The sequence below is a fragment of the Pyrus communis genome, chromosome 13, assembly GCF_963583255.1.
Source record: "Pyrus communis chromosome 13, drPyrComm1.1, whole genome shotgun sequence".
NCBI classification, from domain to species: Eukaryota; Viridiplantae; Streptophyta; class Magnoliopsida; order Rosales; family Rosaceae; genus Pyrus; species Pyrus communis.
Genome location: NC_084815.1, coordinates 23,628,296 through 23,685,622, shown reverse-complemented (window position 1 = coordinate 23,685,622; position 57,327 = coordinate 23,628,296). Strand labels below are relative to the sequence as shown.

Below are 57,327 nucleotides of genomic sequence, written 5' to 3'. Positions count from 1 at the left end.
TTGGTGGACTCTACTTCTATTGGAAAGACGGTACAAATAATGGTACAAATATGCTGTAAGTGTAGCATTACTCATTATTTTTTGGTAACCAAATTGTACAAGTGCAAACGTAAAGAGCGAAGACGTGTTTGGTGACACAACGAAAATGAAAAACATTGCAACATCTTGGACAATTTGTCTAGTATGGTTTGGTGCATAGCATGAATTGTTGTTTTAATTTATGCCATGGGCCGATTCATTCTAAAATTTTCTCACGTTAAAAAATCTGGTAATTAGAAACACAAATGAGACTTAGAAAGCCTATATTGTCCCTGATTTTTTGTGCTATATCAGGGTAAATTTGAGATTGTGTATATAACGTAGTTTATGAATCCGAAGATTAAGACTAGTAGAGAGAAGTTGCGATGTGAATATATCATCTGGTGATGCAGAAGGATGATTTTGTTGACGACGGAGTTTTAGCCATTTGCAGGAAGTTGGTGAGGGAAATAAATTCAACATTAAAGGGTCTATATGCTCAACCAACGCCAGATTATGATGGACCACCATGACAATGTGTTTCCCTCAATATATATATATATATATATATATGGAAAATTAAGATTCGGTTCCTAGTTACCAATGCTCGAGACTGAATTGTAATCATAGTAAAATTTCTCTGAAGTAATACTCTGTAAGGCAATAACCTACTTAAAGTCATTAAAAATTTCGTTCTCAACTTGGGACTAGTTATCTATATGAATAAACTCTGCATTGTAATAAGTTATCATTTTCTTGGTCTGGTCTTGGAAAAAACGTCTCCACATGGTAATAATTATCAATGAGTATACAAATATGCAATATCGCAAATAAAAGTTTAAAATAACCTACACTCTTTCCCTAGATTTGTTTGAGACAACACTTTAGTTTTGGGAATTGATGTCACATTTTTTAATATGCAGGTACATATGTCCAAGAAATAAAATACTTGACACTTAAAAAATTTTATTTACAAAATACAACATTTATTAAAGATAAATAAATCAATGAATTGAATTCTTTAACGACACCACAATTAAGTAATAACATCCTAAAGTCAAAACATTGGTTTGGTCTCAATTTTATGAGTAGCAAATTGTACTCGGATTCAAATAAATGCAACTGAAAGTACGGTTCAACAACAGGGGCACCATAAATAAACGACGACCATTGCATGATTCAAACATGTAACGAGTCATTCTTACTTATAGGTGAAATAATCCAACGCGTGCATAAATTGCTTACAAAATGAAAGATGATGAACAAGAATCCATCTGTGATTTGTTTGCAATTAGAAACGACTCGATTCTTATACGTAAGAAACCAATTATAAGTAACGTGAGAAAATACCCAAAATAATAAAAAATCAAGAAAACAACCAAACCCGTGAAACAAAACCATGTAAGAAAACAGTCCCAATAATACTCATCAAATTAATAGACTAGCGAGTAGTGCACTCTCAGATTAGATCTCAACTAATGTACAAAAAAAAAAACCAGAGACAGAAAGACAGATGCTTCACAGTTCACACCACCCAAAAGGAATCAAAAGTCCATCTGCTTTTCCCCACAGCTGCTTTTTTCCCAAATAGTACAATAATTTAATTACTTAGAACTTTAGGAGGGCAATGGAGATGCAAAAATACAAAGAACTTAGCAAGGATGTCCCCTAAGATGTTCATATTTGCACATCCTACCCCACCTCCTCCTCACGCCCACTAAATTTCTTATCAGGCCCACCAAAGCATCAAGCCTGAGAAGAATAGGGTTAGGAGAGAAGAAAACAAGCTAGTAGTGTCAATAGGTCTAATCACACCGCTGTCGTCCGTGTTGATGCCAGCTCCCGATGGCCCTACTCCCGTGCCAATGCCTCCTAGTACTCCAGGAGTTGCTGTGTATGGGGTGGTGCCCGTAGGTGTTGTACCAGTTGTAGGGGTTGTGCCGGTGGTAGGGGTTGTGCCGGTGGTCGGGGTTGTTCCGGTGGTTGGTGTAGTTCCGGTGATTGGGGTAGTTCCGGTGGTTGGGGTTGTGCCAGTTCCAGTGGTTCCAGTGGATGGTGTTGTCGGAGTTGTGCCTGAGGAGCTGAAGGACAAAGCAAAGCAATACTTAACACACCAAACACAGCAATTAGAAATGCCAGAATCGATGCTGCATGCACACGATCATGTGAAGCATACAGAATGGGAGAATACAAAATAAAACTCATGGAAACAAGTAATAATTTTACACGAAAATTTACGATGCCGTATGGTTATGCAGTGCCTGAACAAAGACCGTGCAGCATAATGCTCATCGGAGATCCTACAAAGCACTCTTTGGCATAGATAATCTCCATCATATGAAATGGAATGTAAAGGAACAAGCATGATATTGCAAAAGCAGTCAACCTTACAGAGATGCTGGTAAAGCAAGCTTTGATCTTCGTCCAGAAACTAGTTCACAGATATGAATAACTATTCAAAGTTGCATCCAATGACGAAGACAGTGAACATTTTATGCCATGCTGCACTGTCACGACCCAAGAAAACATAATATTTCTTCGGATCATATTTAGGCATGTACAATCGTATAAGCTGATTTAAACTTATGCCTGATCAACAAAACTGAGCTGACTGACACACCTAGAAGCATGTGGGTTCGACATCACTGAGTCCCTATTTTCATTTTTATGAAGAAAACTATGACTCACTTGAGATTTTCACATAAACATACGCCGTTTCAGCAAAATGTGATCCTCCATTGGAGATCAGTCACTTACTGCGGATTCAAAGGCTATTCATTTCCTATTCCATTGAAGTACTTTGTTTAGGAGAGATTTTTCAGTATGCCAAGAACACAACCCCAATACACCAAGTATTACAATACAAGTAGTTGAATACTTACGAATAACTTTCTCTCCACTTGTATTATAACACTTGGTGTACCATGCTGTGTTTTCGGCCCATTGAAATATTTCTCCTAAACATTGTTGAGAGGGGATAATTATTAATTAATCACTAATATAAATATGATAGGCCCCATCTGCATACTGAGTCCAAATCCACTAATCTATGAGAGGAGGGAAGCACAGCACTACTTTTAAACAAAAGCAGTTAAAGTACATTAGCATCAAAGGCCTTTCCGGAAAGCTTTTGAATTAAAAAATTACCTTAAGTACTAATTCAAAATGTTAGAAATATTTTACTGTTGAATGAGATGCATCAAGTGTAGACCATCATAAACCTGGGAAAAAATTTAAAGCAAAAGGAGAGAAATAAGGAACAATAATACATGCGCCATCCGGAAGCCCACCAATAATACAATGTCATGTGAGAAAGTTAAAACACACGACATTATATTTCTCTTGACGTCCCAGATGGCCATGCAAGTGTCACGGATAAGATTCATAAAACTCGTGCACAATTGTTCCTCATTTATTTTCTAAAAAAAAATAAAACACATGATTTGCTTAATAGGCAAATTTAAACCATGGTGGAGTGGGGATTAAAAAGGCACGGCCGTCGAGAATACAAAACTTCAAAAAAGAAGGCTCAAATCTCCAAAAGACTGAGCATCCCAAAGCATATATGAGGACAAAAGCTCTTTTACCACAGGTGTGTGGCCACTACTTTTGATTTTTTTTGACTCTGTGTGGCCACAGATGTACTGCATAACGTGAAAAATGCAGTGTACGGCGCCTGAAGCCAAAAAGGTAACTTCTTTGTTGGCAATGGGCAAGATGGTAATTCTGTGACAACTTTTTTAACCCTTTTTACTGTTATTTTCAACAAGATTAAACCTTTTCCGCCCCTTGGGCAGTAAATAAAAAGCATTGGATACCCAATTATTTGGGAAAATTTACTGAGCTCCACTACCAAAAAATGGGCAATGAGTCATGAATCATGATGCAAATTACAATACTAGTCAAACCATAAAAAGAGCTCAATTAGATTGAACAAAGCAAAAAGAAAAAGGAGGGTGTTGGATAATAATTATAAGGTACATTGAAAGGAAAATGATCTCCGCACGTCGTTATTCTTCTTATGCACACACTTATTTCTATTTACGCCTATGAATGAAAAAATGCGTGAAGAAGAAGAGAAGAAAAAATGCGTGAAGAAATCATTTTTATGTTGAATGTATTAAAATAAAAATAGTGATTAGTTCAAAAAAGTATCTTTTTTTCAATGATAAAGGCATAGGCAATGATGCCTATTGGCCCTCTTCCAACATGCAACGGTGACAAATGTAAAACAAGAAAGCAGAAATTTTCAAGTTGACAGGAATTCGATCCGGTACCACTAAATGTGATAATATAAGTAGTTAAAAAAATATTTGTAAAAAAACACTAGATGTATGAGACAGTGTTCACATACTAAAAAATTTCTCCTTCGGTTAATGAAATGTAACAAGACAGCAGATAACCAAGTTGTTTACAGTCAAATGACCAAGAGGAGTTGTCCCTGTCATATTTTGTCTTTTAATAAAAGTGCTTTTTCCTACCGTTGGACTTATGTTTCATAATCAAGTGTTTCTGCCCTCCCCTAAAATTTGAAATCCAGAAAGTACTGTGGAGTGTGGAGTGTGGAGTGTCAGGCATCAAATTGAAGACATTCAAAAGATTAAAGCAGTACTAAATACTAATTAACAAAAATAAATAGACAAAAATAAAATAAAACCTTGAAAAACAGAAACTAAAAAAAATTGGTGCAAATTAACCATACCTGGCACTGGCAGGGTAAGTACAACCATTTGAGCCTGTAAAAACACCATGAAATTAAAAAAAGTTACCGCCTTTAAACTTTAGTCTTTAATCTAATTAATTTATTCCCAAAAAAATCAATCAAAAAGCTAATAAAATTAAGAAATTTTTAACAAAAAAAATCCACGATACTGTTTATTTTAACGAAAAACCATATTTTTACGTTAAAAAATCAATCCTGATACTATTCGATTCATCCTTTATTTTATCATTATCATTAAAACTCAAAATTTTCAAATTTTTTCCATTAATTTCCCTTAAAATTAAACCCCAAAAGAGAAGGATTTGAGGACTTACTGGGATCGGAGGTAGTAGGGGTTGCAGCGCCAGAAAAGTCACAAGTACCGGTGGATTGGCCCTTCTTCTGGAAAAAGCTGTTGACGGCGTAGCTGCAGTGAGCTTTGACAGTGTTGGGGTTGTAGCAAACTCCATTGGGTTTGATGGGGTTGCAATCTGCCCCGGCTCCACAGGCATAGTCCAGTGCCTTCTGCAGGGCTGCAGGGTCTCCATCTTTGCAAACACACCAGTTTGCTCCTACATAAACATATTTCCCACAAATAAATAAATAAATCAGACTCTCAAAATATTAAAAGGGGTGAGTTTATACATGGTAGGAAGAGCAAAGACCATATCTTTTTTTCTTTTTATTTGAAACCCCAAAAATGCAAACTTCAAAAGAAATATGAAATCTTTTCACATAAATACAAGTTAGAAATTAGAAACAAACAAGGAAAAATGAACACATTGCTAGTAAGGAAAAATGGCATTTTTTAAAACCAAAATAGGATATTGGCTTCATTAGATAAGTAAGATATAGGAAATATGGTAGAGAAAAAATACCCAATTCTCCAAAAAAAATATATATGGAAAATACATAAATGTGTTCTTACTTGATTGGCCAGCCATGGCTAAGAGAAGCAGAGCTGCAAAAGCAAGGGCAACCATGGTTGAAGGGAAAGAGAGAGAGAGAGAGTAGCGTGTGGTAAGTTAACAGTGGAGCTCAAAGAAATCTAGCTACTGCTGAAGTTAGATAGAGAAAGGGAGAGAGAGAGAGAGAGAGAGAGAGAGAGAGAGAAGGAGAAGTGGGATGAGGGTGTGTGAGAGAGAAAGGGAACCTGGGTATTTCTCTAGAAACTCAAAAACTCAAAAACCAAAAAATAAAAAAGGAAACAACTTGGTGATGTTGACGGTGCGGTGATAGTCGCGGTGTGTGTTGTCGGCTTGCGGGTGCCTTTTATTTTTGAGAGTTTTAAGAAACATTTTTTATACAGGTAATTTTTAATGAAAATGACATTTTAAGTTATTCTTAATACTATTCATTTACAATATATTTTTATCCTTTTGATTAAAGTTCAAAATTTTCGAACTCTTTTCATTAGTTTTTCTTTTCTTTTTTCTCTGTCTCGCTATGTGTATAGTTTTTAACGGGTTTTTAATTAAATGAATTTAAAGGATATATATGCACATGGTTTTGATGTACTAATTCTAAGGCCATCTCTAACCCGAGGGCTGGCCAAATAGTTCGTTTTAACCCTCTAATCCTTCAAGATATTAATATTTTAATAAACAGTACATGGTTATATTTGCCTATGTCTCCAACCGAGGGCCAAATGACCATATGGCTCATTTTAGCCCTATCACAAAAAATCATCTCCAACTGATGGTCAAATGACCATAAAGCCAAACATAATTTATTATTTAAAAACTACAAATTAAATTTAAAAACGACAAATTAAATTTAAAAACAACATTAACTTAAATTTAAATAATACAACAACGTAAATTTAATATTTATAATCAACATCATCTTTATTATCCGTCATTGTAAGAGTATAGTCAGAGATAAACAACTGTCGCCGAGTCATAATTTCTTATGTTTTTTCTATCAAAATAGGTCTTACTTATTGGAGTGTAATTTGAAGTGCTCCTTTCCATATTTTTATCATCCATCTATTATTGTATTTGCTTGGCCCGTTCTTCATAGAACTTTAAGTATTTTTTGGATACACGAGTCCAAACACCGTCATTTGTTTGACAATTCCCCCTCACACTATCTTCCGACACCCATCTATAAGCCTTGCAAATAACTTATTCTTCTTTTCGGCTCCAAACCCTACCTTTCATTGTAGACGAGGCCATTTGAAAATTATTGAAAAAATTGAAAGATAGATTTTTGAAAGAGGAAAGAAAATATAAGAATTGAAATGGTGTAGGAATGGTGAAAATTTTGCGATGAATGGTGAATGAATGGTTTAGGTATTTATAGGAAAAAAATTAGAATTTTTAAGAATAAAAAAAAAAATTGAATCCAACGGTAATTGAAGTCAGCTAGCCGTTGGATTCAAATTTTTCTTTAAGCAATCATGTCAGATATAACGGACATGAATATATTTATATTAATTATACTCTTGTCAGTTATATCTGACATGATTGCTCTGATTTTCTGGCCAGCCCTTTGGCCCTTTTAGATTCTGTGGGGCTCACAAGCCCTCAGTTAGAGACGGTTTCGGGCTATTTTCAGCCATCTGGCTATCTGGACTCTTCGGTTGGAGATGGCTTAATGGGTTACCCAGGACTCGAACCCGGAACTAGTCGGATGGAGTAAATAATTTCCTTGATTTTCAAATTTTAAATTAGGTAAAAAAATCCCGACTGCTGCTGGGCAGTTTTTGGATATCAAACAGACTTCCCCATAAGGTAATTTTAACATGGCAGATTACGATTTCATGTTCTTTTTAACTCCCCAATAGGGGTTCTTTTCACCCTTCCCTCACGGTATTACTTCACTATCGGTCACCCATAAGTATTTAGCCTTGTAAGGTGATCCTTGCTGATTCACATGGGATTCCACGTGTCCCATGCTAAGACCCAACCCAGCAGCTGCCGAGTGGGCGGGGGATAAGCTTGTAATTTCTTATTTTTAGTTATGCTTTTCTAAACTCTATTTTAATGGTAAATTACACCTTACCACTTCAGGTTTGAGGTCTATTGCAATCTCATACAACATCTTCAAAACATTTCACTTTCATACCTCAAGTACTATTTTATTTCAATATAATATATCTATTACATTTTTCATCCATTTGATCCGTTAAGAGCTAACGTGGCTACCAAAATTATGCCACGTGACAAAAAAAAATACATTTAAAATATTATAATAATTTACCCTGTTAAAAAAGTAATAATAATCATCTTCTTCCCTGATCCCTTCCCTTTCCCTGCAACCCAATCCCACAAGTCCCACCAACCCTCAAATCCTCCTTCCCAAAAATCATTCCCTTCACCATTTTCATCCCCACCCCCAATCCCAACACCACCGAACTGCTCACCTCCCACTTCATCTGCCCTTCCTCCCCCACCCTCATCACAGCCTCATTCATCCACCTGCCATCGACACCCCCGCCCTCGCAAGTTCCAATCTTTAAGGTCCCAAGTCGTTGTTCCAGCAGTCGGTTTGACCGTTAATCCAGCCTCCCACTTCATCAACAACGCAGACGGTGGTAGTGGTGCTTTTTTTTTTTTTTTTGGGTTTGGGGTTTGAGAAAGAGAATGAGTGATGATTCCTTTTAGTGGTTTCTAAGAATCAAAAACCCATTTCAAGTATTTCGAAGTTTTCGGTTTTATAGATCATCTCCTTTTATTTCAATTTATGGAATTCAACATGAAGTGAATGATGATTCCTTTTGGTGTAGTTTTTCTTCTTCTTTTTCTTTTGGGTCAAGTTTTTTAGTGAGAATTAGGTGTTAATTCTGGTAGAAAATGTGGATATGTGGTTGGATGTTGATTCATACACATTAATATACTCTGCTCCTCCTTAATCTTATCGGCTTTTTTCGGATAATTTTGATTTGTTTATCTCTGCCAATTGCCATGGATTGTTAGGGTTTGTCTGATTTTGGGGGTTTGGGGTTCGAGAGAGAGAGAGAGAGAGTGAGGAGAGTGGACGAGGGTCAGGGGAATGGGTTTCTGGGTTTTAACTCTTTTTTTTTAATGGGTTTTTGGATTTGGATTTGCTAGGTTTTGTTTCAAAGCATGGCACGTGGAATTATAGGGATTTGCAATGTTTGATCCATGGCGAGGAAGGGATGAAGGGTGTAGGGAGGGAGGAAGATGCGTGGAGAGGGAGGGATGAAAAGTGCAGGGAGGGAGGGAGGCAGGGGATGAAGGTTACGGGTTTTTGGGTTTTCAAATATATATATATTTTTCAATAAGGTAATAAATAAATAAAATTGGCACGTGGCATAAATTTGGCAGTCACGTCAGCTTTTAACGAATCAATGGATGAAAAATGTAACGGATGTATTATATTGAAATAAAATAGTACTTGAGGTATGAAAGTGAAATGTTTTGAAGATGTTGTATGAGATTGCAATAGATCTCAAATCTGAGGTGGTAAAATGTAACTTACCCCTATTTTAATTATAATATTTTCATTGTAACTCAAAAGTAGTTAGTTTATTCTTTAAAATTCAAAATCCGTTGCATTTTGCCCCCTCAGACACAATTTGATTCACGACATATTACCTTAGATATGTTAGTTTCTTATGTGTGGGTTTGATTTAGGTGAGCCAAGCAAATCAATTTCCTTTCTAATTTTTTTTCATCTCTTCAATTTCTTTTAGGGAAGTGTTATTGGCACTCCAAAAATCTCATTCTACACTCCTCACTAGTGTAATTTTTCTTTCATATTATAGAAAATTTGGAGTGTAGAATGAGATTTTTAGAGTGCTAATAACAATTCCCTTTTTTTAAACTTAATATTATCTGATTATTGAATGTTTACGCATAATCAAATTTATTGCACATGTCGTACATTCTTATTGAATGTTGGCTCACATATATAATGTTGGCTCAAATTTAGTGCTAATAACATTCTTATATGTTACTGTGTCGTTCTATCCGATGCAAAACTATATGTACTTGTGACGAAGTGCTTAACTAAGTTTACCTCTTGTCAAAATACAAACAGCATTCATTCCTTGGTCATCAACTTATACATCATCTTTTTGTAAAGTAGTAACGTGGTGTGGACGTCACATTCATGTGTCACTGCAAATTTTTCAGCGTACCCGGTACAGTGGAGTTTCTCCTCCTTAAATTCTCACTCACAATCACCCGTCAGAAAAAACTCAACGATTCGATCAACCGAAAGAAATACCATTTCAAATTCTTGAAACGCAATTGTGTATTTACCCGCCATTGTTGCAGAAAAGCTTCAGCTTCCTCCTCATAAGGTACGTCCAAGATTTCTCTTGCTTCTCTCTCTCTCTGAATCTTTGAGTTTTTAGAGTTGATTTCCATATGGGTTTTGAACGAATTAATTGAAGTAGTAAAGTCTCTGTCGTTTTTCAATCTCGGAAAAAGAATTGAAGAAGTTCAAGAATTTCGTAAATTGGGAAGACATGATCAATGATTGCATGTTTTATTTATACGCTCTGTTTTCGCCTTTCGATATTTGTTGAATCAAATTGAAAGGAACCCCGGTGAACAAGTTTTAATTTTTATTTGAATTGCGTGTTGCCAAGATGGAAAATTGAAGAAGTTCATGAGTTTCGTAAATTGGGAAAGGTTTGATCAAGGGTTCTTTGTGTTCTTGGGTTGAATTGAAAAGAACCCAGATAAAATATTTTTATTTCTAGTTGAAATTAAAGAAACCCAGATGGAGAGTTTTAATTTTTATTTGAATTGCAAAATTCTAAGTTTTGTTTAAACTGAAGGAACTTATACATAATTTTTGAATTTTTACTGTATTTTTTTATCCGAAAAATTTAACTTTCCTCCTCCAAACTCATTTTTTCGTCCGTTTTTATATTTTTTAGATCCCTAAAGGAAGTATTATTGACACTCCAAATATCTCATTATACACTCCTCACAAGTGTATCTTTCTTTTCTAATAGAAAGTTTGAAGTGTAGAATGAGATTTTTAGAATGCTAATAATAATTTATATCCCTAATATACCCCATCTAGGCCAGTATGGAAAGTTCTTGTAATTTTGTTTTAATTGATCACGTGCATTGAATTTGGCAAGGTCTTGTAGCCACGAAATATGGTTCTAGATGGAGGAATTAATTTGGAAATTTTTAAAATTTTGACAATAAATTTCAATTTGAATATGCCTAATTTAGTGTTTATTTTCAACAATATCTATTGTTTAATTTTATGAAAATAATTTATCTACTATGAAAATTAATTTTATGAAAACAATATCATTGTTTAATTTTATACCTACAGTATAATTACATGAAAATAGTTTACCTACTGTGAAAATTATTATTTTTTAAAACAATATCTACTGTTTAATTTCATGAAAATAATTTACCTACTGTATAATTACATGAAAAATTTTACCTACTATGAAAATTAATTTTTTGAAAACAGTATGTTTAATTTTATGAAAATAATTTACCTACTGTATGATTACATGAAAATTAATGTGCCTACTTTTTAAATTTGTAACAAAATTAATTTACCTACTTATTTTAATGGTATTAGTATACATAAATGTAGAATATATGTCCGTATATATTTGATCTTATTAGGCTTTGGATTGGAGGAGGTCACACAAAATTAAAAATATATTAAACAAATTAAATAAACACAAATTCATGGACATCTTTTATCCAACATGACATCATATTTAAAATTTGTGTTTTATTTAGAAGTTATAATATATGTGGATTTTTGTCTAGTGTTTAAATCTAAAGAACCCTTTTTTAGAAGTTGCGTTTTATTTAGAAGTTGCAAGGACTTAAATCTAAAGAACCCTTTTTTTAATTATCTCACCCATGTTGTTTGCAGTGCTTGTTAGGTATCATAAATTGGTGAAGGAAAATGAACCCTGGTAAGCTTACGCACAAGACCAATGAGACTATTGCTGGAGCTCATGTCCTGGCCATGGATGCTGGCCATGCGCAGTTCACGCCACTCCATCTTGCAACCACATTGGTATCTGATCCCAGTGGCACTTTCAGCCAAGCCATTGCCAATGCCGGTGGCAGTGTAGACGCTGCGAAGTCTGTGGAGAGGGTGTTCAACCAGGCCCTGAAGAAGCTCCCATCTCAGTCACCTCCGCCGGATGAAGTCCTAGCCAGTTCATCTCTCATCAAAGTGATTAGGAGAGCGCAGTCAGCGCAGAAGACAAGAGGGGACACACACTTGGCCGTTGATCAGTTGATTCTTGGTCTTCTTGAGGATTCTAAGATTGGTGACTTATTGAAGGAAGCCGGCATTGCCACGGCCAGAATGAAATCTGAAGTCGAAAAGCTTCGCGGGAAGAAGGTGGAGAGTGCTTCTGGGGATACTACATTTCAGGCATTGAAGACTTACGGACGGGACCTTGTTGAGCAGGCTGGAAAACTTGACCCGGTTATTGGCCGTGACGAGGAAATAAGGAGAGTGGTGAGGATTCTTTCGAGGAGGACTAAGAACAACCCCGTTCTAATTGGAGAGCCGGGAGTTGGGAAGACTGCTGTGGTTGAAGGGCTGGCTCAGAGGATAGTTGGTGGGGATGCCCCTAGTAATCTGGCTGATGTAAGGCTCATTGCATTGGATATGGGGGCCAAGTATCGAGGGGAGTTTGAGGAGCGGTTAAAGGTGGTTGTGAAGGAAGTGGAAGAGGCTGAGGGGAAGGTGATTCTGTTTATTGATGAAATTCACCTTGTTCTTGGCGCTGGAAGGACGGAGGGATCCATGGATGCAGCCAACCTGTTCAAGCCAATGCTCGCACGGGGGCAACTTCAGTACATTGGCGCAACAACTCTTGAGGAGTACAGAAAATGTGTAGAGAAGGATGCTGCATTTGAGAGAAGGTTCCAGCAGGTTTATGTGGCGGAGCCTAGTGTTCCGGATACAATTAGCATCCTTCGAGGTTTGAAAGAGAGGTATGAGGGTCACCACTGTGTCCGGATTCTGGACAGAACTCTTGTTGTTGCTGCACAGCTTTCGAGTCGTTACATCACAGGTATAAATTAGAAATAGCTAACAATTGTGGTCTCTTTTCTATGTTTAGGGATTTGTAAGCTTTCAATTTTGAAATTAACCTTCTGTATAAAATTACTTGGTATTGAAGTTATCCTCTTTGCTTTTGTTTTGTAGGGCGACATCTCCCTGACAAGGCGATTGATCTAGTTGACGAAGCTTGTGCGAATGTGAGAATCCAACTTGACAGCCAACCTGAAGAAATCAATAACCTTGAAAGGAAGAGGATGCCGCTGGAAGTTGAGCTTCATGCACTTGAGAAAGAAAAGGACAAGGCTAGCAAAGCTCGTCTTGTCGAGGTGATTACTTGATCCATAACTTATTAGAGAATATTTGTCTGATGAAGTCTTTCTTTGTTCTTATGTTCGTTGTTCCTGCCATTTTATTCACAGGTGCGAAAAGAGCTTGATGAACTGAGAGACAAGCTTCAGCCACTGGTGATGAAGTATAGAAAGGAGAAGAAAAGGGTTGATGAGCTTCGAAAGCTTAAGCAGAAGCGTGAAGAGCTCTTGGTAGCTTTAGCAGAGGCCGAAAGAAGATATGATTTGGCTAGGGCTGCTGACTTGAGTTGTGGCCCTATTCAGGAAGTGGAAACCACCATCGCAAAACTTGAAGGTAGTACTGCCGAAAACTTGATTTTGACAGAGACGGTTGGACCAGAACAAATTGCAGAGGTGGTAAGCCGTTGGACCGGCATACCTGTCACACGGCTTGGCCAGAATGACAAAGAAAGGTTAATTGGACTTGCGGAAAGGTTGCATAAGAGAGTAGTGGGGCAAGACCAGGCAGTTGATGCTGTCGCCGAGGCGGTTTTAATGTCAAGAGCAGGGCTAGGAAGGCCACAACAACCTACTGGTTCATTCCTCTTCTTGGGCCCAACTGGTGTCGGTAAAACCGAGCTTGCGAAGGCGCTTGCTGAACAACTTTTTGATGACGAGAATCTGATTGTCAGAATTGACATGTCCGAGTATATGGAACAACATTCTGTCTCGCGCTTAATTGACGCTCCCCCTGGGTAATTGCATTTATAGTTTTCTTCGCTCGAGCATGTTTGTCAGCTCAGCTGCAGCATTATGAATGAATTCTGACTCATTCATATTTTACAGGTATATTGGTCACAATGAAGGCGGGCAACTCACGGAGGCCGTGAGGCGGAGGCCTTACAGTGTTGTATTGTTTGATGAAATGGAGAAGGCTCACACCGCCGTTTTCAACACACTCCTGCAAGTCTTGGATGATGGAAGACTAACCGATGGACAAGGCCGTACAGTTGATTTCAGAAACACAGTGATCATCATGACTTCAAACTTGGGAGCAGAACATCTCCTCTCTGGTTTGATGGGCAAGTGTTCGATGCAGGTTGCTCGCGATGAAGTTATGCAAGAGGTATCATCTTTGGTTACCCCAAATTTGAATTATGATTGCGTATCGCTTCATTCTTTCAATACTTAACTAGTTTGATTCTTGAATAGGTGAGAAGGCACTTGAGGCCTGAGCTGCTGAACCGTCTCGATGAGATTGTTGTATTTGACCCTCTCTCTCGCGATCAACTGAGGAAGCTTGCCAGATTGCAAATGAAAGATGTTGCAGCCCGACTGGCCGAGAGGGGCATTGCTATGGCACTCACCGATGCAGCGTTGGATAACATTCTGGAAGAGAGTTATGATCCCGTGAGTATCGGTTTTACGAATCCAAAAATCTTTTCTCTGCATACTCCTGTGCGATATGAAACACTAAACGAGTACTCTTTTCGTTTTCAGGTTTACGGTACCAGACCTATTAGGAGATGGCTGGAGAAGAAGGTGGTGAAGGAGTTGTCGCGGATGCTGGTGCGAGAAGAAATAGATGAAAACTCGACCGTGTTCATAGATGCAGCGCCAACCGGAAGCGGGCTGGTGTATAGGGTTGAGAAGAACGGAGGGCTTGTGGATGCGGCGATGGGGCAGAAGTCGGATGTGATGCCGATCAGGCTGTGAAGAAGATGAAGATTGAGGAAATGGATGAAGATCTTGACATGGATGAGTAAAATAGGTTGTCAACTTGTAAGGAAACTCTTCTGTTTTCTGCAGCGTGTCTGTAATGACGTTCCAACTGTTTTAACTGTGTTTTTTGAGTCTTATTTCTCTTGTACTGGGTTGCTTTGTATAATTAAAAGTCCTTTGTAATATGCTTCGGTGTATCTTATTGTGTATCTTGATTAAAGATCTAACGGCTAAAATCTCGCTTATAACTGCTAAAATTTCAGTTGCAACGGTTAAAATCTGTGTGTGATTTTATGAAAATTATACAGCTCCAAAAATACTCCGCCCTTAAATTTGATAAAAATTGTGTTGCTCTCTTACTAAGATTGAGACCTCAATATAATGGAGGTTAGCTGCTCTTTACGCAACCAAGTTCATCAAAAGTATCGCCAATATCAACAAATACCTTATGATCCATTAACGATACATCATCTTATAAATTTAAGTACGTACATTCGTATGTATACTTAATAAAATTAAAACAAATGAATTTTGTTTTGAAGAGCAACGGCAGAGTGACTTGATTCATAAGAACCAAACAATACAAGAGAGAAGAACTGAACAATACCCGATGATGCCGTATTAGGTACATATTCTCCAGTGATCAAATCTAATGCAAAGACGATAAGAGACATCAAATTTGGTACTCAATGTCCACACAAAGCCGTCGCTCAAACAAGCGAGGTCACAACAACCATTGCTAAAACAAGAAGGCCGCAACAAGTTGTCCAAGCAACCACAAAACAATAAAACTATTTAATCCAAGAATAGAACCACAAATCAGCTCGTCTTCCTATCAAGGGCAACACCACTGCTAGACAATATGTTGCCCGCATCGAAAAGACGCCACAGGCGTGGCCTAGTAAGGCGGCTCAGCCGCGGGTAAGTCGAGGAGCGCACAACCATCATGGAAAACGAGTTGTAGGAAGTGAATCCGACCCACTCCAACGATAAATATTGCCCACAACCACGAATCAAGGCCAAATTCGAAGCCCTGCCCAAATGAATTTTGTTTCCATCCACTTGATTCAGCATTAAGGTTGAAGGCATCCAAATATAGTTGCATTGGGACTTCCTAGTTGAAGTCAAGTTCCATTTCTACGTGTTCAGGCTGTAACCACACTACAAAAGTAATCATGCACACACGCGCGCACACACATATATATATGTATGTATATATATGTGTATGTAGCTTTCTGAATCTTTTGTCCTAAGTCTGTACTGAGGCCCATATTTGGATGCCTCCACCTCCTCCTCACGTCCACTAAATTCCTTTTCAGTCCCACAAAAGCATCAAGCCTGAGAAGAATAGGGTTAGGAGAGAAGAAAACAAGCTAGTAGTGTCAACAGGTCTAATCACACCGCTGTCGTCCGTGGTGATGCCAGCTCCGGATGGCCCTACTCCCGTGCCAATGCCTCCTAGTACTCCAGGAGTTGACGTGTATGGGGTGGTGCCTGTAGGTGTTGTGCCAGTTGTGGGTGTTGTGCTGGTGGTCGGTGTTTTACCAGTGGTCGGGGTTGTTCCGGTGGTTGGGGTAGTTCCGGTGCTTGGGGTTGTGCCGGTTCCAGTAGATGGTGTTGTCGGAGTTGTGCCTGAGGAGCTGAAGGAGAAAGTAAAGCAATATTTAACAGACCAAACACAACAAATAGAAATGCCAACATCGAAGCTGCACGCACATGATCATGTGAAGCATACAGAATGAGAGAATATGAAATAAAACTCACGGAAGATAAACATGTAACAATTTTACATGAAAATTTACGATGCCATATGCTTATGCAGTGCCTGAACAGAGACCGCGCAGCATAAAGCTCATCGGAGATCCTACAAACCACTCTTCGGGATGGATAATCTCCATCATATGAAATGGGGTGTAAAGGAACATGCATGATATTGCAAAAGCAGTCAACCTTAAGAGAGATGCCGGTAAAGCAAGCTTTGATCTTCATCCAGAAACTCGTTCACAGATATGAATTACTATTCAAAGTTGCATCCGATGACGAAGATAATGAACATTTTATGCCATGCTGCACTGTCACGACCCAAGAAAACATAATATTTTTTCGGATCATATTTAGGCATGTGCGACCCAAGTGGTATGTTGCTTCGACGTCACTGAGTCCCTATGTTCATTTTTATGAAGAAAACTATGACTCACTTGAGATTTTCACATAAACATACGCCGTTTCAGCAAAATGTGATTCTCCATTGAAGATCAGTCACTTACTGCGGATTCAAAGGCTATTGATTTCCTATTCCATTAAGTACTTTGTTTAGGAGAGATTTTTCAATATGCCAAGAACACAGCCCCAACACACAGTATTACAATACAAGTGGTTGGATACTTACGAAAAAAAATAACTTTCCCTCCACTTGTGTTATGACACTTGGTGTACCATACTGTTTTCCCGGCCCATTGAAATATTTCTCCTAAACATTGTTTGAGAGGGGAAAATTATTAATTAATCACTAATATTAAATACGGTACGCCCCATCTGCATACTGCGTCCAAATCCACTAATGTATGAGAGGAGGGAGCTCAGCACTACTTTTAAACAAAAGTAGTTAAAGTACATTAGCATCAAAGGTATTTCCGGAAAGCTTTTGAATTAAAAAAAATTATCGGAAGTACTAATTAAAAATGTTTGAATTATTTTACAGTTGAATGAGATGCATCAAATGTAGACAATCATAAACGTGGGAAAATTTAAAGCAAAAGGAGAGAGACAAGGAACAATAATACATGCGCCATCCGCAATGCCACCAATAACACAATGCCACGTGAGAAAGTTAAAACATACGGCATTGTATTTCTATTGGCGTTCCAAACGGCCATGCAAGTGTCACGGATAAGATTCATAAACTCATGCACAATTGTTTCTAATTTCTTTTCTAGAAAAAATAAAACACAGGATATTGCATTATTAGTCCGAGACGCCGCATCCTTAAGCTCAGGCAAATTTAAACCATGGTGGAGCGGGATTAAAAAGGCACGGCCGTCGAGAATACAAAACTTGAAAAAAGCAGGCTCAAATCTCCAAAACACTGAGCATCCCAAAAAAGCATATACGAGGACAAAAGCTCTTTTACCACAGATGTTTGTGGCCACAACTTTTGAATTTTGACTCTGGTCACAGACCATGTATTGCATAATGTGAAAAATGCAGTGCACGGCGCCTGAAGCCAAAAAGGCAATGTCTTTGTTTGCCATGGGCAAGATGGTAATTCAGCACCAACTTTTTTTTTACCCTTTTTAATGTTATTTTTTATTTTCAACAAGATTAAAAAAAAAAGCATTGGATACCCAATTATTTGGGAAATTTTACTGAGCTCCAGTACCAAAAAATGGGCAATGAGTCATGAATCATGGTGCAACTTACAATCCTAGTCAAACCGTAAAACGAGCTCAATTAGACTGAACAAAGCAAAAAGAAAAAGGAGGGTGTTGGTTTATAATTATGGAGTATAATGAAAGGGAAATGATTTTCGCACGTCCACATCATTATTCTTCCTATGCACTCTTCTATCCATTTTAAGCCTTCGAATGAATAAAGCAAACGAAAATAAAAGCAAACGAAACATCAAGAGAGAACAAAGAAGGAAAAAAGAGCGAGGAAATCATTTTTATGTTGAGTATATTAAAATAAAAACAGTTATTAGTTCAAATAAGCATCTTTTTCAACGATAATGAGACAATGGTGCCCAAAGGCCCTACTTCAACAAGTAAAAGGTGTCAAATGTATAAGAAGAAAGCTCTTCAGTTAGAGAATTTTTTTCAATTTACTGGAAATACCATTCGGTACACTAAGTGTCATAATATGAGTGATTGAATTTTTTTTTTTTTAATATTCAACCAATTATATTATGACACTAGATTAAGAAACCGTGTCCCGACACAAAAAAATTTCTCCTTCGGTTAATGGAATGTAACTACACAGCAGAAGAAAATACTAACCTGAGTTTTTTACAGTCAAATTACTAAATGGAGTAGGGCAACTCTTTTTTTTTTTTGGTAAAAGAGTAGGGTAACTCTTTGTCCCTTCAAATGATATTTTTTGTCTTTTAATAAAAGTGCTTTTTCCTACAGTTCTACTTATGTTTTATAATTGTGTTTCTGCCCCCTAAAATTTGAAATCCAGAGTAAGTACTGTGGACTGTGGAGTGTCAGGCATCAAATTGAAGACATTCAAAAGATTCAAGCAGTAGTAATTAACAAAAAAAATGATAGACAAATAAAATAAAACCCTTCAAAAACTGAAAATAAATAAATAAATTTGGTGCAAGTTAACCATACCTGGCACTGGCAGGGTAAGTACAACCATTTGAGCCTGTACAAACACCAAGAAATTAAAAAAAGTTACCACCTTTAAACTTTAATCTTTAATCTAATTAATTTATACCCAAAAAAATCAACCAAAAAGCTAAAAAAATTAAACCCAAAAGAGAAGGATTGGGGGACTTACTAGGATCGGAGGTAGTAGGGGTTGCAGCGCCAGAAAAGTCACAAGTACCGGTGGATTGGCCCTTCTTCTGGAAAAAGCTGTTGACGGCGTAGCTGCAGTGAGCTTTGACAGTGTTGGGGTTGTAGCATACTCCGGTGGGTTTTATGGGGTTGCAATCTGCCCCGGCTCCACAGGCATAGTCCAGTGCCTTCTGCAGGGCTGCAGGGTCTCCATCTTTGCAAACACACCAGTTTGCTCCTGCACAAATACAATTCCCACAAATAAATAAATCAGACTCAAAATATGAAAAGGGTTGAGGTTATAGATGGTAGGAAGACCAAAGACCAGATCTTTTTTTCTTTTTATTTGAAACGCCAAAAATGCAAACTTTAAGAGAAATATGAAATCTTATAACATAAATACAAGTTAGAAATTAGAAACAAACGAGGAAAAATGGCATTGTTTAAAAAACTAAAATAGTTTATTGGCTTCATTAGATAAGTAAAATATAGGAAATATGGCAGAGAAAAAATACCCATTTCACCAAAAAAGATATATGCATGCATGGAAAATACGTAAATGTGTTCTTACTTGACTGGCCAGCCATGGCTAAGAGAAGCAGAGCTGCAAAAGCAAGGGCAGCCATTTTTGAAGAGAAAGAGCGTAGTGTGTGGTAAGTTAACAGTGGAGCTCGAAGCAATCTAGCTACTTCTGAAGTGAGAGAGAGAGACAAGGAGAGGTGGGATGAGGGTGTGAGAGAAAAGAGGAAACATGGGTATATCTCTAGAAACACAAAAACCAATATATAAAATATAAAAACGGAAAAAACTTGGTGATGTTGACGGTGCGGTGATAGTGGCTCTGTGTGCAGTGTCGGCTCGCGGGTGCTTTTTCTTTTAGGAAAATTAATGGGAAAATTTTAAAAATTTTAAATTTTAACTATAAGAATAAAATAAAATGTAAAAAGAATAGTATTAAGATTGACTTTTTAGTGTAAAAATGTGATTTTTTTATTAAAGTAAGCAGTTCATTTTAACGAAAAACTTCCGATACTGTTCATTTTAAACGAAAAATCATATTTTTACATTAAGAACATCTCCAACCGATGGCTGACCAGAGGACTCGTTTTAGCCCTCTAGGCCTCCAAGATTCTCAAAGATATTAATATTTTAATTAACAGTACATGACCATATTTGCCTCTGTCTCCAACCGAGGGCCAAACATAATTTATTATTTAAATTTTAAAACTACAGCAACTTAAATTCAAATTCAACAACTTAAATTTAAAAATTACAACAATAACTGACCCAAAAAACCAAAAAAATTAGAACTTAAATTTAATGAATGGTTTAGCTATTTATAGGAAAAAAATTAGAATTTTTAAGAATTTAAAAAAAAAAATTGAATACAGCTAGCCGTTGTATTCAATTTTTTTTTTTAAGCAATCCTGTCGATTATAACCGACATGAATACATTTAATTTTTAATATAAATATATTCCTATCGGTTATAACCAACAAGAATGCTATATTCTCTGGCCAGCCCTCTAACCCGCTCCGATTCCATAGGGCCCTCTCAAATTCCACAGCCCTCTGGCCTAGCCCTCGGTTGGAGATGGTTTTCGGGCTATTTTCGGCCCTCTGACCCTCTGGACTCTTCTATTGGAGTTGGCCTAAAAAGTCAATCATAGTATTATTCACTTTACTTTTTATTTTATCTTTATCTTTAAAACTCAAAATTTTCAAAAATTTCCATTAGTTTTCTTTTTATTTTTTTTCCGTTACATGAACAGTTTTTTTATACTTATTTTGAATTACATCTCTTCGACCTATTTTAATTTTTTTTATTGTAACTCAAAAATTGTTATTTTATTCTTTAAAACTTAACTTCATTTTACTCTGCCTCTTAAAATTTGATTTTAATTCTAGTTTATTTCTTGGAATTTGAAATTCATCTTTATAAAACTTAAAATTCGCAACACATTACATTAGATATATTAGTTTCTTATATGGGTTTGATTTGGGTGAGCCGGACAAATCAATTTCCTTTAGTTTTTTCATCTATTCAATTTCTTTTAAACTTACTATTATCTGATTATTGAATAATTACGGATAATCAAATTTATTGCACATGTGGCATAGTCTTATTGAATGTTGGCTCACATATATATTTTAGAATGCGATCTATAAGTTTTAAGGATAAGAGGGAGTCAACAAGTCAAAGTGATGACTTGAAGTTACAAGATAAAATGAAATTAAAATTGAGTTCTAAAAACCGTAGCTAAAACTAAACTCTTTTTACCTAAAGTAACTTATCTTTACGTTCATATGTCACCGTGTCGTAATGTTCTATATTATGGAAACGAAATTATATGTACTTGTAATGAAGTCCTTAACTATTTTTACCCCTTGTCAAAATACAAACCGCATTCATTTCTTCGTCATCAGTTTATACATCATCTTTTTGTAATGTAGTAATGTGGTGTGGACCATCTCATTCATGTGTCACGTACGTTGGCAAAAGAAAGTGAGAGGGAAGGATTAAAGGATCAATTTTTTTTTTTTTTAATATAAGCGAATTTGTACTCTAATTTTCTACTAATTTATATTAAAAAGGAGAAGAAATTGTAAACAAATTTTATTTTTATTTGTCTAGGTAATAAAATGTTCAATTCCGATCGATTCTTTTTCTTTTATCATTGTCTTCCAGTGCCCATGCGTCTGTTGCGTACTAATGTTTTTGACAGGTTAGTGCAGAACAGATTTGAGGATCTCGAAGACAGTGGATGCATCGAGATGAATGAAGACAGTGTGGAGCCAATGATGGGGGTTCAATGGCACCCTATTATGTTCTTAAAAACGCTAGTTGCTTGTTGGGCGGTCGGTTAGGCATAGCGCTTAGGTGGGAGTTTAAGGAGATCATACGGATTTAAGTAATTTATTATATTTTATATAATAACTACCTATTTATACTTAAAAAATATACATAAGAAGTTGTCAATTTTTTCTTTAAACTTTAATTTAGCTTATTACACCTTTGAAATTTTATAATTAGCAGTTTCTCCCTTAACTTTAGTTTTAACTGATCACATGTTCAACTTTTATAATTGGCCAATTATAAAAGTTAAAAGATGAAACTGGCTAGTTATAAAAATTTAGGGAAAAATCGTATTTTGCTTCCAAGATTAACAAAATTGATCATTTTTGGTAATTTCCCTAAAATTTCTAGATGGTCTGTAATTTTCGTTTTTGTTTCAAAGTAACGTAGTTATTTAACATAACAATAAACCCTAAAATATTATTTGCGGCTTTTGTAACATTCCACATCGCCTAGGGGAGTGATCCTTAAATGTATATTCTCATCCCTACCTAGCGCGAGGCCTTTTGGGAGCTCATTGGCTTCGGATTCCATAGGAACTCTGAAGTTAAGTGAGAAGAGGGCTAGAGCAATCTCATGATAGGTGACCCACTGGAAAGTTGCTCGTGAGTTCTCAACAACAAAACCGTGAGGGAATGGTAAGCTCAAAGCGGACAATATCGTGCTACGGTGGTGGAGCGGGCCTGGAAAGTGATTCGTCCTAGCCCGGGATGTGGCAATTTGGTATCAGAGCCTAACCCTGGTCGTGGTGTGCCAACGAGGACGTCGGACCCCTAAGGGGGTGGATTGTAACATCCCACATCACCCAGGGGAGTGATCCTTAAATGTATATTCTCATCCCTACCTAGCGCGAGGCCTTTTGAGAGCTCACTGGCTTCGGGTTCCGTAGGAACTCCGAAGTTAAGCGAGAAGGGGGCTAAAGCAATCTCATGATGGGTGACCCACTGAGAAGTTGCTCGTGAGTTCCCAAAAACAAAACCGTGAGGGAATGGTAAGCTCAAAGCGAACAATATCGTGCTACGGTGGTGGAGCGGATTCGGGAAGTGATCCACCCCGGGGCGGGACGTGATAGCTTTCCTTCCCGAAACTTGTATGGAGCTGCTATTTTTCTCTCTAAACTTTAATTTTAGCTCAATACCCCAGTGAACTTTTATAATTGGTTAGTTTCTCCCTGAATTTTAGTTTTAACTGAACTCTCGACTTTTATAATTGGCTAATTCCCCCGCCTAAATCCTAAACACTAAAAGTGAAACAAAAAATGTATGAAGTGAACCAGCGAGAAAGAAGAAGAATTTAAAAATAAAAAAAAAAATGTGTTGGTCACATTAAGGATAATTTTATATTTTTACAATTATAAAATTAAAGTTTAGGGTAAATTACATAAAACAACCTCAACTATTGGGTCATTAACAGTTTCATACCTCGTCTTTAAAATGTTTCAATGTCATACCTTGTCTTCGAATTTGTTGCAATGTCATACCTTCCGTTAGTTGTCTGTCAATTCCTTTGTTAAATGCTGACGTGGTTTGAGGCGGGGCCTATTTTCTATTAAAAAATTAGTAAAATATTATTAAAATAATAATTTACCCAAAATAAAAACCCAAACACCATCTTCCCCGACCCCCCTTCCTTGCAATCCAAATCTAAAACCACTTCCACCCACGTCATCATCCTCCTCTTCCTCCTCCTATCCAACACCCAAACCCAAATCCTCAAACCCTAATTGCACCTTCCTCTGCAAGCACTCACCGTTGACCACCCTCTACCTCCTCATCCTCATTCTTGTCCTCTTCTCCGGGGCCACCCCATTTTCCTTGCCTTGTTCTTGATACTCCGGCGCCATGTAACCGCGCTTGGGTTGCAAAGAGGTAGACATAGCTCCGGAGAGGGAGGCGGCGATGAGGTTGATGAGTCTGGAGTAGTGGGAGGGTGGGTGCGAGGAGGTGGAGGATGGGTGCGCAGTGGGTTTGGGGAAGACGGGAGGGGGAAGAAAGAGGTGGGTTTGGGGAAGATGGGATATAGGTTGCAGGGAAGGGTCGGGGAAGATGGTGTTTGGGGTGCGGAGAATGGAGGATGGGTGCAGAGAAGGAGATGGAGGATGGGTGCGCGGTGGGTTTGGGGAAGACGGGAGGGGGAAGAAAGGGGTGGGTTGCAGGAAAGGGGGTCGGGGAAGACGGTGTTTAAGTTTTTTTTTTTTTTTGGTAAATTATTATTTTATTATTTTTTTAATAGAAAATGTGTCCCGCCTCAAGTTACGGTAGTTTTTAACAGAGAAATTGACAAACAACTGATGGAAAAGTATGACATCGCAACAAATTCAAAGATAAGGTATGACATTGAAACTTTTTAAATACGAGGTATGAAACTGTTAATGACTCAATAGTTGAGGTAGTTTTATGTAATTTACCTTAAAATTTACGATAAAATTGCCCAATTATAAAAGTTAAAAGATAAGATTGATTAGTTATAAAAGTTCAGGAGAAGTTGGCAGCTCCTTACAAATTTGGGGGATCGAAACAATTATAGTATTCCATATTGCGAGAATCAAAAGGAGTGCAGTATGACTATTTTGGAGTGCTATTAGGTACAAAACGGCGATTAACACCCAAATCATATTTATATGGGAACCTCTACCTACTTGCAAAACTCAACATTTATCTGTTCAACTTGTTTACAAAGTATACAAAAGGTCAGCCTTCTTTCTGCTGAACTTACACATTCACAAGTTACCGATGGTCCGACGGACTAATCCCAATCGGCGTCAAAGAATCCAGCATCCTTCATCTCCGAGTAATACGCGTTCTCCAGGAGAAAACTTTCTTCCTGTAAACATCACAACGTAGGTTTGCAATTGCACGATAATTACTTACGGCACAAGTTATTGAAAACCCAGAAATGCTGTTTAACCATTATTGAGAAGAATGATCACCTGGAAAAAATCGGCCACAAAAATCACGTACAGAGAAGGAAGATAGAGTGTGTGGTAGCATATATCTGTCAAATTGTACAACCTGCAGGATATGAACAAATTAAAGGTTGAAATTGCAAGAATTTGAGATAATGAATGTATCATAGTTCTAAATTTGAACTTAATTTTGTGTACCAGATTCCGAAACTAGGTCCAATTCCAGCAAGCCCGCAACCAAACGATGTCAGAGCACTAAGTACAAACATTACGACGATGTAGTTGTAGAAGATTAGAAGATAACCGCACATTAGATTTATAAAATTCCGGCAAAGGCAGTAAAAGCGGAATTAGAAATGTACTCACGAGGTAACTTCTCTGTCGATTTTGAGAAATGCACAAACAATATGAATCCATAAAGTGCAGTAAGCAATAATTTGTGGATGTGCCACAAGCCCCACTTCACTCCAAATGTACTTCCGATGCCAACGATGAACAGGGGTACCCCAAACCCGAATACATAGATTACCTGAAAATGAATTTTGCAACGAAAACAATTGTTGTGAAACATTATGACGATGTAGAAAAAACCCGAATGTATACAATTACAAAAACAATTGTCGCGAAACATTTATCAACAAGAATTCTCAATGTCATGCTAAAACAACCAAACGCTAGACTTGTTCATTGATCAAAACCGATTATGTGCTAGAAGAAAAGCACCAAACGCTAGACTTCTTCAATGTGCTAAAAGAAAAGCACTAGGCTTTGACAGTGGCCGAAGCAGCAGGTGATCGGTCAATTGCTTACTCTGCCTCTACAGACATAACATCTATATGCTCAAAGGTAACAAAATGGATTTCGCAACGAAATTCTAGCACACTATTAAGTAACAGAAATTGCATTTCATATACCAGGAAAACTGAAATCGAAATGGTTGATTCTTCGTCAATGTAACGAAAGGGCGATTACACTGATTAGTGATTAGTGATTACATTGATCAATGTATCGACACCAACAACAATCCCAGAAACAAGGAAAGTATGAGCTAAAGCTTCAACCCCACTTGCATAATTCCCCTGGAGCAAGAAACCCACCAAGCTAATTTCCAATCCCAGCATTGCAAAACCCGTAAACATTCCCACCTGAGCACTGCCATGCCTGCATCGAAAAATCAAACACCAAATCGTACTCGAAGCACAAAACTGTACAAACCCACAACGCAAAACCTTCAAAATTTGAAAACCCACGAACCTGACGAGCGCACCAGGCGAGGTTGAGAAGGCTTGCGACCCACACAAGGGCATAATAGGAAATCATGATGTATGATCTTCCATTGGAGAGCTTGATGACGTTCTTCTTGGCGTGGAACGCTAAGTAAACCACGAAAACGACTGCGGGAACCACCAGAACGGCGTCGTACCAGATACCATGGCACTCCGGCTAGCTGACGACGGAAAAGCTCTGATCTTGACCGTCGATGATAGCTGGGAGGCTCTGATCTCAACATAGGATTATTTAAAGATTCTTAGTCAACGTACAGTTTAATGCTAGTTTTTGTGGTAAGATTATAAAAATTGTGTCCAAAATATGTGTAGTAGAAAGCGTCACTTTTGAGAATTTCTTTGGCATTTATTGATGGAAAGAAATAATCTAACTACTTTTTCCAATTAAAAAAACCCATTCATCCTTAATTGTTTTGGTGATTAAATGACATTTGCAGAATGAATATCCTTAAATAATTTATATTTTTACCGATATTCTTATGTAATCTATTATGTAGGGGCAAATGGTGAATTGCTATGGTACGTCTTGAGTTTATACATTTTCTCTCCTTATATGATAGATGAATTAGTGTATCTTATCATTTGTTAAAATAAAATTATATACAAGAATATTCAAACTTGGATTTAAAAAGATAACACATTTTTTTAGCCGACTTGACTACAATGTTTGCTCTTGGGTAACTTATGTGAGATTTGGTTAAAATACTTATATGCATCTAAGATATGTTGAGTAAAATAACGGACACGACGAGTAGATCATCGAGTCTCAAACAAAGAAGCACTTCTACCTACAAACAACACAAAGAGAATTCTAGACAAACTTTCTTGTAGAATTCTTGGAGAAACAATATTTCATTCAACTTAACATCCAAACCAAACGTGAATACTAGTAACAAAGACGACAAATTTTCCATAAAATCACCACCACCACATAACTCTCTCAAGAATTCAAGACGATGATGCATTATATGCATGAGGGGCTAGCCTGTTACGCGGGTGCACCATTAACGGTGCGGCTCTTTGTAGGGTGAGCCCATAGGCCTCGTCCATGTTCAACTTCTCAGGGGTCAACCCATCAGCCAAGGTCCAATCAAAACCATGGACCAGGGTTGCAGTCATCAGAGACACCATTCGCAACCCAAGGCTCATCCCGGCACATATTCTACGCCCAGCCCCGAACGGTATGACCTCGAAGTCATTCCCCCTAACGTCGACATTCGGCTTCTCGCCGCCCGACAGGAACCGCTCGGGCTTGAACTCGAGCGGTTCTGACCATTGGGCCGGATCGCGAGATATGGCCCATACATTGACCAAGAGAGTGGCGCCTTTGGGAATGTGGAATCCGTTGATTTCGCAACTCTCGGACGCCATTCGAGGAAGAGAGAGCGGGGTGGATGGGTGGAGCCGGAAGGTTTCCTTGATCACGGCTTGGAGGTAGGTCAAGTTGGGCAAGTCTGATTCGGTTACGAGCCGGTCCTGACCCACAACTTGGTCCAGCTCTTGTTGGAGTTGGGCTAGAATTTTGGGGTGGCGAAGGAGTTCTGCTATGGCCCATTCCACTGTGCTTGATGACGTGTCAGTGCCAGCTGTAAACATGTTCTGTGTGCATGAAAATTATTATGGGTCAGTCATTTGGTATTTGAAAGAAATTTTTTATTATGACGGAAACACAACACAATACATTAAGTGTCATAATACAATAAATTGAACATTTTGTTAAATGTCTGACTAGTATTTTTATACTTAATGTACCGAATCAAGTTCTCGGCAAAGTTGAAAAATCTATCCACATTTGATAAGACACCTGAACCAATTTTACGGAACCAGAACGTGCACATTAATATGCCATAATTATAAAAAGACAGATCCCTTCTTCATACAAAATTTAATTTTGATCAGCAAATTCATGCCAAGCGTATGAAAAGATTTATGATCATGCGGTGTATCCTGTGAACTACAATTTCATACAGTAAGATACCGGAATATCAACGAGTAACCGGAAAAAAATTCGGATCCGGTGCAAAATGCCAAAAACAGACGAATCCGGATCCTTGCCTGATCTTTTTTGTGAGGATTCTGAATATCCGTGAATCATATCCGTTCATTATATATGGTACGGTCAGAAATCATTTTAAATATATTTACTTAAAATTAAATAAAAATAAAAACTAATAAAAACTGACCATATGATATACGATAACACGATTTACAGATTATCAGAATTCTCATTAAAAAAAACCAGACATCACATGGTCACGTGCTAAACGCTAACGTGGTCCAACTATTTAAATAGCTTTTTGTAGCAGTTTGACAGTCGAGGAGCGGGGGATCCATTAATGACATATTTTAAAGTTTCACGTGAGAGAGGTCACGTGGCCAACCAGAAAAGAAAGGTAAGCTGGAAAAGAAAATTACTTTTCTAAACTATCAAATATATGAAAACAGGAAGAAATAGTAAAAATGTTTTTTTTTTTTTTTTTGTATTTTGGGGAAATTAGTCAAAATAGTGCATATTAACTTTCTAGCTTGTCAGTCTTCCAAAAAAATTGAAAACTAAATAAGGTAAAAAAACTTTACACTCTTTTCTTTTGAGGAAAAAGTAAATTAATTAAGACAAAGAGAAACCTCGAGGGCATCCGAGGTTTTTTCAAGAGGAATGAGGATTCTTTTCGGATTCTTTTTGTGAGGATTTCGAGAATTTTTTAATCATGTTCATTTATCGTATATCGTGCGATTGTAAATTATTATAATTTATATTTAAAATTAAATATAAATAATACTTAATAAAAACTGATCCTATGATATATAATAAATAAATTTAATTGAAGGATCTCCGAGATTATCATGAGATCAAAGAGAACCCTCATTCTTTTACGAGGAAAAAAAATTGTTCAGAAAAATAAATTTTTGTCGGTTTTTTTCCGATAAGTAATTTTTTTTGTCGGTTGACATGTCTTGTCAAGTTCAATAATTGTTACGAGATAGTGTTTGCAAAAGTCATTTACTGGCCCCCACACACTTTGCGTGCGAAGTAGGTTTTTTTTGTTTTTAGAAAATATATGGAAGGGAGAGAAGTTGGAGGGAAATATGAAAGATAGAGGGAATGAGAGAAAACGTGAGAGTGAAGAGGATTTTATATGTTTATTTAAAAAAATTTGAGAAATGTTATGAATACATGTAATAAAAAAATTTATGTTAAAATTACAAACCGTCCATGATTTTCTTTTGCGATAAAAAAGTAAATTACCTTTTTACTCTATTTTAATTAACAAAGAGAATTTTGTTGATAGGTAATTTAAATTTAAATGGGTTGATTGTTGCACATCACTTTCTGCACATTTTTTTACAATTAAATTGATCAAATTTAATTTCTAAGGCCAAACAAAAATGTATGTGGAAGATAAAAAATCGTTTGAAATAATTACTTCTCTTATTTTTTTAAAAGCATAAATAATATATAGATTAAGATATTTTTTCCTTTTGTCACCATATATGAAACGGTCCAAACAAAAAGGAAGAGAGAGAGAGGAGCTACGTACCAATAGCAAAGCTTTAATCTCAGTGTCTGTGAGCTTGGCGCCCTCACCGTCGGCATCCTCCTTGAGCGACAGCAACGTCGTCAGCATGTCCACGTGCTTCCCTCCGCGGCTCCTCTTGTGCTCTTCAACAATGGCGGTCAAGAAGGCATCGAACCTCTTGTGCAGCTTCTTCATCTTTCCCGCCACCCCCTGCAAGTCCAGCCACTCTAGGGAGGGGATGAAGTCGCCGATGTTGAATACTCCGGCCAACACCATCATCTCCACCACCATGGACTTGAACTCATCCGCCTTTGGGTCTTCGCCGCCCTTGCCGTTGCCGAAGAGCCTCCGTCCTACCATCACCCGCCCTAGGGCGTTCACCGTGCACACGTTCAGTAGCTGCGCCAAATTCACTGGCCTTGATCCTGCACTTGCTAATCCATGTGCAAGCACACCCACCTCCTCCTATCATATTAAACAATTACAAATTGTAATTAAATATCCCAAATGAAAAAATTTCAGAAGTGCTTTTAAATGATTGAAAGCGCTTTTGAGAAAAGGACTTAAGATCATAGGGAAAATCAACGTTTTCGATTGCTTTTAAACAATATTTGGTTCGTTTTTCTTTTATTTTTCAGTTTCCGATTGCTTGAAAATTAATAATGAAACGTAGGGAAAATCAACGTAAAAAGGGACGAAGTCAATGAAGACGACGGCCGGATTGCTGACCTGGCGAACATGTTTAAGATCATCCAGAGCCTTGCCTGAGAACAAATGGACGGAGCTGATCTTCCGCAACATCCGCCACCGTGGACCGTACGGCGCGAACACCAAGTCCTGGTAGTTGTAAGCGAGATGCTTGGCGCCGGAGTTGGGTGGCCGGCTCGAGAAATTAGCGTCATGGGTTTTCAGAAACTGTGACGCCACGGAGGCGGAGGCGGCAACAACCACGTCAACAAAGCCCAAGCGGAGGTGCATGAGGGGTCCATACTGACGGGCCAAAGCCGCCAGAGAGTGGTGGGGAACGGGGCCTAAGTGGGGCAAGTTCCCTACTACAGGCCAAGGTTTCGGCCCCGGCGGAAGAGGCAGAGAGTGACGGCTCCCGCCGGGGGCAAAGATCCGGTATAAGAAGAAGGCAAAGACGACGGTGAAGACTATGAGAACAAACATGGCGTTTAGATGGTGAGTGGAGTCCAGTTTTTAGTGGTGTTGGATAAAATATATAGGAGGGTAGACAGAGGGAGGGTTCGGGTGCGCTGGGTAGGTTGGGAACGTGTACGATTTGTTGGGTGGGTTAGGTTGAATTTTCACTTATATTTTATCTAGTTATTAATTTTTTGTTTTGGGGATTAGAACTTAGGAATGGTAGATGCACATTTTTTGAAGGTTGGATATGTAAGAAGATGAGATGGGAATTAATTAATATGAATATTATGTGTACATTATTATTTTTGTTTTGGTTTTGACTAGGAATATGCCATGGCTTTTCCAAGTGGTTTTATTTTATTTTATGTTTAATCTTTAATTTTTTGTGGTAATGTGACTTTGGGTTTCTTGTGGATTGTTTGTAGCCATAGGTTTGTATAAGTATGTGAGATAGGATTCTTCATTTGTGTCATTTCTGTTTTTAAGAGGAAGAGAGAGAAGAGGGGGGGGGGGGGGGTGGGGGGGAAGGGGTAATTAAACTTTTATACTCTTGGGAATTTTAAGGATTTGGATATGTTGTTTTTAACGATGATCAAGCAGTCAATTAATTTTAAGACTTTTTAACTAAAATGGTTTATGAGATTGACATAACTTCTCGCTTTGATCATTAACAATGAAAATCGATAAAAATGGCCATAAGTTTGTCCACATAATAAATCATTTTGATCATTTCGTAAAAAATTTATCAATATCTTTGTTCAGTGGATGTGTTGGTTTGACAAAAATACCTTAAAATGTGATCACGTGGTCGTTCACCCCGACAATTTAATGAGGATATTGACAGATTTTTCATAGAATGACCAAAACGATTTATGATGGATAAACTCAATGACCACTTATATAGATGTTCATTGTTAGAGATCAAAGTGACGAGTTATATCAATATTAGCAACTATTTTGGTTAAATAACTTAATTTTTACTATTATATTTCAAATATTATGATATGGAAGGATGACATAGTTTGTATTTCTTGAACATGCTGTAAATTATTACTAAATAAATGCATATATGTTTTAACATTACATTAGTAGCTTTTTTTTGGTGTTACCTAGTCAATTACATCTTTAATCACATAAATAATGTGATTCTAATACTATAAGGGTGCGTTTGTTTCACCGGACTATCTTGGACTGGACTAAGCTCAGGGACTAACCTGGATTGGCTTAGATTAGATAAAGCTGGACTAACTTAGTGAAACATTTGTTGCAGTGTCAGACTGAAAAGCTGGACTAACAATAAATTATTATTATATTCTTTTTTTTTTTTTTTTTTTTTTTTTTTCTATTAAGAATATCAAAATTAATAGATTAAAGAAAGAGGATATCTTCTTCACCAAATTGCTGGTGTTCCTCAGCAATTTGGAAGTTACAAAATTTCCAATAACAAAAGGCTTAACCCTGATCCTGAAGATAGACCTTCGCTGCTAAAGACCCAATTCCCAAATTTCCAAATATTTTGATTATTACAAATAAAAAGTACCCAGAACCCTAAAAATACCCAATCCCCATCCTTCTCGCCCTCAAATTCCTATACCCATGGCCATGTACGCGGCTGAAGATAGACATGGACGGCTAAAGGCCGTCGTCGAAGAGCCGAGCTTGATCACGCAAAGAAATCACGAGATTATAGAATCGATTCGGTTTGAGATTCGCATCGAAGGCGATCGCTAAGAAGAACTCATCAATTAATTTCCCAACGAGTTTGATCTAGCAGAGAGAGACAGGCAGAGACAGAAGATAGATAAGGACGAAAAAGGAGGCAGCGAGTGAGGAAAGTGAAGAAGAAGGCATATCGTAGTCCTTGGCAATCCCATGGTTCAGCACGGGACTATTTTGGACAATCTAACGAGGCCCAGAGTCCATACGAGTCTGAGCTAGTCTCATTGAAGTTAGTCCCTAAGCATACCAAACATGGGACAATAATCCTAGCTAGTCCAGTCCCACTTAAGAAGGTGAAACAAACACACCCTAACTGTACGGTTCTCGCACTAAAACGGAGTTCACGACGTGTCGTACACTAGAAAAAAGTTTCGAGCTCATACATGTACTTAAGGTAATAAGCTGGTTTACAATCACCCACGTCAAAGAATATGGTGTCCGTTCTTTAGATGCTACCTAACTAAATGATCGTACTGATGTCCCTGCCTGGTGACAATGATAGGCCTTAGTACGGACTTAGGACAAAAGATTAGAAAGCTACATATACATATACATATATATATATATATATACATACATATTAGCCGATGAGCATACATTTTGTGTGTGTGAACAATTTCATTTTATTTTTTGTTTTTTATTAAGAAGTGTGATTAGTTTTTAAAATTTTAAAAGAGTATGAAAAAATAATGGTAGGACAATTTCTCTTAATAAGTGCATATTTTATCTTAATATTACATAATTACTGTTTTGTCTTCCTTATGTAAATATTGTGTATCAAAAGTGAGGGTAAAATAGGAAAATAGGGATATGATTGTCATTTTTTCAAAAGATACAAAATTACTATTTTGCCCTCCTTATTGTAAGTATTGTGTATAAAAAGTGAGGGCAAAATAGGATAAAAAGTGGCAAAAAGTTGACAAGGAGGGCTCTCTTAATAATAGTGTAGGGTATAGAGATATATATATATATATATGTGTGTGTGTGTGTGTGTGTGTGTGTGTATACACGTATGTATGTATGTATGTGTATATGTATGTATATGAGTGTATGTGTGTGTGTGTGCGTGCAATTACTGTTGTAATGTGGTTACAGCCTGAACACATAGAAATGGAACTTGACTTCAATTAGGACGTCCCAATGCAACTATATTTGGATGCCTTCAACCTTAAAGCTGGATCACGTGGATGGAAACAAAATTCATTTGGGCAGGGCTTCGAATTCGGCATTGATTCGTGGTTGTGGGCAATATTTATCGTTGGAGTGGGTCGGATTCACTTCCTACAACTCGTTTTCCCTGATGCTTGTGCGCTCCTCGACTTACCCGCTGCTGAGCCGCCTTACTAGGCCACTCCTGCAAGTCCTGGATGTTGCCCTTGCTATGAAGACGAGCTGATTTGTGGTTCTATTCGCGGATTAAATAGTTTTATTGTTTTGTGGTTGCTTCGACAACTTGTTGTGGTCTTCTTGTTTTAGCAATGGTTGTTGTGACCTCGCTTGTTTGAGCGACGGTTTTGTGTGGACATTGAGTACCAAATTTGATGTCTCTATCGTCTTTGCATTTGATTTGATCATTGGAGCATATGTACCTAATATGACATCCTCTTGTATTGTTCGGTTTTTATGAATGAAATTACTCTACCGTTGCTCATCAAAACAAAATTCATTTCTTTTAATTTTATTACGTATATACACGAACGTACATTCTTAAATTTATACAATGATATATTGTTGATGCGTCGTAAAGTATTTGTTGATATTATCGACACTTTCGATGAACTTGGTTGCGTACGGTGCAGTTAACCTCCCCTATGTTAAGGTAGTGGACTGCATATAACAGAAAATTTTAGCATGTTCTCCAATGAATCACACGCTGAGATTTTAACCGTTAAAACTGAAACTTTAGCAGATACATCTTGTGTCAAAATTCCGGACGCATAAGCGGGATTTTTAGCCGTTAAATCTTTAATCAGAACGCATAATAAGATACACCGCAACATATTAAAAATGACTTGATTATACAAAGCAACCCAGTACAAAAGAAGTAAGACAAAAAAAAACAGTTAAAACAGTTGGAACATCATTACAGACACGCTGCAGAAAACAGAAGAGTTTCCTTACAAGCTCACAACCTATTTTACTCAACCATGTCAAGATCTTCATCCATTTCCTCAATCTTCATCTTCTTCACAGCCTGTTCGGCATCAGACCTCGGTCCTTTGGAGTTCGGGATGTGGATCAACACATCCGATTTCTGCCCTGTCGCCGCATCGACAAGCCCTCCGTTCTTCTCAACCCTATACACCAGCCCGCTTCCGGTTGGCGCTGCATCTATGAACACGGTCGAGTTTTCATCTATTTCTTCTCGCACAAGCATCCGCGACAACTCCGTCACCACCTTCTTCTCGAGCCATCTCCGAATAGGTCTGGCACCGTAAACCTGAAGATGAAAAAAGAGTACTTGTTTAGTGTTTCATATCACACAGGAGTATGCAGAGAAAAGATTTTTGGATTCGTAAAACCGATACTCACAGGATCATAACTCTCGCCCAGAATGTATTCCAACGCTGCATCGGTGACTGCCATAGCGATGCCCCTCTCGGCCAGTCGGGCTGCAACATCTTTCATTTGCAATCTGGCAACCTTCCTCAGTTGGTCGTGAGAAAGAGGATCGAATACAACAATCTCATCGAGACGATTCAGCAGCTCCGGCCTAAAGTGCTTTCTCACCTATGCAAGAACCATACTAGTTAAGAATTGATAGAACAAAGCGATACACAATCATAATTCAAATTTGGGGTAACCAAAGATGATACCTCTTGCATAACTTTATCGCGAGCAACCTGCATCGAACACTTGCCCATCAAACCGGAGAGGAGATGTTCTGCACCCAAGTTTGAAGTCATGATGATCACCGTGTTTCTGAAATCAACTGTCCGGCCTTGTCCATCGGTTAGTCTTCCATCATCCAGGACTTGCAGGAGTGTGTTGAAAACAGCGGTGTGAGCCTTCTCCACTTCATCAAACAATACAACACTGTAAGGCCTCCGCCTCACGGCCTCCGTGAGTTGCCCGCCTTCATCGTGGCCAATATACCTGTAAAATATGAATTGAGTCAGAATTCAAAATGCCGCAGCCGAGCTCACAAACCTGCTCGAGCGAAGAAAACTATAAATGCAATTACCCAGGGGGAGCGCCAATTAAGCGCGAGACAGAATGTTGTTCCATATACTCGGACATGTCAATTCTGACAATCAGATTCTCGTCATCAAAAAGTTGTTCAGCAAGCGCCTTCGCAAGCTCGGTTTTACCGACACCAGTTGGGCCCAAGAAGAGGAATGACCCGGTAGGTTGTTGTGGCCTTCCTAGCCCTGCTCTTGACCTTAAAACTGCCTCGGCGACAGCATCAACTGCCTGGTCTTGGCCCACTACTCTCTTATGCAACCTTTCCGCAAGTCCAATTAACCTTTCTTTGTCATTCTGGCCAAGCCGTGTGACAGGTATGCCAGTCCAACGGCTTACCACCTCTGCAATTTGTTCTGGTCCAACCGTCTCTGTCAAAATCAAGTTTTCGTCGGTACTACCTTCAAGCTTTGCAATGGTGGTTTCCACTTCCTGAATAGCGCCATAACGCAAGTCAGCAGCCCTAGCTAAATCATATCTTCTTTCGGCCTCTGCTAAAGCTACCAAGAGCTCTTCACGCTTCTGCTTAAGCTTTCGAAGCTCATCAACCCTTTCCTTCTCCTTTCTATACTTCATCACCAGTGGCTGAAGCTTGTCTCTCAGTTCATCAAGCTCTTTTCGCACCTGAGAATAAAATGACATAACAACGAACATAAGAACAAAGAAAGACCAAGATATTGAATAGCTACATCTATGACTTCATCAGACAAATATTCTCTAATAAGTTATGGATCAAGTAATCACCTCGACAAGACGAGCTTTGCTAGCTTTGTCCTTTTCTCTCTCAAGTGCATGAAGCTCAATTTCCAGCTGCATCCTCTTCCTTTCGAGGTTATCGATTTCTTCAGGTTGGCTGTCAAGTTGGACTCTCACATTCGCACAAGCTTCGTCAACTAGATCAATCGCCTTGTCAGGGAGATGTCGGCCTACAAAACAAAAGGAAAGAGGAAAACTTCAATACCAAGTAATTTTACACAGAACATTCAATTCAACATCGAAAGCTTAAAAATACCTAAACATAGAAAATAGACCACAATCGTTAGCCATTTTTAATTCATACCTGTGATGTATCGACTCGAAAGCTGTGCAGCAACAACAAGAGCTCTGTCCAGAATCCGAACACCATGATGACCCTCATACTTCTCTTTCAAACCTCGAAGGATGCTAATTGTATCCGGAACACTAGGCTCCGCCACATAAACCTGCTGGAACCTTCTCTCAAATGCAGCATCCTTCTCTACATATTTTCTGTACTCCTCAAGAGTTGTTGCGCCAATGCACCGAAGTTGCCCCCGTGCGAGCATTGGCTTGAACAGGTTGGCTGCATCCATGGATCCCTCCGTCCTTCCGGCGCCAAGAACAAGGTGAATTTCATCAATAAACAGAATCACCTTCCCCTCAGCCTCTTCCACTTCCTTCAAAACCGCCTTTAACCGCTCCTCAAACTCCCCTCGATACTTGGCCCCGGCCACCAAAGCTCCCATATCCAATGCAATGAGCCTCACGTCAGCCAGATTACTAGGGACATCCCCACCAACTATCCTCTGAGCCAGCCCTTCAACCACAGCAGTCTTCCCTACTCCCGGCTCTCCAATTAGAACAGGGTTGTTCTTAGTCCTCCTCGAAAGAATCCTCACCACTCTCCTTATCTCCTCGTCACGGCCAATAACCGGGTCAAGTTTCCCAGCCTGCTCAACAAGGTCCCGTCCATAAGTCTTCAATGCCTGAAATGTAGTATCCCCAGAAGCACTCTCCACCTTCTTCCCTTCCTTCCCACGAAGCTTTTCGACTTCAGATTTCACTCTGGCCGTAGCAATGCCGGCTTCCTTCAACAAGTCCCCAATCTGGGAATCCTCAAGAAGACCAAGAATCAACTGATCAACGGCCAAGTGTGTGTCCCCTCTTGCCTTCTGCGCTGACTGCGCTCTCCTAATCACTTTGATGAGAGATGAACTGGCTGGGATTTCATCCGGCGGAGGTGACTGAGATGGGAGCTTCTTCAGGGCCTGGTTGAACACCCTCTCCACAGACTTCGGAGCGTCTGCACTGCCACCGGCATTGGCAATGGCTTGGCTCAAAATGCCACTGGGATCAGATACCAATGCGGTTGCAAGATGGAGCGGCGTGAACTGCGCGTGGCCAGCATCCATGGCCAGGCCATGAGCTCCGGCAATAGTCTCATTGGTCTTGTGGGTGAACTTATCAGGGTTCATTTTCCTTCACCAATTAATGATACCTAACAAACACTGCAAACAAGGTGAGATAATTAAAAAAATACAGTAAAAATTCAAACTTTTTGTATAATTTCCTTCAGTTTAAACAAAACTTAGAATTTTGCATCTGGGAAACTTCCAATTCAAATAAAAATTAAAAATCTCCATCTGGGTTTCTTTAATTTCAACTAAAAATAAAAATATTTTATCTGGGTTCTTTTCAATTCAACCCAAGAACACAAAGAACCTTTGATCATACCTTTCCCAATTTACGAAACTCATAAACTTCTTAAATATTCCATCTTGGTAACATGCAATTCAAATAAAAATTAAAACTTGTTCACCAGGGTTCCTTTCAATTTGATTCAATTAATATCGAAAGGCGAAAACAGAGCGTATAAATAAACCATACAATCATCGATCATGTCTTCCCAATTTACGAAACTCTTGAACTTCTTCAATTCGTTTTCCAAGATTGAAAAATGACAGAGACTTTACTACTTAAATTAATTCGTTCAAAACCCAAAACCCATATGGAAATCAACTCTAAAAACTCAAAGATTCGCGGCGAGAGAGAAGCAAGAGAAATCTTGGACGTACCTTGTGAGGAGGAAGCTGAAGCTTTTCTGCAACAGTGGCGGGTAAATCCACAACTGCGTTTCAAGAATTTGATATGGTATTTCCTTCGGTTGATCGAATCGTTGTGAGTTTTTTCTGATGGGTGCTTGGGAGAGTGTGAGTGAGATTTTAAGGAGGATGAACCGACGACACGTAAGCAGCTAGAACATACTGGACGAAGTGGGAAGCTTTCGGGGCCTTTTCGTAATTTCAAGAATGTCTTTTCACATTGTAAAGCAACGACGTTATCGGATATATTTTTTAATGAGCACGGAATACGAATGCGTTCGGCATGTGTCATTTCACAAATATAGAAAATTTTGATTTTAAGCACCCTTTCATCCATACAAGGAATTTTAACAAAAAAAAACTCATGATACTGTTTATTTTAACAAAAAATTATATTTTTACATTAAAAAGTCAATCATAGTATTATGTATTTTACCCTTTATTTTGTCATTATCGTTAAAACTCAAAGTTTTCAAATTATTTTTATTAGTTTTTCTTTTATATAAAGATTATGGGTTGCAGGTGGCCCTCTACTACAATGATAAAGAGGAATGACGTCTTTACATGACGGCATGGGTTCGAATTTCATTAGTGGCAAATTAATTTCTAACTTAATGATAATATCGCTCGACTTAAAAAAAAAAAAGATAATTATTATGGATTATGTGTTTTGTACATGCTGAATTTTTTTTCATATTACCGGGTAGGTTCCAAATGTATGCTTTGCCATCTATCTCATTATAATTCTCAGCTTCTTAGAGCATATTCAAAGAAAATATCGAAAAGTTTACATGACCAATAATAGTTAAAAAAGACAATCTACCACTTAGTATTACGGCAAGCCCACTGTAAGGTTTAGTCTTTCTCTCATCCTCTTCATGTAGATATTATCGTTTGTTAAAAAAAAAAAAAAGACATCCTTAGTGTTTTCAAGCAAAAATGTCAATTCTTATGTAGCATGATGTGTATTAGCCAAATTTATTTTTAGCTGATTAATAAATGCTCTTCATCATTTTTATTATTGTTTGTTGTTAAAAATATTTATTATAATTATGAAAAATAAATAATGTCATAAATAATAGTTTTATTTAACATATCAGATGGAAAACAAACAAAACTTTAAAATATCAGAGTGTCATATATGCTTTCAAATTTAAACATTTATGTTTAAAATATATTAGAGAAAATTGTAGCAATGATCTCTGAATCAAAAATTCATGACCATTGTTTTTTTAACTCATCAAAACGTCTAGTTATGGTCATTTTCATCAACTCCGTCAAAATTCCGTCAAAATGAGTCATGTCGGAAGGATTATTACTAAATTAAATTAAAGTTGACGGACCATTGCTACAATTTTTCTATTTGATTTTTCATATTTGCCCCTTGTTTCAGCTTCATATGCGAGTCACGTAACTCATTTTGCCGGAAATTGTAACAGAGTTGATGAAAATGACCATAATTGCACATTTTGATGAGTTAAGAAACCAATCATCATGAAATTTTAGTTGAAAAATCTTCAATAGGTTAAAACTTTTGTTCGTGTGTTACAGATGAGGTTTTAGTGCGTTATAGATGACATGGTCCGGTGCCCCTTTTTCTCAATAGGCTTGATGGGCAAAAGCTAAATGCAAAAGCACTTTGAAACGTCACGGCCACAATAATTCTACGTTTCTTTCCCATGAAGCAATTTGCTACATACAACAAGATTATTCATTTTCGAGGGGGCAAAAACTGTTTGACAGATCTCCCGAATTCACATCAATTTTGCCAGTGTAGCAAACTACTTGTTGCTATATATACACAAAAACACAAAACAAAGTTCTAACACCATAGCAAACATTTGAAGAAGCATAAACACGACCGGCTGTTATTTTTGGCTCCGAGACCCAGTTGCGACGGGCAATTCATGTCGTCTTTGAATCGATGGTACTTTGGTTTCGTCTCTGATTCATCCACCCGGGATGAACGGGCTTAAGCCTAACCGAGTTGTCTGCAACATAACGTGAGAGAATTAAAGAGCGAAAATCAAAATTCATGACGTGTTAGCGATGGTAAAGTACTCACTGGAAATCATCCAACCGAAGGTTTTAGTCCTCATCACTATCATAAACAACAGCCATTCTGCGATGTGGTGCGGCCTTCCTTGGAGGTGAGTCTTCATCTGACTCGATTGCCTTGCGCTTGTGTCCAGAGTCCTTAACCTTTTGCTTGGGCGCCTACAAATATATCGAGAAACAGGTTTAAAGATGCAAGTATATAAATTGGAGTGGAGTTGACCAAGCCCAGAAAATTTGCTCTTGCATCAAACAACATTGTAGGCATACTAATTTCTTGACATAGTAACAACAGATGAACAAAACAAGCTTTTTCCCCCCGTTTGAAGAATTAACAGCAAGTAGATTTCCATTTGAAAATACGGAACGGTAATTGTTCTCAGGACTGAGAATATCCACTCACTTGTATGATACAGAAGAAATGCAGTATATGTTTTCAAGAAAATAGCCATGTATTGCCAAGGGAAAAATCCAACTCAGAGGCCAAACTAATGGAGCCATATTCTTGCATATTATATCTTAGTGATATAATCACTCTGCATCGTACCATAAGAATATGCTGACAAAAGTAAGACAAAATGACGAGAAACACTCACATCTATCAGTCTATGGTAACAAGTAACAATATAACAGATCCACATGTTAAAAAACATAAATACAGAAACATTTTCACTGAAAAGAAGAGAGACATACCTCAGCCTCCAACTCTGAGGCATCATTAACCTCGGCATCATGATGTTCTTCGTCATCTTCTTCTTCTGAATCTTCATACTCTGGCTCTGAATCCTCAGCCATCTTATGTGGAGGCTCATCATCTTCCCCATCAGTTTCATACTCAGACTCGTCTTTCTCACTATCAGACAAACCCATTGAACGCCGAGACGATTTGGCAGTTGGCAAGGATGACTTGCGAGGGATGTCTTTAGGTCCCTGTGACTAAAACTCCAGATGTTAGTACTTCTGCCAGAAAAGATGCAATATAACTTATTTGCGGAAAATGTAATAATCAAGTTGTAGGACCTTCTTAGCATTCAAAATGCGTTTCTCTCTTCGAGCTTCCATTTCGAAATCCTCCTCCATATGGCGGCGAGAATGACGAGACTCATGATAATTTGGTTCTTCATCCTGAAAATCAGAAGTTATCAGATAAGAGACTTAATAGTAATACATAGGTAATAAATAAAAAATTCCAGCAAGTACTAGAAAATGATTATAGAGGCTTCCATGTCCATAAAAAGAATAAAAATGAGAACATTCTTCAAATGTCATAAACAGGTAAGCTATACGTCTTAGCATTTGAATATGCTGTAAAGGAACACAAAACCATGAACTTAGAGAGAAAACAAAGGAAATTCCCACCATGCCACCCTCCACCCCTACCCCAATAGCAAGATTGTACCTCATCAAGAGCATCTTCCAAGAAACCAGGTGAAAGTTGGCGCCTCCTGTCCCCAGTTGTTGTATACTTTCGGCTCACCTTCTCCCTCTTCCGATTAAGAAGTAAATTAGCTCTGATATTTTGACTTTCGACCTACAGCACCAAACGAAAAATCAATCTATATGTTCCACCGAAAAAAAAAAAAATAATAATAATAATAAACAGATACAACTAGCTTATGCAACAACTTACCCTTTCTTTCTCCTCCTTTTCTCTCTCAGGATCGATGTCAGTAACGCAGTTCTTGACCTTGTATACTTTTTTATGTCGAGAATCAACCAGAGCAGTCAGCAGTCGATGTGAATTTGATGTCAAGGATGATGGCATGAACCTCATCTTCTTCAGAACTTTTCCTTGTGATTGGAGGATTCCCTGTAAGAACAACGCCCAGGTATTTATGAAATTTTTTTTGTGAAGACCGAGTTTTCTAGAACAGCAACTTCTTAATAGAGTCATAGACAGATGAGAATTCTTTTCAACCACTTTTTTAGCTGCTTTTCCAGATTTATGATGGAAACAGCATCTGTTATGTATATATTCATGGATTGCACAACACCAACAGATTATGGAATTTTACCTTTTCATGCCTGAGAAATAGGTGTGCTTGATCATGCTGTGCTTCTTGCACAGATATGTCTAGAACTTCATTCCCAATCAACAGCTGCAAACTGCCATCAGACCATCTCACAAAGCGTGTGTTGCTTTCACTCTACAATCATAGGAAATAAAAGTTGAAGCACTGAGTGCATAAATTTGTAAACAGTGCAACATAAAATGGGTATTGTGGTAAAGTTAAATCTATATTGGGTTTCAAGATAAAAAGAGCACTGGAAACCCCAACAACAGATATGACAAAAATAGAAATGTAAAGTTCAAGGAACTGCTAGTCTACAGAGACAAGTTTTCCTAATCTTGAAAAAAGGAACCCCATCTCCAATAAATAACAAGCCATTTATACATATGTAGTTTTACTTTGGAAAAATGATAGTCAAGTACTCGAATGGATAACCCATTACAACATTGATCCTACTCAGTGTCATGAATAACACTTTTGCAGACGTAGAAAAAAGTACACAAAGTCCACCCACTGCAAATCAATTTCAAATATATGCAATCATGCATCTTTGACACAATAATGGTAAACATAAAGTCTGCAGCAATCCATTGCATTGCACACACGCACATGTATAACAGAATATAATAGAGATGATTACTTACAGTTGTTGAGCCATCTGGATTTCTAACCCTCCTCCAGCGCACAATATTGTTCTCCAAACGTATACGCTTCTTAGATCCTGATTCATCTGTCACAAACGTATCTTCTTCCACATATGTCTTTGGATCAAACGGTTTGGGGTCGATGCCCATGATATTTGAAACTTTGATCATGTTCATCTACATGAGGACAAAATTTGAGTATTGGTATAATTTTCTGTCTAACTATTTCACATCTGATGGTAAACAGTAGCAGTCAAATCATTCCTAAAGTATCCCAAACGATGCCCAAATGAAATAAATGAGGAAGAACAAATAGACCACCCCAACGTATGTAGACAATGTTTCTACCAGGTAGCCATATCATAGCTCATATCCATTACTTCATTGATGACAACATATGTTGACAAATCCTCCTGTAACATATCCAACCATTTGAAGAAATAACACCCGTGCATTTGCATCGTACTTTTGAGGTCCATGAAAATAAATGATACATATTTTGTCCTTTATCTAATTTCAGTCAGAAACTTTTTTTCCATAAAAAAATGAAATGCTATTTTCTGGTAGTCATTTTGGAACCAAACTACAATCCATGTCCCCAACAATTAGTGCATTATACCTCTTTCAGCATATGCAAATGAGATTATTCATTAAACCCAAAATTAGCTAGACTATCTTTTTGTTAATACAACAGCTACCTTAAACTCTACCACCTTCAATTTATATGCTGTCTTACAGTTGCATCAATTTTATATGGTCTTAGAAGCTGCTGATACACAAAACAAACAAATTATATTTTAAAAAGTGATTCCACCACGTAGAATAAGAACTCAAACCTTTTCTGGACGAGCAGGAGGTGGACGTAGTGGAATCTCTAGCTCCAATGGGGGGCCAACCGGTTTATCTCTAGGTTTAGCCTCCATATTGTCCTCTTCTGAATCATATCTAGCATCTTCATCAGGCATTACATCCTCTAGTATTGGACTCCTTCCATAGCTTCCTTCCTCTTCCATTGGTGATCTCTAAGGCAGGAAACGACATCACATCATTTTAAACACCATGACTAAGAGCATTTACAAAAGAATGATTTAAGCATAATGCTTTCCAAATTGGTACTAACATTTGATTCATGCTGAATGTCATTCCGAAAATCTGTCTCTTCTTCTTCTTCTTCATCAGAGTCACCAAATACATTGCGAACAGCAGAGTGTGCGATGTTAGTATGTTCCTCCTCCTCCTCAGGGGATCTACTGTAAGCAGTCAAGAGAATTGTCCTTATAGTCAGACTTACCATGCTTGCTCCAAACAAGTCTAAGTGCAAAAAGCATACAATCATCTTTATTTTCTTCTCTTTGGGTACAAAAAATAAAAGTAATTGGTTAACAAACCAGCATGCATTGCCCCACACCCACAAAAATCAAATAAGATATAGGGAATTATTATTGGCACTCCAAAAATCTCATTCTACACTCCAAACTTCCTATATTTGGAAAGAAAAATACACATGTGAGGAGTGTAGAATGAGATTTTTGGAGTGCCAATAACACTTCCCAAGATATATTAGAATAAAAAATGTTGCTTCAGATATTTTCTTTCAAGTTCACTGGACAAGCATGTGTGTGTGTGTGTGTGTGTGTGTTTGTGTGTGTGAGAGAGAGATTTACCTTGGACTTATGGCCTGATTAACCTCGTCTTCATTGTCAGGGTAATGGTTTTCCTCAGATCTCTCAGACCCACTTTCAATCACATTTCGTCTCCGGCTGGTTAACTCTTCTTTTTCATCTGTGTCTGTATATTTTCCTTCACTTTCTTCTCTATGATCACCAATGTCTACTTCTTGGGAACTTTGTTCTCTTTCGCCCTCACTTTCTCCTGGATCAGGATCAGCATTACGCTGCTCAACATCACTCTCCACTTCCACCTCCCCCTGACTCTCTACTTCACCTTCACCCTCAGCCTCCACAGCGCCCTCTCCTTCATCCTGAAAACAAAACCATTACAAAGTTGTTTAGGAAATCACTCTGCTGGCGGTATAGTTCTCGCAAGTACTAAAGGATTATTTTCAACATAAGCACAATCACATTTCATTAAAACAAAATACATGTTTCCCTAATAACTTATAATCGCCACATCATATAAGTGCGACTAATATTAATAGTCAAATACAATCCTTAAATGCTCTTATAATCACGAAATTCCTCGGACGAGACCTTCCACACATTTTCATCTCGAAATTGAACTTCAAAACTAAAGAATGTTAACTAATGAATGTTAAGCTTCTTGCGCGTAATTGACATTACAATTATCCACGGATTAACAAGTAATACCATACAACTAATAACTTGTGATCCTGTTAAAATCCAGCTTAAATTCTTTGCTTTCAACTCCTTCTCAATACAACCAACCTCTTTAATCCTTCATCGTTCTACAACAAATACCACACCTGTACAATTCCCAAACCCTAGAAACAACTGCAAGCAAAAAAAATCCCCAAGATACGCACTTTCATCCAATCATCCACCGCCATTAACAAAACCACAACCTATATCTTCCTTCAGCTAAAATTAAAGCAAAAACTGAAACCGCAATCATCCCCAAACATGCAATTGGAATCTGAATACAAAGGAAACATGAAATTAGAGGATCATACAGAATTGGGCTGGGGATTGGACTCGTGCTCGGAATCGACCTCTTCCTCTTCCTCTTCGGATTGATCTCCGAACAGGTTCTGCATCATCTGGTGCCGCTTCTCCTCCCCCATCGCTGCTGCTGTGTGTTGCGGTTGGAGCTCTCGGGGATTTTCACTTGGCCGCGGATCAGTTCTGCAGCACCCACTGATTTCGTTGTCTGCGTTTAAACCCAAATTTAATAAAAATCACAATTTTATCTATAAAGTAAAAACTAATTTCCCGTTAAAATAGTAAATTACTGTATGAGATATTTCTTTTAGACAATTTTCAACCCTTGATTTAAACTAACTCAATCTTTCTCTAATGATTAGGCTAAAAACAAATTTTGGGTTCAACCCCAAATTCGGTCAAATTTAACTCATACCAGAGTTAAAAGGGTTCAACCCCAAATTTGGTCAAATGTAACTCATACCAGAGTTAAAAGGTTGGTGCACCAAAGTTTAGGTTTTAAACTAACCTAATCATTCTTCAATAGTTGGGCATAGAATACGTGTAGGTTAATACCTAAAATTTGGGCAAAACCTAGAATTCAGGCCAAGGTTAGACCGACCTTATGCATGCGGACGCACTCAGAAAAGTGGAAGCCACAAGAAGGTTACTTGCCCAATGCGCGAGATGTGCAAGGGTTGGAAGTGCGGCACGCCCTTGACGAGAATGTCGGCCATCCAAAACGAGCCCAACGACTCTATTTGGACCTGACTATTTTAATTATTGGACCGTGGATTGATCCAACTGTTTAGATTCAAACTTATTTAACTTTATATTTTTAAAAACACTAAATTCAACGACTAATATCGAATATGATCAAATCTAACAGTAAAAAAAAAATCTAAAGAAAATATGTTTTTACTAACACTGTCTTAAATGAGATTTATAGATATTTCACTCCTAAGGCAGGAAAGTGAAAATCAAATTGAATGTGTAATGGTTGTTTGAAACTGTTTTTAAAATGACTGAAAATGTTTTTTGTAAAAATATATTTGAAACTAATCTTTAATAAAAATACAAGGGAATCTTGAAAAAGTACTTAAAATATGATTCTTGCAGTAAGCACTTCCAAGTGCTTTTGAAACACTTAAAGTACTTCTACACTAGCCCTAAATAATGGAGGCAGATTGTCTGCCCTCCTGTTCACCTGTTTGGATGCCCTTCCCATCCCTTCTATTTCCGCGGTCACGGTTAAGCCATATCAACATTTTATATTTTTAGTACTTTTTATCTTATTATCTTTATTAAAAAATTAATATAAAATGTTGACGTGCCGTATAAAATAAAAGGAGATGGAAAGAGTACCCCAATAGAAGCGCAGACAATCTGCTCCCTAAATAATAGAGTATGGAATTTTTATTTGGATTTTTTTCTGACCCTTTTAAGATATTTATGTTAAAATATCAACAAAAAGGGGATGTAAAGATTTTCTCTTTCTATTTGGCCCGAATTTTCAAATTATTGCGGGCTCCACAAACAATAGTTCCACGTGGCACAATTTAATTGCAGGATTACCTAACTCTCCCTCTACCCGCAACAATTATTCGGAAAAACCCACCCGAAGCCTTCGCCCAAACGCCTCCCTATTCCCAACCTCAGCTTCGGATCCCAACCACCTAGCTTCGGCCAACGAACCTCAGCTTCGGTTCCGAACCTCGGTTTTGTTCCTCAGTTCGTTGAAAATTTCGCACTATTTCGATCACTTTCTATCTCTCTCTCTCTCTCTCCCTATCTGAAGCTCAAAGACGCACATTCCTCTCTCTTTCCGATTCGAGCCCTAACGCTTCTCAGTCTGACAGTCTCGGAGGATCAGCTTCCAGCTCCAATGGCGGCTTCGCAGCGTCACTGTGAGTTTCCCTTTTTTTTTTAATTAAAAAAACCCTAATTTTCTCTCCGCACGGACCATCTCTGCTGGTAATTCAAATCTAAGCTAGGGTTTTGGCGTGCCATGGCTGGGCAGGTCCGTCTCTGCTTGTACAGTTGAAGTGTCGCTGCCTTGTTTTCGATCCTGTGTGTTTTTGCTATAAATGTGGCTTTAGCATTCCTTTTGATTGCTCATAAATGGACCGGAAAGGAAAGAATTGGCAGCTCAAATTTTATAACTTTCTGTTACTTTTGGATTTTTGATTTCGGAAACGAAACAATTTGGCTGGATTGGTTTAGTGTGGCTTCACATGATTAAAATTCCGTAAAGTTTCGTGCTTTTTCCTGTTACTTGCATTTTAGGCAGCCAATTTTAGCAAAAGGTTATTGTGTCAGATGTGGCTTGGGTTGATGAATTGCACATATCTGATTGCCTCCTGTTTTCCCCACTCGACCATTTTTTTCGAGTGAGGCACTTGAGAATGCAGGGAACACTGTCGATTGTATATTCCATTTCGCTTGTTTGTATGACTTGTTTCTGTGGGAATGTCTTTAATTTTAGTTAATGCTTTGATGTGTTATCGTAGGATATACACGTTTGTGTTATTTGCATTTAGGGTTGAACTCATTGCTGGACAGCAGTCCAATTCCCCACCATTAAATTTACCTGAGAGCGTGTGAACTTTATTGACCTACACTCGCATTGTATGGTTTGTTAAATTGTCCAATCTTTGTAGGAATGTAATGTAATGAACAAACCCTATGGACCTGTTGTGGAATTGAACCCGAGTTTTCTCAATGTGAATATACATGCACATGGTAATAGAATATTCTGAAATGAGTCCATATATTGCAGTCCTATAGTGCTACTTAATCAAACCATATAAGTGAGAGATCTACCAAATATCAGTTTTACATATTTTGATTGCGGGAAATTTTTATTCCTCAGTTGTTTCAGGATGAATATCAATAGTTTGAATGTGGATAACAGGAATTATCATGATGGTTATATATCTGATGGCTGTAATTCTGCCTCTAATACATGATCTACTTGATGTGTAACTTACTGTCACATGGTTATATGCAGGATAAGTAGTTTGGGCTGGGAACATGGCAGTTGGATTGGCACTAAATTATACTGGAAAAAGGTGTGTTTCTGAATGGAATTTTGTTTGGTCGAACTTCATATGATTTTCTGGTATCTTAAAATTGTCGGAATATGGTAGCTCTGAACTCTATTCATATTTTTTGTAGGTAGTTATTTTCTCATAAGAACTTTAGCTGCTGCAAATTTGTGGCTGGATTATCTATGCCTGGAAACGAAGTTGGAGACAGGGTCCATAACTTCTTTGGCCAAGAGAACTTGTCACAGGGTCAGCATCATCCTCAGGCTGTTGATGGGAACTGGCCAGGTCTTAGTAACAACCTGTGGGTTGGGGCCCAGAGACAAAGTGGAGCTCCTGTTAATTCAAATTTAAAGAATTATAATGTACAGCAACCAGGTACTATTAAACTAACTTCTAGATTACTTTAAGGCTGTGATGGTTTTTGTGTTGCCTGAGCCATCACCTGTTTCTAAACATCTCTGTTCTTTTATTATGAGCAGATTCGGAGAGAGGGCATGGTGGTCAGTCTTTTCATGTGCCTCATGGTTTGAATTTTATGCAATCAAATGTGAGGCCCGAGTTTGGCAGAGCTCAGTATCAAAATCAACAGGCAAACCTGAATGGCTATGTGCATGGGCACCAGATGTTTAAAGCAAGGCAGAATGAAGCTAACTTTTTGGGAGTGGATTCAGAACCTGATCGGCAAACTTTAACATCTAGAGGCTTGCCGGCACATGAATCACAGAGAGGAAGTGGCCCTGAGCAGAAGAATAATTTGATGAGATTAGAAGCTTCAGAATCCCCCATTGGTTTTGATTTTTTTGGTGGTCAACAGCACATGAGTGGTCCACATCCCAGCACGATGCAGTCTTTGCCTAGGCAACAATCGGGGATGAGTGACATGCAGCAGTTGCAGCGACAGGTTATGTTCACACAAATTCAAGAATTTCAAAGGCAGCAACAACTTCAGCAACTAGAAAGGCAACAGGTTCTTGCAAATCAGGCTTCCTCCATTACAAAACAGGCTGCTGGTAACCACTCATCAGCTCTGATCAATGGTGTTCCGATCAATGAGCCATCGAACAATCAATGGCCACCTGATCTTGTGGCAGGTAACACAAACTGGCTGCAGCGTGGTGGTTCTCCTGTTCTTCAGGCTGCATCTAGTGGACATGTATTGCCCCCTGAACAAGCCCACACACTACACTTGATGGGTTTTGTTCCTCAACATGCTGATCAATCTCTATACGGGGTTCCAGTTACTAGCACAAGTGGCTCAATGGGTTCATATCCTCATGTTCAAATGGACAGATCGGCAATGCATCAGATGTCGGCAAGTAACAATTCGTTTCCAGGTAATCAATATTCTGCATTTCCAGATCAGGTTAGCATGCAAGATGGACCCCGGGTTTCTAGACAGGATTTTCAAGGCAGGAGTGTGCTTGGGCCTACTGCTGCTGAAGGTTTGAATAGTGGGTTTAATTTAGAGAACTTGAATCAAGGAAATCCCCATCAAAGAAATGAACCTCTGGAAGAATTCCAAGGGAGGCCACAACTAGTTGGATTGTCAGAACCATCACAAGAGAAAGCAGTCACACAAGTTGCATCTGGACAGAGCGTGGCTACACTAGATCCAACTGAGGAAAAGATTTTGTTTGGTTCAGATGACAATCTGTGGGATGCCTTTGGCAGGAGCACAGATGTGGGAATGGGAGGTTCCAGTGTGTTGGATGGTACGGAAGTTTTTGGAGGACTTCCTTCTCTGCAAAGCGGGAGTTGGAGTGCTCTTATGCAATCTGCAGTAGCAGAAACTTCTAGTGCTGATATAGGGCTACAGGAAGAGTGGTGTCCTCCAAGTTTTGGATATCAACAACCTCCAATTGTGAATCAGCAGCGCTCAAGTGTTGGTGATACTTGCAAACAACAATCTGATTCGGCTGGTAACAACTTGCACTCTTCCTCCGACTTGAATTCTAGAGCTTCTCCACAATCCACTGATGCCCATAGGGTGAATACGACTACTAGTTATTTTAGTGTTCAGGGATTTCAGCAACCAGGACCTAAAACTTCGCATGAACGAGGTGAGGTCTTTCAGAATCATTCTCCTCAGAGATTTGTTCAACAGGTTCCTGAACAAGGAAGTAAATGGTTGGATAACAGTTCTCTACAAAAGCCACCTGTGGAAGGTAGTCATAATTATGGAAATAGTAGTCATTTATCTGGTACAGAAATAAATGGAAATAGCATTTCAGGTTCGTGGAACCGTCAACAAAGCATTTCGTCAAATAATGGTGATGGGCAGCCATTTAATATGTTAAATGGTAGGAAAATTATGGAATCTATGCCAACAGATATGGGTAATAATCTCAAAAATCATGGGAATCAAATTTTATCACGATCAATACCAGGCGGTGATCGTAAGAGAGGCATGCATGAGGAAATGAGCCATGCTGCTGGTATATGGAAGACGGATTCTGTTCTGAACTCAAATTCTGAAATGGAACATGCAAAATATCCCGTTGGAGGTCCATTGATGAATAGAGAGGGTTCAAGCACAAACAATATAGGGAAATCAAATTCCAGCAGTGCAAGAGCCAACCACGAAAGCCAGAAACAACTTGCAGACAATCATGAATTCTGGAAATCAGTTGATTCTCAAGTGAACCCTCAGGGAAACGAGGTTTTGAGGAAAAACCAGCATCATCTGGATAAGAATCGTCTAATCTTGGAATCATCAGGGAACAATGGCTTAGACAAAAGAGCAGTTGAGATGCATGATATCGAGAATGTGAATAGAAAAGAGAATTCGACTGATACTTTTTTCTCTAATGCACACCACCCCGCTCCAATTGGTGGTTTGAAGGAAAACGTTGCCTCAGATGCTGGTGGTTCATTTGCTTTTCTTGGAAGCAAACAAAAATCATCTAGTAATGCTGCTCAAAGACCCCCTGCAACTCGCAAGTTTCAGTATCATCCAATGGGGGATGTGGATGTTGAAGTTGAACCATCTTATGGAAAAAAACATGTGACACAATCGCAAGCTATGTCCCAGAATGTACCTACAGGTTTTAAAAGTCGTGACCAAGGGAGTTTTCGGCAGTCAAAATTTATTGGTCACACTGATAGACGTTCTATGGAAATTGAGAAGGTGATCAATTGTTTTTTTTATTTTTTTATATTTGAGATTGATGCAACAATTTTTCGTTTTGATTTTCTTGATTCATCTAAATATTTTTGCTTTAGGTCTTCTTATTTGTTTTTCTGTCTATCGTAATTTTAAAATTAAGGTTTAGTTGACGTTTTCTACCCACTTGTGCGTTTACCTGGTTGTCAGGGTGACACAATACGTTTAGATGAGACACCTTCCAAAAATACGCTTCCAGGTTTTGTACCAAGCACATCTACTCCCTTTGACAGATTCACTGGAAGTAATGCCCCAATCAAGGCTGCGCCATCAAGGTAGTTGAATAATTTTTATCTTTGCTACAATTCATATTTTTGCTTTAGTTGAATTAATGTTTTCCACTGCATGTGTACAATTCATATATAGATAGACTTGATTGATGAGATGACGCTTTAATATTTTCAATTCCTTGCAGTCAACATATGCTTGAGCTACTTCACAAGGTGGACCAACCAAGGGAGGGTGGCAATGTTACACACTTCAGCTCTTCGGATCAGAATACATCGTCGGAGATGCCTGAAGTGGAAACTTCTGAAGGATCTGTAGGTCACATGCAGCGAAATCAGTCATCTGTTTCTCAAGGTTTCGGTTTACAGCTGGCTCCTCCATCTCAACGTACTCCAATTACAGATCATACCTCATCTTCTCAGTTCTCTTCACAAGCAGTTGTCAGTTCACCCCCTGTCCATTCTGAGATAGGAGAAAAGGGTCATACATGGTTGGCCTCGGCAGCATCTGCCCAGTCCTTGCCTTCTTCTCGTGAAGCATCTCAAGGTGAATTTAGAAATAATCTCTCTGGTACCTCAGGACAGACAGGGAGTAAGGCTTCACAGTACAATATTCAGGGAAGTTTTTCTGCAGCTTTCAAATCTGGTTTTCCTCTTGCAAGAAGTCAACTAGAAAAACAGCACATGTCAGGTTCAAGTGGACAAGCAACAGCAAGCCAGTCTGAGAACATACCTTTTGATAGGCATGCTTTCCGACCGAAACAGATGGGTGATTCTCGTGACACATCTCAAACTAGCCAATCTGCCCTGCAATCAGTGCTAGATTTGTCTGGAAGTACTTCACAGAATAACCTTGCCTCTGCTTCTGCAGAGGCATCCCTACTGAATGTCGCTGATCAATCCGGTTTACGAGTTGCTGCCCCCAAAATCCCCAAATCAGATGTTCTTCCAGGCTCTCAGCCGTCTGTTGTATCGGGTATGTCCCGTCAAGGTGCCGTTTCTAAAGTATTGACTAATGTATGGACCAATGTTCCATTTCAGCAACCTTTAGCAAATGCTGAATCACCAAAGCTCAATGAGCAAGATACCCGGGAAAGAGGGAATGGCTCGTCTGCCTTTGGTGCATATTCTTCCAACATGCAAAGCTTTGTTGGGAAAGAGCAAAAATCCAAAGAAAGTACCGGGCAACAAGCGTCACCTGAGAACATTCAGAATGCCCAAAATATCAATGTCTCTCAGGGAAAAGAATCCATTGCAAATAACTTTTCAAGCTCTGTTGCTACCCAGAGAGATATTGAAGCTTTCGGTCGCTCTTTAAGGCCAAATAACAGTTTGCATCAAAGTTATTCCTTGCCGGACCAAGTGCAGGCTATGAAAACTACAGACGTTGATGGAAGTGATCGGAGTGTGAAGAGGTTGAAAGGTGCAGATTCAGGTGTGGAGACTCAGCAGGTGGGTCCCCTGGGAGGATCACAATTACCTTATGGATATAATAGTATGGTTAGAGATTCATCAGCTGATCATACTTTAGTTCCCTCTAAAGATCCTAACATGCTTAGCTTTACATCCAAGCTTGGGGATACTCGAAATTCAAATGCATCTAGTCAGGATATGTTTGCTTTAAATCGCCAGAACTCCCAGAATTTCTCTACTAGTAGTAATGCATATTCTCTTAGAGGTGAACAGTCTCAAGTTAGCCCCCAGATGGCACCATCCTGGTTTGAACAGTATGGAACCTTTAAGAATGGGCAAGTGTTTGCAATGCATGATACACTGAGAACCACCATGAAGGCTATGGGACAACCTTCAGTTGTTGGAAGGGCAGGTGATGATCTGCATACTCGGGAATCAATGGAGCAAGCTAGTGTCGCTTCTGATGCTAGTAAGCTTGTTACCACCCTGCAGAGTTCAGTTCCCATACCTACTCCCAGTGAGCAATCACCTTCACCTCATGTATCGCATTCTGATGTAGCTGATCAAGGTTTAATTGTTGAGCGACCGATGAAGCGTAAAAGTGCTACATCTGAACTTTCACCTTGGCATAAAGAGCTAACCGAGTTCCCCAAAAGGCTTCTGAGTATCAGGTGGGTTGCTTGACCCTCTGCTCGATAGTGAAAGATGCTCCATTTAACTTTAGTTCTTTGTTATTTTTATTTTTCACAGAAGAAAATATTAATTTTATTTCTTTTATGAATTTCTAACATATGGAAGGTTTATACGTACAGTGCAGCTGAAGCAGACTGGGCTCGCTCAACAAACCGACTAGTTGAGAAGGTTCGTTTCAAGTTCAACCACTAATCTCACAATTAAGATTTGATATACAGTAATTCTTTTTGAGCGGTCTAATTTCTAATTGCTTCATGTTGGTTTGACAGGTGGAAGATGAAACTGAAATAACTGAAGATGGACCGCCAATACTTAGGTCCAAAAGAAGGCTAGTCTTGACTACACAGCTTATGCAGCAACTGCTTCACCCTCCTTCTGCAGCAGTTCTTTCTGCAGATGCTAGCTCATGCTATGAGAGTGTGGCTTACTTTGCATCTAGATTATCTCTAGGTGATGCTTGCAGTGCAATATCCTGCTCCGGAAGTGATGCTCAAACTCCATTGCCTTCTGACAGTGTAAACCTGTAAGAGTTGTCTGAAATTTATGTAAAATTTTCCTTTTAAGGCAATGGATTGATGATTGGTGGAATTTGCATTATTCATTGCATACTAACATTCAGTCTTCATTATATGATTTATAGTTTTCCCGAGAAGCTTAGAACACGGGAGAAAGTCAGCAATCAATACTACTCAAAAGTTGTGGAAGACTGTATTGATAAAGCAAGGAGTCTGGAAAATGATTTGTTGAGGTAGCCTCCGCAACCGTCTCCTTTCCTTCACTGTTCACACCACTGTTTCTGATTACTAGTTTTCACATTGTAGTTAACTTTAATTTCTAAGATACTTATTTCTTGTCATCTTATTGTTCTTATGTATGTTCTCTCTCTCTCTCTCTCCCTTTCTTTCTCTCACACTCACTCTGGTGTAATTCTTCCACTGATGCAGACTGGACAAGAAAAGCTCAATCTTAGACTTGAGAGTGGAAAGCCAGGATCTTGAGAAGTTTTCTGTCATCAATCGTTTTGCTAGGTTTCACGGGCGGGCACAAGGTGAGGGGCCGGAGGCCTCATCGTCTTCTGATGCTCAAAAATCCTGCCCCCAAAAATATGTTACTGGACATCGAGTGCCTAGAAATCTGCCAGACAGGGTACAATGTCTTTCACTTTGATTATTAATTTATTATTTTTCCCTCCTCAGCCATTTATCTCCACTTCCCTTGTGATCCCCGTGTCCATTATCTTTCAACTTATTTAATGGGACATGGCTCGCAACAGCAGTTACACAAATCGGAATGTAGGAGAAGAATGAACTCTAGATTGTCTCCTTTAAAAGCAAAGGCGACTTTTAGTTCTTTTCACCATGGGCCATTGATGCCATTTTTAAGAAATATAAGGTGGTCTCTGTATACTCCGAAAGTTTAGAAAGGAACTGTGATGCCCCATCAATTTTTTGGCCAAGGGGGGAGGATAGAACCGCAGTCCCTTTACTCAAATTTGTACACACTTCTATAATTTATGTAATCATGTATTCTCGTTCATAATCTTAAGCATGGGAAATCCATCGGTTGAGGTTTTGCAACTGGGATTTATGAGAAGAGGGACTTTGGTATTAAGTTCTGAAATAAGTTATAAGAGAAATTTTGCCTTGATTTTGGTTTGGTTGTGTAGAAGTCTGGGTAGTTTATGACGTCCACAGAAGGCTTGATAAAATGGGCTAGTTTAAATTCTGCTGCCTGCTCGCGTGCCACTAGTTTGAGGATCAAAAAATTACATGAAGTCGTTGTTAGCTTTGAGTACTGCATACATTATGTTGGTTGCGGCTTTTGTTTTACTTTCATGGCTGATTTTCGAACTCCCATTTTCTCCCCATGCACGCCTCCCTACATTTCTACCCTCTAGATTGAATAAATGAAATGAGAATCAGGGAAAGAAACAAGGGGAGGATTGTGGTAGAAGAAAACGGGAGTGTGACCCTTTGCTAATATGGCCCCTCTTTGCTAGATGTTTTACTTCCTTTTGTCATTTCGTAAGTGTTCTCAAATTTAAGGACGTTGTCATTTCTGAAAATGCTGTAGGCAAAGTACCTTGTTTGCTGAGTTGATGCTGTTCCCTCTTGTACTTCTTGTAGTCATTTATGTGTTAAGCATTTGTTATTCCGCAATGTCGAATGACTCATTGTAGCCCGGAAGGATTCTTAAATGTGTAGTTGAATGGTATGCTACATAACTTTCAGGTACCTTGTGTTTCTTAGAAAAACTAATAAAAAGGACTTGAAAACTTTGAGTTTTAACGAAAATGACAAAATAAAGAGTAAAGTGAATAGTATCAGGATTGACTTTTTAGTATAAAAATATGATTTTTCATTAAAGTGCAGTACCGGGAGCTGGAAAACTAATGAAAAAGGCTTAAAAACTTTAAGTTTTAACGAAAATGACAAAATAAAAGGTAAAGTGAATAGTATCAAGATTGATTTTTTAGTGTAAAAATGTGATTTTTCATTAAAGTAAACAGTACCAGAAGTTTTTCATTAAAGTTTTTTTTCTATCTTAGCTTCTAGCTGAATATTAGGCTTTGGATGACGGGTTTTGAGATTTTTCGAGGGATATACGTTTTCGAACATGCATCTCATAATGTCTCTCATGTTTTGATGTTTTCCGACATTACCAAATATATGTTGCTTTGACTTGGGCACTGCATGGAGGATAAAGAAAAAGATGCGCATTGCTTGGAGCATGTTTTAGGAATTCATGACTACCGTCGGTTGTCGGAGCTCCGAACCAT

At 38.4% G+C, this 57,327-nt stretch overlaps 7 protein-coding genes and 1 pseudogene across 11 annotated transcripts; 2 read left to right on the top strand and 6 right to left on the bottom strand.

Annotated features, from left to right (window-relative positions):
* Positions 1 to 1,399: 1,399 nt before the first annotated feature.
* Positions 1,400 to 5,829, bottom strand: LOC137713255 (PLASMODESMATA CALLOSE-BINDING PROTEIN 3-like). The gene is made up of 4 exons (XM_068452547.1): positions 5,649 to 5,829; positions 5,056 to 5,292; positions 4,721 to 4,754; positions 1,400 to 2,099 (listed from the first exon to the last, which is right to left on the bottom strand). Exons 1-4 carry the CDS (start codon positions 5,701 to 5,703, stop codon positions 1,748 to 1,750), a joined length of 678 nt encoding a protein of 225 aa, XP_068308648.1. The 5' UTR covers positions 5,704 to 5,829; the 3' UTR covers positions 1,400 to 1,747.
* Positions 5,830 to 9,735: 3,906 nt separating this feature from the next.
* LOC137712968 (chaperone protein ClpB1-like) lies at positions 9,736 to 14,969 on the top strand. Its single transcript, XM_068452184.1, has 7 exons — positions 9,736 to 9,992; positions 11,558 to 12,719; positions 12,854 to 13,035; positions 13,129 to 13,751; positions 13,843 to 14,122; positions 14,209 to 14,406; positions 14,497 to 14,969. Exons 2-7 carry the CDS (start codon positions 11,591 to 11,593, stop codon positions 14,710 to 14,712), a joined length of 2,628 nt encoding a protein of 875 aa, XP_068308285.1. The 5' UTR covers positions 9,736 to 9,992; positions 11,558 to 11,590; the 3' UTR covers positions 14,713 to 14,969.
* A 200-nt stretch (positions 14,970 to 15,169) lies between these two features.
* Positions 15,170 to 19,933, bottom strand: LOC137713672 (PLASMODESMATA CALLOSE-BINDING PROTEIN 3-like). The gene is made up of 4 exons (XM_068453003.1): positions 19,792 to 19,933; positions 19,222 to 19,458; positions 19,053 to 19,086; positions 15,170 to 16,358 (listed from the first exon to the last, which is right to left on the bottom strand). Exons 1-4 carry the CDS (start codon positions 19,844 to 19,846, stop codon positions 16,034 to 16,036), a joined length of 651 nt encoding a protein of 216 aa, XP_068309104.1. The 5' UTR covers positions 19,847 to 19,933; the 3' UTR covers positions 15,170 to 16,033.
* A 4,657-nt stretch (positions 19,934 to 24,590) lies between these two features.
* LOC137712401 (protein CANDIDATE G-PROTEIN COUPLED RECEPTOR 2-like) lies at positions 24,591 to 27,181 on the bottom strand (annotated as a pseudogene).
* LOC137712823 (flavonoid 3'-monooxygenase-like) lies at positions 27,077 to 30,989 on the bottom strand. Its single transcript, XM_068451995.1, has 3 exons — positions 30,515 to 30,989; positions 29,807 to 30,250; positions 27,077 to 27,866 (listed from the first exon to the last, which is right to left on the bottom strand). The coding sequence occupies exons 1-3, from the start codon at positions 30,953 to 30,955 to the stop codon at positions 27,216 to 27,218; spliced, it is 1,536 nt and encodes a 511-aa protein (XP_068308096.1). The 5' UTR covers positions 30,956 to 30,989; the 3' UTR covers positions 27,077 to 27,215.
* Positions 30,990 to 34,649: 3,660 nt separating this feature from the next.
* On the bottom strand, positions 34,650 to 38,804 carry LOC137713058 (chaperone protein ClpB1). Of its 2 annotated transcripts, none has more exons than XM_068452297.1 (7): positions 38,647 to 38,804; positions 36,894 to 38,079; positions 36,578 to 36,759; positions 35,835 to 36,457; positions 35,467 to 35,746; positions 35,183 to 35,380; positions 34,650 to 35,090 (listed from the first exon to the last, which is right to left on the bottom strand). In XM_068452297.1, exons 2-7 carry the CDS (start codon positions 38,044 to 38,046, stop codon positions 34,788 to 34,790), a joined length of 2,739 nt encoding a protein of 912 aa, XP_068308398.1. In that variant the 5' UTR covers positions 38,047 to 38,079; positions 38,647 to 38,804; the 3' UTR covers positions 34,650 to 34,787. The 2 variants fall into 2 exon arrangements, with proteins under 2 accessions (XP_068308398.1, XP_068308399.1); XM_068452298.1 differs by having other exon boundaries at positions 36,894 to 38,069.
* Positions 38,805 to 40,320: 1,516 nt separating this feature from the next.
* Positions 40,321 to 46,231, bottom strand: LOC137712767 (protein LEO1 homolog). 4 transcript variants are annotated; one of them, XM_068451923.1, is made up of 12 exons: positions 46,035 to 46,231; positions 45,049 to 45,365; positions 44,505 to 44,634; positions 44,221 to 44,406; positions 43,385 to 43,561; positions 42,744 to 42,875; positions 42,359 to 42,538; positions 42,128 to 42,259; positions 41,749 to 41,853; positions 41,422 to 41,664; positions 40,739 to 40,890; positions 40,321 to 40,664 (listed from the first exon to the last, which is right to left on the bottom strand). In XM_068451923.1, the coding sequence occupies exons 1-11, from the start codon at positions 46,143 to 46,145 to the stop codon at positions 40,762 to 40,764; spliced, it is 1,842 nt and encodes a 613-aa protein (XP_068308024.1). In that variant the 5' UTR covers positions 46,146 to 46,231; the 3' UTR covers positions 40,321 to 40,664; positions 40,739 to 40,761. The 4 variants fall into 4 exon arrangements, with proteins under 4 accessions (XP_068308024.1, XP_068308026.1, XP_068308025.1 ...); XM_068451925.1 differs by having other exon boundaries at positions 41,422 to 41,658; XM_068451924.1 differs by having other exon boundaries at positions 44,505 to 44,631.
* A 1,474-nt stretch (positions 46,232 to 47,705) lies between these two features.
* On the top strand, positions 47,706 to 56,776 carry LOC137712543 (uncharacterized). The gene is made up of 10 exons (XM_068451620.1): positions 47,706 to 47,909; positions 49,013 to 49,073; positions 49,180 to 49,427; positions 49,532 to 52,179; positions 52,366 to 52,490; positions 52,631 to 54,526; positions 54,668 to 54,716; positions 54,818 to 55,071; positions 55,189 to 55,296; positions 55,493 to 56,776. Exons 3-10 carry the CDS (start codon positions 49,235 to 49,237, stop codon positions 55,713 to 55,715), a joined length of 5,496 nt encoding a protein of 1,831 aa, XP_068307721.1. The 5' UTR covers positions 47,706 to 47,909; positions 49,013 to 49,073; positions 49,180 to 49,234; the 3' UTR covers positions 55,716 to 56,776.
* Positions 56,777 to 57,327: the final 551 nt, after the last annotated feature.

Bases quoted from the DNA above. Each gene is read 5' to 3' on its own strand.
- LOC137712767 (XM_068451923.1), bottom strand. From the start codon at position 46,145: ATGGGGGAGGAGAAGCGGCACCAGATGATGCAGAACCTGTTCGGAGAT. The intron at 42,539-42,743 runs GTAAAATTCCAT...TTGTTCTTACAG, and splicing joins TATTTCTCAGGCATGAAAAG to GGAATCCTCCAATCACAAGG. The intron at 42,260-42,358 runs GTAAGTTGTTGC...TTGGTGCTGTAG, and splicing joins AAAAGGAGGAGAAAGAAAGG to GTCGAAAGTCAAAATATCAG.
- LOC137713255 (XM_068452547.1), bottom strand. From the start codon at position 5,703: ATGGTTGCCCTTGCTTTTGCAGCTCTGCTTCTCTTAGCCATGGCTGGC. The intron at 5,293-5,648 runs GTAAGAACACAT...ATGTTTATGTAG, and splicing joins AGCCATGGCTGGCCAATCAA to GAGCAAACTGGTGTGTTTGC. The intron at 2,100-4,720 runs GTATGGTTAATT...TTTGTCCTTCAG, and splicing joins ACTTACCCTGCCAGTGCCAG to CTCCTCAGGCACAACTCCGA.
- LOC137712968 (XM_068452184.1), top strand. From the start codon at position 11,591: ATGAACCCTGGTAAGCTTACGCACAAGACCAATGAGACTATTGCTGGA. The intron at 14,123-14,208 runs GTATCATCTTTG...ATTCTTGAATAG, and splicing joins GCGATGAAGTTATGCAAGAG to GTGAGAAGGCACTTGAGGCC. The intron at 14,407-14,496 runs GTGAGTATCGGT...TTTCGTTTTCAG, and splicing joins TGGAAGAGAGTTATGATCCC to GTTTACGGTACCAGACCTAT.
- LOC137712543 (XM_068451620.1), top strand. From the start codon at position 49,235: ATGCCTGGAAACGAAGTTGGAGACAGGGTCCATAACTTCTTTGGCCAA. The intron at 52,180-52,365 runs GTGATCAATTGT...CCTGGTTGTCAG, and splicing joins GTTCTATGGAAATTGAGAAG to GGTGACACAATACGTTTAGA. The intron at 55,297-55,492 runs GTAGCCTCCGCA...CCACTGATGCAG, and splicing joins CTGGAAAATGATTTGTTGAG to ACTGGACAAGAAAAGCTCAA.
- LOC137712823 (XM_068451995.1), bottom strand. From the start codon at position 30,955: ATGTTTGTTCTCATAGTCTTCACCGTCGTCTTTGCCTTCTTCTTATAC. The intron at 30,251-30,514 runs GTCAGCAATCCG...TTAATATGATAG, and splicing joins ATCTTAAACATGTTCGCCAG to GAGGAGGTGGGTGTGCTTGC. The intron at 27,867-29,806 runs GTACGTAGCTCC...TCATGCACACAG, and splicing joins AGATTAAAGCTTTGCTATTG to AACATGTTTACAGCTGGCAC.
- LOC137713058 (XM_068452297.1), bottom strand. From the start codon at position 38,046: ATGAACCCTGATAAGTTCACCCACAAGACCAATGAGACTATTGCCGGA. The intron at 36,458-36,577 runs GTGATTACTTGA...TTTTATTCTCAG, and splicing joins GCAAAGCTCGTCTTGTCGAG to GTGCGAAAAGAGCTTGATGA. The intron at 35,381-35,466 runs GTATCATCTTTG...GTTCTTGCATAG, and splicing joins GCGATAAAGTTATGCAAGAG to GTGAGAAAGCACTTTAGGCC.
- LOC137713672 (XM_068453003.1), bottom strand. From the start codon at position 19,846: ATGGCTGCCCTTGCTTTTGCAGCTCTGCTTCTCTTAGCCATGGCTGGC. The intron at 19,459-19,791 runs GTAAGAACACAT...GTATTTGTGCAG, and splicing joins AGCCATGGCTGGCCAGTCAA to GAGCAAACTGGTGTGTTTGC. The intron at 16,359-19,052 runs GTATGGTTAACT...TTTCTCCTTCAG, and splicing joins ACTTACCCTGCCAGTGCCAG to CTCCTCAGGCACAACTCCGA.